The sequence below is a fragment of the Podarcis pityusensis genome, assembly GCF_964106645.2.
Source record: "Podarcis pityusensis genome assembly, chromosome: 13".
Taxonomy (NCBI): Eukaryota; Metazoa; Chordata; class Lepidosauria; order Squamata; family Lacertidae; genus Podarcis; species Podarcis pityusensis.
In genome coordinates, this window is record NC_138038.1 from 45,870,019 (window position 1) to 45,935,806 (window position 65,788).

The 65,788-nt window shown below is 45.1% G+C and overlaps 6 protein-coding genes and 3 long non-coding RNA genes across 12 annotated transcripts; 6 read left to right on the forward strand and 3 right to left on the reverse strand.

Moving 5' to 3' along the window:
- Positions 1-575: 575 nt before the first annotated feature.
- Positions 576-3,970, reverse strand: DAD1 (defender against cell death 1). The gene is made up of 3 exons (XM_080978853.1): positions 3,639-3,970; positions 1,593-1,739; positions 576-748 (listed from the first exon to the last, which is right to left on the reverse strand). The coding sequence occupies exons 1-2, from the start codon at positions 3,880-3,882 to the stop codon at positions 1,609-1,611; spliced, it is 375 nt and encodes a 124-aa protein (XP_080834979.1). The 5' UTR covers positions 3,883-3,970; the 3' UTR covers positions 576-748; positions 1,593-1,608.
- On the forward strand, positions 3,620-16,285 carry ABHD4 (abhydrolase domain containing 4, N-acyl phospholipase B). 2 transcript variants are annotated; one of them, XM_080978830.1, is made up of 7 exons: positions 3,620-3,759; positions 9,048-9,136; positions 10,902-11,277; positions 12,357-12,511; positions 13,692-13,803; positions 13,942-14,128; positions 15,754-16,285. In XM_080978830.1, the coding sequence occupies exons 2-7, from the start codon at positions 9,097-9,099 to the stop codon at positions 15,841-15,843; spliced, it is 960 nt and encodes a 319-aa protein (XP_080834956.1). In that variant the 5' UTR covers positions 3,620-3,759; positions 9,048-9,096; the 3' UTR covers positions 15,844-16,285. The 2 variants fall into 2 exon arrangements, with proteins under 2 accessions (XP_080834956.1, XP_080834955.1); XM_080978829.1 differs by lacking the exon at positions 3,620-3,759 and adding an exon at positions 5,118-5,397.
- Positions 16,286-19,570: 3,285 nt separating this feature from the next.
- On the forward strand, positions 19,571-24,642 carry LOC308461721. Its single transcript, XR_013978948.1, has 2 exons — positions 19,571-20,987; positions 24,333-24,642. It is a non-coding gene; the product is annotated as an uncharacterized lncRNA (long non-coding RNA).
- On the forward strand, positions 20,994-24,161 carry LOC308461725. Of its 2 annotated transcripts, XR_013978953.1 has the most exons (3): positions 20,994-21,656; positions 21,692-23,865; positions 24,002-24,161. It is a non-coding gene; the product is annotated as an uncharacterized lncRNA (long non-coding RNA). The 2 variants fall into 2 exon arrangements; XR_013978952.1 differs by having other exon boundaries at positions 20,994-23,865.
- Positions 24,643-25,762: 1,120 nt separating the features above from the next.
- LOC308461720 lies at positions 25,763-28,773 on the forward strand. Its single transcript, XR_013978947.1, has 2 exons — positions 25,763-26,094; positions 28,353-28,773. It is a non-coding gene; the product is annotated as an uncharacterized lncRNA (long non-coding RNA).
- A 3,385-nt stretch (positions 28,774-32,158) lies between these two features.
- LOC308461698 (olfactory receptor 6M1-like) lies at positions 32,159-36,314 on the forward strand. Of its 2 annotated transcripts, none has more exons than XM_080978832.1 (2): positions 32,159-33,104; positions 35,051-36,314. In XM_080978832.1, the coding sequence occupies exon 2, from the start codon at positions 35,077-35,079 to the stop codon at positions 36,073-36,075; it is 999 nt and encodes a 332-aa protein (XP_080834958.1). In that variant the 5' UTR covers positions 32,159-33,104; positions 35,051-35,076; the 3' UTR covers positions 36,076-36,314. The 2 variants fall into 2 exon arrangements, with proteins under 2 accessions (XP_080834958.1, XP_080834957.1); XM_080978831.1 differs by having other exon boundaries at positions 32,159-33,100.
- Positions 36,315-38,270: 1,956 nt separating this feature from the next.
- LOC308461909 (olfactory receptor 6J1-like) lies at positions 38,271-39,242 on the forward strand (the record flags this gene model as incomplete). Its single annotated transcript, XM_080979079.1, has 1 exon — positions 38,271-39,242. The coding sequence occupies one exon, from the start codon at positions 38,271-38,273 to the stop codon at positions 39,240-39,242; it is 972 nt and encodes a 323-aa protein (XP_080835205.1).
- Positions 39,243-49,845: 10,603 nt separating this feature from the next.
- On the reverse strand, positions 49,846-50,868 carry LOC308461910 (olfactory receptor 6C74-like; the record flags this gene model as incomplete). The annotated part of the gene is made up of 1 exon (XM_080979080.1): positions 49,846-50,868. The coding sequence occupies one exon, from the start codon at positions 50,866-50,868 to the stop codon at positions 49,846-49,848; it is 1,023 nt and encodes a 340-aa protein (XP_080835206.1).
- Positions 50,869-56,380: 5,512 nt separating this feature from the next.
- Positions 56,381-57,331, reverse strand: LOC308461911 (olfactory receptor 6E1-like; the record flags this gene model as incomplete). The annotated part of the gene is made up of 1 exon (XM_080979081.1): positions 56,381-57,331. The coding sequence occupies one exon, from the start codon at positions 57,329-57,331 to the stop codon at positions 56,381-56,383; it is 951 nt and encodes a 316-aa protein (XP_080835207.1).
- Between the last annotated feature and the right edge of the window lie 8,457 nt (positions 57,332-65,788).

Genomic DNA, 65,788 nt, shown 5'->3' on the forward strand with positions numbered 1-65,788 from the left:
CCCATGTTGGATTTGAGGATTTGGCTCTGTATTCTCTCTCTCTCTCCTGCCAGACAAACCTTTCCATTCCAATCATCCTAGTTAATAAGGAATCATTATCTTGTTAGTTCAGTTTAGCAGAGTTCAGATGATGCCCTGTACTCAAAGGTTCCTGGACTGCATCTTACTCACAGGCTTGTCATTTAGTCCACGGTCTGGAAGCAGCTGGTGTAGAGAAGCAGCACCTCAGGAACACGTTTGTACTAAATGATAGTTTGGTTTAAGCTATGGTTTAATGTGGCATGCGAACTATGCCACACACTGCCACAGTGTGATTTTTGTTTAAATCAGTAGGGCTCAAATGACAGAAACAGAGTCCTGGATTAAGGTAATACTTAGCCTGCTAAGGTTAGGTAACACAGACGTTTTAGGATAGGCTATTTATCACAAGGAGTGATCTCCAAAAGAACAATACTCCAATAGGTTCTCCAAGATGCCCTTCATGGGTTTAAAGACACAGGAGAAGGATCTCACCCCAAAGCTCATCAAGGCAGGCCCTCTTCTCCACTTATCACCGAGAGTTAAGATACATGAAATGTAAGAAAAGAGGTTTATTGAAAATCATAGAAAGTGAAGGCAATGGCCATATGTTTCAGGGAACATTCCCATCCCTACTGCCACCAGGGAACTTATTCAGAGTCTGTGATGTGTGGTGTGATGCCTGTTCAGTGGAATGCTGGGTTTTCAGCAAACAAGACAAATCCAGGACCTACAAGAAGGAAAGAAAAAAGTGAAGAGCTTTTAATGTGGAGACTGCAAGAAATTGAGGGCTTATATTGTATACCAACACACCGTGTTGCAATTGAAACACACATACAAGTCAAATACTAACAGTCTCAACGTCAAACTGGAATTTTAAATGATTGGTAGGCACTAAACTCAGCCACATGCTAATCCTCTCTTTGGTAAAAAGCCCACCCCATGCTCAGACCCATAATGACTTATCGCCTTTTCAGTCAGTGCACAGGAATAGGGTTTTACAATCGAGAGTATAAAACTAAAGTTATGCCCGAAGTCCACACTGTATACACAAGTATTTATTTATAGGTAACACAAATACTGTGTGTGTGTGTACCTTCACAAATATGGAATTCTAACATTGGTTCAGTGTGAAAGGCTTTACTCTGAGAACCCCATCAAGCTGTGACTTCACTGACTTAAGAAAAATTCAAGACAATATTCCAGGGGATTCTCTAAGATGTTCACAAGCTGAAAAGACACAGAAGGAGAGGATCTCACCCCAGGCCCCACTAAAGCAGACCCTCTTCTCCACCCATCATTGAGACTCTCTGACATTATTTGTATAATGAGGTTCAGTTGTAAGAAGTCATGATAGGAATAAAAACTATACCAAAGTAGTAGAGAATACTCAGGGCACTTCTAAGCATTTTTTCTAGCCTACAATAGTACACAATTTCTAAGTGCTAAGTCTTGAATCTTACCTGGGAAATCTACCACCTAAATAAGAGATGAATGTAAGGATGGCATCAGCCAATACTTTGACTACGAAGTCTTCCCTTCTAAAATCATATACCCCGACCAGGTATACATACCTCCAAGTCTTCAGTATCAGCCCACAAAGTTGATGACTACAAGATGCAGGATAGTGCTGGCAAAGAGGAAGTCAGCAAAAGCTCGCTCCGGTGAGATCCCCTGAAATTCTCCTTTGTTCTGTGGGTTGATCTGGATCCTCAAACAAACTTGAGAGGGACAGAGAAGAAAAACCAAACTGTAATGGATTGCTGGAGGAAAATGCAGCACATCACACCAAACAGCGGAGCAAGCTTTAAAGAATGACCATAACCTCATACTCCCAATTTAAGAACCACAGAGTGAATCTGTGGGTCCTTGCCATCAGTTATCTATTCTGGCAAGAACCTTTGCCCTTTTGAGTTTAGAAAAGAAATCTCCCACACCTGCTTTTATAGTAGGAACAGTCATCACACATCACTCCCCTCCACCCTCTGGGCTCCAACATGTTTTCTAGGCAGGCAGGCAGGACCTGTACTTTGTAAAACACATCAGTGCTCTGAGATCCAGGTACTGCATTTTTGGATATCTAAGATGGCAGCTTCCTCCTGCACAATGCCGACGCTTCCATCACCGGTCAGAAATACATCCAGGGAAGGCAAGTGATGGGCAGTAGCATTCACACCATGTGCCCAGCACCCACTCTGCAGCAAGGCCAGGTAGGTGCCTTGGTGGGCATGGGAATGAGCCATTCTGGGCCCACTGGCACGTGTGCTGACCCCCAACGTTAGTCCTGGGGCTGAGTCACAACCATGACCATGGGGTAAGGGGCTCCAAATAGGGCGGCTCACTGGTCTGGATGAGAAGCTTAACAGGAGGGATGGGAACTACCTCTCTTTCAAATCAGAACCAGTGAAGGCGGTGAAGGTCCTGTGTGAGTGTCTGGAGGCGGTTGGAGAATGGATGGCGGCTAACAGATTGATGTTGAATCCTGACAAGACATAAGTACTGTTTTGGGGAGAGAGGAGGCGGGCGGGTGTGGAGGACTCCCTGGTCAATTCTGTGTCCAGGGCAGCTGTTTACCAGCTCCATCTGGTATGCAGGCTGAGACCCTATCTGCCAGCAGACTGTCTCGCAGAGTGGTGCATGCTCTGGTTATCTCTCGCTTGGACTACTGCAATGCGCTCTACATGGGGATACTTTTGAAGGTGACCTGGAAACTACAACTAATCCAGAATGCAGCAGCTAGACTGGTGACTGGGAGCGGCCATCGAGACCATATAACACCGGTCTTGAAATATCTGCATTGGCTCCCAGTACATTTCTGAGCACAATTCAAAGTGTTGATGCTGACCTTTAAAGCCCTAAACGGCCTCGGTCCTGTATACCTGAAGGAGCGTCTCCACCCCCATCATCCAGCCCGGACACTGAGGTCCAACTCCGAGGGCCTTCTGGCAGTTCCCTCCCTCCGAGAAGTGAGGTTACAGGGAACCAGGCAGAGGGCCTTGTCGGTAGTGGCGCCCGCCCTGTGGAATGCCCTCCCACCAAATGTCAAAGAGAACAACAACTACCAGACTTTTAGAAGACATCCGAAGGCAGCCCTGTTTAGGGAAGCTTTTAATGTTTGATGCATTACTGTATTTTAATATTTTGTTGGAAGCCGCGCAGAATGGCTTATTATTCTTATTACTACTCCTGCAGATGATGTACGAGTCCCTAAAGCAACTGCTTATATTGGCAGGGGCTGATGGGAGTTGTAGTCCTGCTTGAAGGAAGACCCAGAGGAGAGCATAGGTGGGAGTCACTAGCATAGCCCCCACTCCCCTCCCACGCACTCTCCGCAGTTGCCATGGCAATTGTCATAATCCCGCCCTGTTCCTTGTCTCCATTAGCTGAACAGCGCCGTTCCCACGACGACGCAGAACCTTCGCGCCCCCCCACCATCCCGAGGCTAAGTTGCTACGTCACCATATGGAACCCCCGCGACGTTGCCATGTGAACATCCCCCCTCCCTCACGTAAAGACCGTTGGTAGGCTGACCCGGCGACCGTTGCACACGTCCCCCCTCACTTAAATTTAAAAAGCAACGGCTTCGCGTTCGAAGCTGCCAAGTCAAGGAGCGTCCTCACCGCCCAAGATGAAGCTCCCCACGGCGGAGATGAACCCCGACAGGAAGGAGTTGAAAGGGAAGGTGCCGACGCCGAGGCAGTAGCCGAACTGCAGCGCTCCCGTGAGCATGACGTAGAGCAGGTAGGCGTCCAGCACCTTCAGGCGGCTCGGCGTTCCGCTGCTGTACTCGGCTAGGAAGCGCCGCACTACCGAGCCCACCGAGCTCGCTCCGGCCCCGGACGACCCAGAAGCTGCGCCTGACATAGCGACGGAGAGGGTTCCGCACAACTTGAATTAAAGAAAAAATAAAAATGAGTTGGCCGGAAGCGGGTAAACGCTTCCCGTGTCAGTATGGGGCAAGGCGCATGCGCAGAGACGGTATAGTCCCTACTACGCATGCGTGTTGTGCATTTCGGTTGCCGAACGGGCAATTCTAGAATGGGCTGATTCGTGCGCATGCGTTATGCATGAGCGGCTGCAAGAGGGCAGCGCAGGCGCACAATCGGATTGGAAACCTTTTCCTGGTAGGCGCTGTCTATTGCGCATGTGTAGTACACTCATCCTTACACATAAGCTTTTGGTTCAAGGGAGAAGTTAAAAGAAAACAAGTCTTAAATTTAAAAAAATGAAAAGAGCAAAACTAGCAGCAGTAGTATGCTATTAAGGGTCTATTAATATGAGCTGCAGGCATCCGATTTAAGGAGAGAATTCAATGCGCATGCGTTTGTTCAACTGGCAGTTAAGAGAGGGTGTCATAGGTTACATGGCATGTCATTGCGCATGCGCAATCAGAACTCTCTGCTTCCAGCCTCACGGTAACGAAAGTAAACAGTCTTGGCTTTGCAAGCTGCAGCTTGAAAGGAAGGCGCTTTGCACACCATTATAGCTTCCCATTCCATAGCATGCCGCTTTCCACCCCATAATTAAACCCTCAAACGCCCCATGCTACTAACAGCATAGACTACCCAATACCATTACAAATGCCCTATGCGGCCATTTCGAAATTACCTTAGAATTCGTGGTGGATGGAAGTAGCAGCCCTTAACTGAAAAAGAGGCAATGCCCCTCTGCTTGTGTTCAGAAACTCTCCCGGCCAACAACCCTGAGAACCATTTTTTAATGATGAGCGGGGAAAGAATAGTGGACATTTAATAAATGCAGAATACAATAATTTGCTAATGTCGCATCATAAGGGATGAAAGAAAAAAATGATTTCAATAAACGAATGCATGCAAGAAAGCATTGACACCGAAAACTAGTCCGGGTGTGCAGGATCGTAGACTGTCCTTTTTCCTCCTAACTGGGACCCACACTACGGACGCTTTTCCCTCCCAACACTTGCAAGTTCTCTTTTCGCTATTGCACAGAAAAAACTCCCCATTATTTCCCCCTTTTTCTAATCCTGCCCCTCCTCCCTGCAGCCATCAATCACCCCCGCTAGACTCCTCCCCTCTTTATGATGCCTCCGCCCACATCAGGGGGGAAAGAGCCCGCCCTCTTGTTCTCTCTTTCACTCCAATCTACCCGGCAAGCGGAGGGAGTCCAGGGAGGGCTGCTGCGCTCTCTTTTGGAGAATCCCTCCCGCCCCCCTTATATAACCCAGCAGGAAGGTTATACAACTGGCCTCACCCACACTTCCCCGCCAACCCCAAGCCATTCATAAAATATGAACCACGCCCCCAAGTTCTAGTTCCACCCCTTCCTTACGCACGCCTTTCCTCACCAGCTGTTGTGATGTTTTCCTTCTTGGGAAGTAATGGAGGAAGACCTTGAGCAGTCGTGAGTTCACTGTGGGATATTTCCGGGTCGCGGAGCCACTCAGTCATAGATTAATTTAATTTTGCTGCTTTAATGCAGATCCTGGTTCTGGAGGGAAGGGGAGAGGGGATTAAGGTTTGAAACGGGGTGGTTGTTAATGTAGGCCCTACAGTGTACGGAGTTGTGCATTTCACTCGCTCCTACAGGTGGTTTCGGGTCCGATGTGCTTTGTTGTGTGGGTTGTTGGCTAAGCACTTGGAAGGAGTTAAAGAGCCCTGCTGATGGAAGCGTTGCTCTGGATTCTGCTGAGGGGGAAGGTGTTATGATCTGTCACCAAGATACCGTCCTTAGAAAGGGATGAGGCAGGCTGGGTTTGCAAAGAAGCTGGCAGGGGAAGAAGGAAGAAAAGGCAGACCAGAATCTGTATACGGCTTAAGGCTAAACCTGCCTTCTCTCCTAAGGCAAATGGGTGCTCAGGAGAAGCTAGGTGTGGTGGGCAGGCAAAAGACCCTCCCAATGGCAAGGGAGGAAGGATTTAACAGGGGAAGATACTGAGGGAATCAGGCCTGTGAGATGAAATTATAGCCTGCAAGCCAAGGGGAAGTATGTGAAAAGAATGAGGGGGATTAATTACCAGGATAACTTAACTTTCCCACCAAACCATAATTAAACTATGGAACTCGCTTCCACAGGAGGCAGAGATGACCACCAACTTAAATAGCTTTTAAAGAGCATTAGACAAATTTGTGGAGGAGAGGGCTATCAAAGGCTACTAACCATAATAGCTTTGCTCTGCTTCCACAGAAATGCCAGTTGCTGTAAAACAAAAGAGGGGAGAGTCCTCTTGCTCTTGGGCCCTGCTTGTGGGTTTCCTACAAGCATCTGCTTGGCCAGCGTGAGATCCAGGATGCTGGACTAGATGGGGCATTGGCCCGAACTTACATTCATATGAATTGAAAGGCAGAATATAAATCTACTCCATGCCCCATGAACTGTTTTCTGCATTAGAGTTTCTAGCTGGAATGTGTGAAGTCCAGACTGCATGTGAGCATGAATACAGTGCCCTCTCTGCCCTCTCTGCTAGTTAAGCATAACATCCCTCCCTCCCACATAGAACTAAGTAACAAGGCTTGCAGCATTTTAGGCAGAGTTTCAAGGTCTTGGCAAGAGACAGTTATTCATAATTCCAGAGGCAGTGATGATTAAGTTCTAAATGAGAGGTGCTGGAATTCAGAGTTAGTATGAAAACAGATCTCTCTCTCTCTTCCAATCCTAGCTGGTGGGGTGGGACTATTCAGTGGTGAAGTGGGGGGGGGGGAGAAATCCTCTGCATGTGCTCAGAGTTTATTGCATCTTAATGTGGCTTTACATAGTCTGGGGTTAGGCGCTGGGTTCTTGAACTGATTTTGAAGGGGAGCAGTTGCCCAGGCAACAAGAGAGGCAAACCCCTCTGAACTCCAGATGCTGAAGAAATATCCTTTGTGCCCAGATACAATTATTAGCTGTGGTGCTATTGGAAGGAAGCAGACTTGCCCGGTTTAAGGAAAGACTTTGGAATGGCTACTAGTTTTACTTGGCCCTGCAATTAAACCCTTTCAGAATGCCTCTCTCTATGTAGGTCTGCACTGTCTCTAATTCAAGGTACCAGGTGGTTGTGAGTTGGAAGTGATTCAGCAGAAAAGGAGAGTGACTAGGCAATTTGTCTAGCTGTCCTTATCATTGCATCATAACAGTAGAGCCTTGTTCTCCCAAGCTTCCCCTCCACCCAGGACGAGGAAGGCAGCCAATGTCTTTTCAATGTAACCATTTTCCATTCCCACAAAGACTCTGCAGGGGGTGTGAGTGGTGCTGTTTGGCAACTGACCCAGTGCTTGCAATGACTCTAAATGTGCTGATGTGTGCTATATGTTAGTTACAGTGTTGTTATCAACTTCCTTGGCTGAAGTTTGGAAAGGGAGGAACCTTAACTCTCCACTGCTTCTTTGCAAACTAAGCTCTCATAACTAGAATTTTGATAGTGGGGTTTATGTGGAAATCCAGGGGTCAGGAGATGAAATGGCAGAAACTTAAATGCGAGTCCAGTAGTTTAATCTCTCCCCCCCCCCGCTCCGTCCACTGCAAACTGTTAAGAGAGGGAGGCAGGCAGGTAGGCACTGAAAACTGCCTATCTGATCACATGACTCTGGCTATAGGGGATCCTGTCACTCACAGGATCATGGAACGGACTCTGATACCACCATAAGGATAAAGTTCAGCGTTTATGCAACATATTGGAAGTTTCATTGCAGGTTGGAATAGAGGGAGCTGCCTCATGCTGAGTCAGTCCATCTAGTGCAGTACAGTCATACCTCGGAAGTCAAACGCCTTGCAAGTCGAACGTTTAGGCTCCCGAATGCCACAAACCTGGAAGTGAGTGTTCCGGTTTGTGAACGTTCTGTGGAACCCGAACATCCGACGCCAGTCGAAAGCCATGCCTTGGTTTCCAAACGTTTTGAACGGACTTCCGGAATGGATTCTGTTCGACTTCCGAGGTATGGCTATATTGTCTACACTGACCAGCAGCTACTTTCCAGGATTCCAGGCAAGGCCCTCTCCCCGGGACCTTCTGCATGCAAAGCAGGTGCTCTACCACTGAGTTAAAGACCTTCCCCCCAAATTTGATGATGGTGTACACATTATTCCTTACAACAGTCCCACAGGCTTGGCCGGTATTATCTAACCGTGTTTTTATTCTAGAGTGTCAGGCTAGGACCAGGGAGACCCAGGTTTAATCCACACTCTGCTTTGACCGTCATGGGCTGCCGTTCCCTAAGTGAAACAAAAAGATGCAAGTGGCTAGTCCTCAGGCTGTGGTGAAAACTCTGCATGGTTCAAAACTGAAAAGCACTGCTAGGATATTGACAGGTTTTCAGCGATTTCGAGGATAGGTGTGTCAGTATCCTGCTGAACCTGTATTATCACCCTTGCAGTGAGAAAGGGAGGCTAAGGGAGAAGGTATTGCCTTTGGGCCACTAAGTGAGTTCAGGGCTGATTATTAAGCCCATTATTAAACGTATTTACTTAGGTATTAACTCACTTTGCCCTTAATGCGACCTAGGTTCATAATGTAGGGTGTCAGCCTTGTGGAATCACAGAATTGTAGAGTTGGAAAGAGACCACAAGAGTCATCTAGTCCAACCCCCTGCAATGCAGGAATCTCAACTAAAGCATCCAGGACAGAAGGCTATCTAACCTCTGCTTTGAAACTTCCATGTGGCCGCCCTTTCTGTTCATGTTCAGTATTTGTGTGTGGAGTTATTTGCATTGCATCAGCTCTCGCTTTCGGGAAGTGAAAGCTTTGCATTTTGCTGAGAAAAACAAGGTGGCCCATCAGGAGTGACGCCTAGAAACATGGTAGCATTTCCTCTGGGTGCTTTTTTGTGAAAATTTGAACATATCCTTTATCTTTGTGCTATAGAGACCCTAGTTATTCAAGGGCTTTTTCCTGCTCTTATCAAGTCACATTCTCCTCCAAAGATCACAGAGTTGCAAAAGTTTGCTATGGGAAACAGCTGTTTATCACTGACCCCTTTCGATGTCTTCCTTTTCCTTTCTTCTACCAACCCCTTTGCTCTCCCTTTCTGCCTGCCTCTGCCCACCCATGTCTCAACTAAACTATATCCCTTCCACAGGACCCAAGGCTGGCTAGGGGGCTGGCTGCCTGCCTGGCGTCCCACCTCCATGTCCCACCTCAAGAACGTGGAAGCTCGGATCCTGCAGTGTAAGTAAAGGAGGGCTTGCGGAGCGTCCTCTTTCTCCTTTGTCCAAAATAGAGACGCTAACTGATATCCTATAGGATCTGTCCAAAGACCCATCTTGTCCAGCATCCTGTTCTCACAGCAGCCACCCAGAGTCCTATGGGAAGCCCTGCAAGCAGAAACTCAACACAACAGCACACTCCCCTCTTGCAATTCCCAGTAACTCCCCTCTGACAGTGGAGGGAGAACAGAGTCATCAGGGTTCGTAGCCATTGATAACCTTGCCCACTAGGAATTTTGTCTGATCCTCTTTTGAAGCTGTCCTGAGTTGGCAGCCGTCGCAACCTCTGGTTGGGAATGATTTCCATGGTTTAATGATGTGCTGTAAGAAGAAGTGCTTTCTTTTGTTTGTCCCAAGTCCTCCAACATTCGTCTTCATTGAATGGCCTCAAATTTAAGCCAAGACAGAGAGAGAGAAACTTTCCAGAGAAGTTGCCAGGAAAAAAATGCCATGGCTCCATAATAATCTTAGTTGGCAAATAACAATTGACGGGGGGAGTTTCTGTGGTTTAATTAAGATCCACCAAGAAGTGGAAGAGTTTTGTTTCTTACCTTGAACATCAGTTTTAGGGTATCTACACCTGGCACCCCAAGGCTCACTGTGGTTGCCTGCCCAGGGCTTCCCTGGTATTTGTTTTCCCCTGGCCCAGCACTCTTGAGCAAAACCAGGTGGTTGGGCCTAAGGTGCCATTTTTATTTGCCACAATGCTCCTCATGTACTTGTTTATGAGTTGCATTAGTCTTCCATTGCATTAGAAGTACAGTCAAACAATAGAACAAACAAGTAAAACCATTTCGAGCCAATTTTAAAAGCGGGTAAAAACACTTCCAAGCAAAAACAACTCGGTATAGATTTACCAGAGTAAAAGAGTTGGATCTCTTAACAATTGCCTAAAGAGGTGTGACTTCAGCATACATCGGAAGCTGTGTAATGAAGATCCTAGATGCACCTCTGTGGGGCAGGGTTTCCTCAGCTTATAGGTTACCACAGAGAGAGCCATTCCCCACACTTCCGAGCGTGGCTGTCAAGAGAGCCCTCTCTGTCAACGTACAGCGTATAATACCTGGTAGTATTGTGATCCTGAATATGAAGATTTCCCCCCTAGATCTTATTGCTCGTAACTAGAGCCACCGCCTGCTTAAAGAAATCTTGATTGCTTAATCAGGTGAGTTTTAATGGATCAATCAGTTTATACATGCATGCATTTGCACAGCGCACAGACAAATGCTTTTTGGAGGAAGAAAAGCTTTCTTTTGTCTAAGCTTCTTGGGTAGAAGAAGCATTTAACGGAGTGGGGGTGAGAGAAAGTGGAATGCCTCTTCTAAAACGGATCTCTGCTGATTGTGATCTGATCTGAAAATTGCCATGGGCACCTTGCTAATCGGTCAGAAGGTTTTTGAAATGATTAGCCTAACTGATGAGTTGACGAAATCTTTTAGGTAGACCTTTTAGATAGACGAGATTTGTAAGCAGGGACCTGAAGACAACAACCATCTTTCTGGATGATTGGCCATGCTGGGGGTGGGACTGATGATAGTTGGAACCCACAGTTTCCCCTATATCCAGGGTACATCTTTCCTCCCATCCCATCAAACCCCTTTCTGCAGCTATTAGTGCTAGTGTGCCTCGCAACATCTGACAGAACCTGGGCCCTGTGGTATGTATTGGGGTTTTGGGGATCCTGGATAATAGATGCCCACCTTCCCCCTTCTCTCTTCCATCTTCAGGCCTCCAGAACCGATTTGTGGCCCGATACATCTCCCTCCCAAACCATGCCAAGATCTGGACCGTATCACTGTCTCCGGAAAGGGGCAAGGGGCGCACCCCCCTGGTGATGGTGCATGGCTTTGGTGGGGGCATCGGACTCTGGATCCTCAACCTAGACTCACTGAGCCAACGTCGCCCTCTCCACGCCTTCGACCTCCTGGGGTTTGGCCGCAGTTCCCGGCCCCCCTTTCCCCGGGATGCCCAGGGGGCCGAAGAGGAGTTTGTGAACTCCATTGAGGCCTGGCGTCGGGAGATGGGCATCCCCAGCATGATCTTGCTTGGCCATAGTCTTGGTGGCTTCCTGGCAGCCTCCTACAGCTTGCAGTATCCAGAGAGGTACGTTTTGTGGCTTTAGGCAGGGATGATGGGAATTGGACAGGTAGGTCTCACAGAAGTTCCAGAAAGATCCTAAGGCTAGGACAGCAGAGAGTCTGTAGTATTGTCATAATTTCTAGTGGAATAGACCTGCCAGTAATGCCTGTCTTTCTGCCCTTCCCATCTAAGTTAAGCATATAGATGTTATTAAGAAGCTGGCCTCCCTGGAGGTACTTAATTGGGTACCTATGTAGGCTCTTGGGATAAATGTTGGATGGTATATCCTTTGCTGGTTTGAACCATCTGAGCATTTAGGTGTGGGAAATCAGATACCCAACTAAGTATCATAAATGAATGATCCTCGTAAATAGAAAGCTAGTATATCAGAGAAAAGATCTTCCTAGCATGCTATTTTTCCAACATTATTATTAGTATTATTATTTTATTATTATAAATAATTATTATTTATAATAATAAAATTATAAATTATTATTTATATATTATATATAATTATTATATATAATATTATTATTTTATTTATTTTATTTTTCTTTATTTTCTAAAGAATTATTATTTTCTTTAGCAGTCAGCTGGATTTGTGACCAGTGTTAGAAACTGAGATATGAAAACTAGGAGCTAAATGACACCATAAACCTGGGTTATGGGCACAACAATGGAATGTCTAGGTGCTCTTTAAAATAAGAATACAAAGCTGAAAATGAATGAACTGCAGCTAAAATTTTATGCTCATTTTTGGTATGGTCTAGTCCTTCTCCTGCCCAGTCCTCTAATAATCTTAAGAGGGTCTCTTCTCCAGTCTTCAGAGAGCAGCTGAAAGTGGGGAAGCAGAAAAAGGTCCTCCTTTCATTTCATTCTGCAGTCTTAATCTGAAATCTTAGGCGCAGTACTGCACCCAGAGCCCAGAAACGGCTCGTGCTAATGAAATTCCCGGTTACAAAATGTGCCTAGATTAAACAATGGGGATTTCGAACACTGTTTGTGAGTGGCCTCTGTGCGCATGTACCCTGAAGTAAATCCCACTGAGTTCAGTGGTGTAGGATTGTAGTCTTAGGCGGCTTTTCATGCCTCTCCTCACCCAGGGTGAAACATCTGATCCTCGTGGACCCCTGGGGCTTCCCCATGCGTCCGTCCGACCCGGCTCAGATCCGCGCCCCTCCAACCTGGATCAAGGCTGTGGCGACGGTGCTGGGACGGTCCAACCCTCTGGCTGTGCTTCGAGCTGCTGGGCCCTGGGGTGAGTGAAATTGGCAAGAAGATTAAACGGAGGGTGCCGGGAGAATAAGCAGCGGGATGTGCCAGAATTGTCACTTGTTCATAGTAGAAGTGGCCAAGCTTCTTATCCTTGTTGTTGAAAGTTGCTGAGGCGAGTGGGACCTGCAACAAAAATGTTACAGGTGAAATACTTCTGTCAGGGGTGACAGCCAGCCATACCCACTTTCATGATACTCCATTGCATTCCGTTCTCCCTGGTTTTCTGGATCCCGCACCCCAATTAGTTAGCATTCTGTTGCCACCGTAAATTCTCAGTCCTCATTGGGCTATTTTACTCTGCCTTTGATTATTTCTATTTTTCCTTAAAACATTTTTTATACTTCTGTAAATCTCGGGGTTTCCCCAAGCCTGTTGATAGCATGCATTTTGGCTACCTAAGTATCCATGCTCAAAGAATTCTGTTTTCTGGTATTTAAAAAAAGTGGATTCCCTTCCTGGAATACTTCATGCATCTGATGAAGTGGATTATCCATCACAAAAGCTTAAGCCATAGCACATTTATTGATCTTTAAGGTGCCACAAGGCACTCTTGTTCTGAGCTGTTTCTACCTCTCTTCCTGAATATTCCCAAATTGGGTGACCCTAATATCTAATATTTAAACAAGTGGGAGAAAAGCTCTTTTCACTTTCTCCATTCCATGCAAACCTTCCTTTACTTATCTTTTTTTTCCTCCTTAAAAAGCAAACAATCCCAGAAGATCAGTCCCATAGATATTGGGGGGGGGGGACGTTATCCTAAGTGCATATGGGTAGGTTGAGATTGCATGGATGACGAAAACATTTGCCTTAGGACGTGAATCTAGGACACCTATTCCCATATCTCACACACTTGCGGGATGACCTCAAATGAGGCATCACCCACTTCCCTTAGCACTTCCATCTGTAAAATGGGCAGAGCTGTGTTTGGAGATAAACACGGAGAGGAAGTGGTTCTCACAGGAATCACTTGGGATGGCAGTTCTTTTGGAGATGTAAACCTTTTGAGATCTGCAGACCTACTCGTGGACCCTTGGCAAAGAGGAAGGCTGCTACCCAACTTGAAAAGAGAAATTCATTTATTGCTATGTTTTTATTTTTTATTGGAAGCTCAGGGAAAAGTTTGATGAGAACCTACTGACTGCATCCTCCACCCTTTCCTCCAGGGCCTGGGCTAGTGCAGCGCTTCCGTCCAGACTTCAAGCAGAAGTTTGCCGATTTCTTTGATGACGATACCATCTCGGAGTACATCTACCACTGCAATGCCCAAACACCCAGGTGAGGGCCTCCACTGTTTCATGTCCGCTGTCAGAGGCAGAATGCCTCGGAATACCAGCTGCTGTGGGGAATGTGCTGCAGTCCATGTTCCTGTAATTAACTCTACTGTGTTTCCATCCATGCGCTCCCTCATTGCAGTGGCGAGGCCGGGTTCAAGGCCATGTCGGAGGCGTTTGGTTGGGCCCGGCGCCCCATGTTGGAACGCATCCACCTGGTGCGCCGCGACTTGCCGATCACTCTCATTTACGGTGCCAATTCCTGGATTGATACCAGCACCGGGGAGAAGGTCAAGATCTTGCGGCCAGGGAGCTACGTCTGCGACATGGTAGGAACTTTGGCATGTAGAGATGGGGAGCATAGCATGATCGTAGCTGTCATTGCATTGGATGTTCCCAGTGTGGGAATAGAGGCCTAAGTGGAGAATCCTGTAGCCCAGCAGTTCTCAACCTGTAGGTCTCCATGATGTTGTTGGACTACAACTCCCATCATCCCTGAGCTCTGGCCTTCCTAGCTAGGGGTGATGGGAGTTGTAGTTCAACAACATCTGGGGACCCACAAGTTGAGAAAGGCTGCAGTCTAGCCTAAAATCCTCAGCATTTTTGCAATTCAGATTTCCCCATCCCTATGACTTAGGGGGAAAACGTGGCCAAATTCTAGTGACAGTCAGGAGCTAAAGAGGACTGAGCATAGAGGGTAGGAGAGTTAGAATTCCACTTTTTCAACATACGTGCATAGGAGAATGAATCAGTGGTACCCTGGCTCTGGGCCTCCCTCCCACCCATAATCAGGCACTGGAATCCTTCTGCATAGTGATTTCTCCCCATTCAGTGACATATGACGTTTTAACTTCTTCAGCTGCCCTGAAGACCTTGTGGTCAAAAAGCCAGCTAGAAGCACTTCTGATGTGTAACTCCAAAATGGTTTTGCTCGAGGCATCTCAGTAGAGCACTTTGGTGTGTCAGGGTTGGTTGGGGACTGCAGGGAAGCTGTCCTGTTTCATATCAGTCAGACATGCAGGGCCCTAAGCTCGACTCATGCACAGTGAGGCAGTCCATGAGTGGACCAATAGCAGCATCATAAGGGAAGACCAACGTCACACACAGCAGAGCAGGCCAAAGGCAGTCAGGGTTCAAAAGTGCAGAGGTATTCACAGGGGTCAGTAGCACAAGAGTGGAACAGGAAGCCAGTTGCACACAGCTAAGGAGCTGTGGTGTTAAGCAATAAACCCTATGGGTCTGAGTGCTCATGTAGGCTGAAGGCTCTGGCTCAGGTGCAAATGGTTAGCCCAGACTTCAAGCTTTATTGCTTTCAATGAGACACCTTGTTCTTGAAGGCCCCTTATTCAAGGGGAGGTTGGTTCTTCTGGACCTTTTTTTTAAATTTCATATTCTTTATTGAAAAGAAGAAGTACATACAGTCATACCTTGGTTCTTGAACGCCTTGGTATTCGTGTGTTTTGGCTCCCGAACGCCCCAAACCTGGAAGTAAGTGTTCCGGTTTTTGAACGTTTTTCGTAAGCCATATGTCCGATGCGGCTTCTGCTTGAGTGCAGGAAGCTCCTGCAGCTAATTGGAAGCCTCACCTTGGTTTTTGAATGTTTCGGAAGCCAAACGGACTATGTCCAAGAACCAAGGTACGACTGTAATTACAAGTGCACAAAGTAAGATGATACACAAAAAAGAAAAAGAAAAAGAAACAGCACCCCTGTAGAAAACAAAAAAACAGAACCAAAAAATAAAAATAAGAAAGTTTATTATTGTAGTTAACCACACCTTAACCTAAGTATTTATAAAAATGAATTCCAAATATTGTTAAATTTGTCCATGGCGAGTCCGCGTCTGTACGCAACTTGTACCTCTGGACTTTGAGGGGCATGCTTTGTTGATGGGTGGTTGCCTGAGGCTGGGGCGTATTTCTGTCTCCCCTTCTGATTCTCCCCTGTGCCCTCAGGCTATTCCGGGTGCCTCCCACCACGTCTATGCCGACCAACCCCATGCCTTCAACGCTGCTGTGGCAGAGATCTGCGACTCTGTTGACTGACCGCCCGTGACCCAGAAGAGCTGGTGCGACGCACACAAGACACACAACGCACATGCAATACATCGCTCGTTCGCCCCGAGAAGCGGGGACGCCAGCTCCTCAAGATGGCCGCAAGCTGATCTTGGAGGATACATGCCCCCTTCCCCTCCTTCCCAGATTTGTCCCTGAATCTTCATTCTAACTTAAAGGTTGCAGGCCGCCTGCTTTGGGTTAATCGAAGCTCCAATCATTTTATTTTCCCCTAATTTCATGTGCCTCCTGGTGTGCTTTATCCTGCCTCCCTCCTCCAAGACATTCCTCTTTCTGTGCTGCAACAGGACTGTCCTCCTCTGCTACCTCACCCACCTTTCTGACCCTCTTGGCTGTTGGTTCTTCCCATTCATTTTGTTTTTGCAATGCCATCCACAATATTTGCATGCTGGAAAGCTTTTTTTTTTTTTTTTTTTAAAAAAAATTCTGTTGCAACCACTGATGTCACACTGGGGTAACATTTGATTATACCTGCACTCTCTCTCAGGCCAGTGGTTAAATGTGGAGACTGTTTTTCTCCCTGCCAGAGATGCTATTACTGATCTGGTCAGTCAAGGCTACTTGGTTTATAAAGCTGGAGGGAATATGACAGCCAGGATTGGAGGGGAATTGGGATATGTGTTCCTATTGCCCCTTTCTCTTTAAGGCGGCGCCGTTCTGTACCGATATCCACTTGAATGGTCATTGGCTGTGGGAGAGGGCTGTGGTCATGTCTGCTCACCAATGGGAGAGCACGATCAGGGTGTGCACATCAAGGGAATCTGAGCCCTTCGTGGGCTGCCATGCGATGCTCCAGGCACAATGCAAAGACAGCAACTTGAGGCAGTCCTAAATCAGGACAGTATAATGAGTTTGGGAAGCGGGGATGCGGCTAAGACCTCTAGCCACATCAGATGGGATCAAGAAATCAGGGGGGGCAGTTGTTGCTTGAGCATGATTTGCTGGCCCTACTACATCCTCTCTGATGCTAGGGGAGAATCAGATCACTAGAACAAGGAAACAATAGGTTGTCCTTCTAAAGGAAGACCTTTTTAGCACTTTTGTGGCAGGGAGGGGAGGCTGAAAACAGCCCAGCACCCTCCATCAAACACAGAGCAGGCCAGTATTTGAAGCTGTTTGTATCCCTCAGCCACAACCATTTCTGCAATCTCATGGTATTCACAAATTCTGTTTTTGCCGTTTGTGAATTGGCCTTTTTTTATTTTATTTTTGCAGGGGCAGAGGAATTTAATATTTTAAGAAAGCTTGAGAATCCTGACATAACCTCAGAAGTGTTCGGTTTATGTACCGTTGTCCAACTCCGGACGGCAGCAGTCAAAAATTGCCTAGAGAGGGAGAGAGAGAGAGCAAGCACGGTTGGCTTTCACAGTGCAAGGGTTTTGGGAATCGCTCCTGCTCTGCTCTCTCACTTGCCCCGCCTAGTGGCGCAGGTTGGCACCTAGTGGCGCAGGTTGTGTGACCATTTACCCCATGAGATGGGTTCCTGCCTGCAAAAGATGCTCCTTTCTTTCAGACACTTACACGTCCACAATCCCTACTAACTGCCATCTTGGTGGGAGGGCAGGAAAGAACCCCATGTTGCCTGCTTTCCTCTTCCTTTTCTATTTTTGCTGAGATGTTAGCTGTCTCGAACTCACCCCCAACTCCCCTGCTGCATGAGGCAATGGCTGAGGTGGGGGAGATGCACTTACTGAAAGGGCAAAAATAAAAGAATCTATCCCGTCTCCTTAGGCCCATTGGGAGCTGTGGCCTTCTAGTAGCGCATGCGTGTGTAACCTGCTCGTTGGTGCCATGTTAATGTTATCTGTGGGAGGTTGTTCCTAATCGCCTGCCGGTGCTTTGTATAGAATTCACCTCGGTTTGTACTAAATTTTGTATGTTTAGTAAAGTAAAACAAAAGTGTTGTTTTGAAAGAGGCCGTGTCATTTCTCTGCGTTTCCTCGCACCCCTTTTCTTTACCGTTCCTTCATGCCCCATGTTTTTCTGAGGCATGAGCCATTTCCCTCATGGACCGCATGCCCGTGGTGGACGGGGCTTTAGGCAAAAGTGGGAGGGGCAAAGGATGCAACACTTAGGATTGTGGAGCAGGCTTGCATCCCAGCCTTGCAAAATTCGGAGGTTTATCAAAGTACATCCTGAAATGGACCGCTCAGTCAGTAGAGTGTGAGATTCTTAATCTCAGGGTTGTGGGTTCGAGCCCCATATCGGGTGGAAGATTCCTGCAGTGCAGGGGGTTGGACTAGATGATCCTTGTGGTCCCTTCCAATTCTATGATTGTATGATCCAGACACATTTTTCCACGCAGGCAGGCCAGAGGACACACTTCAAGAACACACTTCAGCCAGGAAGAAGCATTTGAAGCTGAAGAGCAGGGGTGGTGAGAGGGGTGTGTGTCCTGGGCACAGAGTCCTGAGAGTTTGATAGAAGGAGCAGGTTCATAGCTTGGGGATCCTTCTGGATCCTTTGCTGTTGCTTGAGGCTCAGATGGCCCAGTGTGCCTTTCATCAGCTTCAGCTGGTGGCCCAGCTACGCCCCTATCTTTACAGGAATAGCCTAACTACTGTTGTCTACGCTGTGGTAACTTCAAGGTTAGATTACTTCAATGTGTTATACGTAGGGCAGCCTCTGAAGACGGTTCAGAAACTTCAGCTAGTGTAGAATTCAGTGGCCAGGTTGCTCACCATGTAGTCTTACTGGAATTCACCGATTGGGTCAGCGTTGCTCCGGGACAGGAGGAAGGAAGTCAAAATGACACCGAGGTTGGTTCAAAGAAAGAGTTTATTCTGCTCTCCGGATAGCAGAAGGCACCTGCGTGGTGAGTCCGCAGCAAGTACAAAGAAATGACAGGTTTCATGCAGTTTATATATCCTCCAGGCACCCTCTCACTCCTCCCCTAGGAGCCCAACCACATCAGCCTACGTACACAGGTTGACATCACATATGTTCCTGCTCTGGTACTCTCAACCATAAAAGGATCTTCCTCTTCCTACTCTTCCTCAGCGGGAAGGTAAATAGTGTTTCCATGAGCTGCTGTGGTTCGCCAGAAGCAGCTTAGTTATGCTGGCCACATGACCTGGAAGCTGTACGCCGGCTCCCTCGGCCAATAAAGCAAGATGAGCACCTCAATCCCAGAGTCGTCTGCAACTGGACATAACGATCAGGGGTCCCTTTACCTATTATTATTATTATTATTATTATTATTATTATTATTATTATTTTAATAAAGAGGTCTAGAGTTTGAACCTCCCTGTGTACAGGCACCGGTAGGTCGCATCACATTGGAAGAGACTCACATGGGTTCAGGTAAGAAACATTGAATGCTTGACAATGGGCGGGTTATGATCAGTTGCAGATTGACTTGGGCACTGCTCAGTGAACAGGGAGAGGAAGGGATCTGCAGTCAAAAGACACAGGAAAAGCAGCATTCAATGCATATTTGAGTTTAAAATGTGAACATAGCCTGAGACACTTAAGCACCACCTGAAAGTACAGAGGACTAAAGCTGAACTCTGCTGCCATCTGGTGGACTTCAATAAGCAAATTCTGAGACCGCTTATTTCTGTTAAATGTGATTTTTATTTTTTATTTTTTTGGCGGGAGGTAGAATACTTATGGCTTCTCAACACATGAGAATGTACACTCCATATTTCAAGCCACGGATTTCAAACTGTAGGAAACTAGCTTTAAAAATGTCCAGTTATCCTCGGGGGGGGGGGGGGCAGTTGCTAAATCTGCTTTTGTTGTGATTTAGGATGCTAGAAATGAAGGAGGCCAAGGCCTGTGGCATGGAGGCACATGTTGCAACCCATTTGCTGAAGCTAAGCAGGTCTAGGCCTGGTCAGTGTTTGGATGGGAGACCTCCTGCCCCCATGCACATCACTTAAGAGTTGCATGATGAAGGAAAGATGAGGTGTGAATGAAAAATAAGTAAAACAAACAAGTCTCTGTGCACTGTTACCCTAAGTAGTAGTTTCATTTCTCTTTCACTGCTAGCCCCTTCCAGCTCCTCTCTTTGCATAATCCCTGGCCATTGGCCATGCTAACTGGCGATGATGGGAGTTGCAGTCCAACTATAACTAGAGGACCTTACGTTGGCCTGGAGGGAGGAATCTTCCCTATTCGGTCTACCATTCTGCCTTGGAAGAGAAAGTCTCATTCAAAGGTACAAGCTGGGATCCCAAGGCCCAGGTTGTGTCTAGAGGGAAAAAGCGAATTTGGGCATTGATCATGTGCAGCATATTTCAGGGGTGCTATTCCTAGTGATATCTAGTGTCACTCCCTTCTTGTCATCCAAAGCTGTGCAGTCTTGCTGGGATGGTTGCTTGGGCGGGAACTGATCCGGACCAGGGCTTCATGACTCCTGCTCTAGAGGCATCTTCCTCCTCCCTCTTCAGGCAGGCGACAAAATTGCCATCCAGGTTGCTGCTGCTGCTGCTGCTTTCACCTTTTATTCTTCCCATTCTAGATCCTCTGCTGCCATCCAGCGGCCATCTTGTGGACACACAGCTTTCGTTTCTTCCGCGTTTCCTCTGGAGTGACCATAACATTTAGCCTTGTTTGGTTGTGCGTTTATATTCCTCCACAGACTTCAAGGGGTGTACCGGTTCTCCCCCTCATTTTGTCACCACAATACAGTGGTACCTCGGGTTAAGTACTTAATTCATTCCGGAGGTCCGTTCTTAACCTGAAACTTTTCTTAACCTGAGGTACCACTTTAGCTAATGGGGCCTCCCGCTGTCGCCGCACTGCCAGCGCACATCCTTGAATTGATATGGGGGCAGATCCAGATCAGGCATGGTTTTCCTTGGGTTGTGGCCCTGTTCACAACCCTTATAGATATTGCAGAGATCGTGCGCATGGTTCCTCTGTGATTTCACCTTTGCATTGTGAGGTCAGGTGGGGTCTTGAAGCCACCAGAGCAGCATGGGAAGGGCTCCTTTCATTCCACATAGCAAAAGCCACGGCAGAGCTTCCGTCCCAACCAGCACCCTGGGGGGCTGATGGGGAGTGTTCCTTCCCAAGTTGGGCTCAGCCAGGCAACATCCAGCAGCCCAAGAAGACCGGAGAAACAGCTGGACCTGTTTGACTGCTGTTGGCCAAGGATTTGTTGTGCTGTGAGTACGGGGGAAGTGAAGGAGGAAGACACGGAAGGCAACGTGAGATCTGATGTTTTAACTAATATGCCATTGGAGGGGTGCGGGTGGCGCTGTGGTCTAAACCACTGAGCCTCTAGGGCTTGCTGATCAGAAGGTTGTTTCGAATCCCCACAACGGAGCAATGCTCCTGTTGCTCTGTCCCAGTTCCTGCCAACCTAGCAGTTTGAAAGCACGCCAGTGCAAGTAGATAAATAGGTACCACTGTGACAGGAAGGTAGACGACGTTTCTGTGCGCTCTGGTTTCCGTCATGGTGTTCTGTTGCACCAGAAGCGGTTTAGTCATGCTGGCCACTTGACCTGGAAAGCTGTCTGTGGACAAACGCCGGCTCCTTCGGCCTGAAAGTGAGATGAACGCTGCAACTCCATGCTCGCCTTTGACTGGACTTAACCATCCAGGGCTCCTTTACCTTTTTACCTTTACCATTGGATGGACATCTTCTGAAGATTCACTGCCACAAGCCACAGGGCATGGGTGGTTTTTCTCATAGGAACTCAAGAAGCTGCCTTATGCTGACCACTAGTCTATCTAGCTCAGCCTTTCTCAACCTGTGGGTCCCCAGATGTTGTTGAACTACAACTCCCATCACACCTAGCTAGCAAGGCCAGGGATCAGGGATGATGGGAGTTGTAGTCCAACAACAAATAGGGACCCACAGGTTGAGAACTGCTGATCTCATTGCTCTTCAACCTTGAGTCCCCAGATATTGCTGGACTGCAACTCTGATCCCCAGAAAGCTTAGCCAACAGTCGGTGAAGATAGGAGTTGTATTCCAACAACGTATGGAGATCCAAGTTTGAAGATGGCTGATCTAGCACACTTCTGGCCATGTTGACTGGCAGGGTCTCTTCTGAGTTTTGGACAAAGGTCTCTCCCAGCAATGCTTGGAGATGTTGGGCATTGAACCTGGGACCTTTGACATGCAAGGCAGATGCTCTACCACTGAGCTATGGCCCTAACAGTAGCTTTCTACATGGATATTATTATGCTCAGTCAATGTAAGATTAAAGTTTGCTTGTTGGTGCAGCCAATCTCATTCAAGGAATTATTTCTACTCCCCAACCAATATCGATTCAGAGTTAATGCCTGTCATGGCGCCATCAGGCAAGGGATGTTCAGAGTCAGGAATTACCAAATTTTTCCACGTATAAGACGATGCTTTTTGCTAAAAAATATGAGGCAAAAACTGAGTGTCGTCTTATACACGGATAGTGAAGGCAGAGGGGGACGTGCGATTAATGGCAGCAGCAAGCAGGAGATTGGCAGCTGCGACTGGGTGGGTGATTGGCGGCTGTGGCGAGGCAGGCAGACGATTGGCAGCTGCGGCAAGTGGGCGGGTGGGCTGTTGGTGGCGGCGAGCGGGCAGACAGTTGGCGGCTGCAGCGAAGTGCGTGATTGGCAGAGGCTGTGGCAAGGGGTCAGCAGTGGCGGGCAGGCTGGTGAGCGATTGGTGGAAGTGACCTCCCCCCCCAAAGCTAAACAATTTCTTAATTTTGGGTTTTAAAAATAGGGGTCATCTTATACATGGGGGCGTCTTATACACAGAAAAACACAGTAACTCTTTATTATCAAAAGTACTTACTTTTGATAGGGGTGCTAACACCAGGAGGGGCTTGGGGGCACCCATACAAAAAATTCTGTGGGTGCCCGGCCTCTTGCCACCAACACCCCACCGCATGCTGGCTGCCACCGCCGCCGGGTTGGATTAGCCATTAAGCAAGTTAAGCACAAGTTAGGGTGTCACGGGAAGTGGGGCACCACAGAAATTTTCCATTGCTGGATTTTTAACATCAATAGTCACAAATTGCTCAGTGGAACCGGGCAACTGCATTGCAGGGAGTTAGACGAGATGACCCTGGGGGCATAGCTGTCAACGTTTCCCTTTTTTAAAGGGAAATTCCCTTATTCCGAATAGAATTCCTCGCAAGAAAAGGGAAAAGTTGACAGCTATGCCGGGGGGGGGGGGGAATCTCCCAGTGCTAGGGGTCTATTGTTCTGTGATGATTCTGTGCTGCCCCCTGCTGGTGGAAGGGCACCTTTGCTTCTGCTGCTGAGGATCTTCTGGATCACATGGGATTGTGCCATTTCTGAAGACTGGGAAGGGGACAGATTTCCCATTGCCATTTCACACTGGCAGCTGCCACATCCATAGAAGGGGGTAGACAGGCCTCCACCCCAGCCTGTCTTGCCATTTTAGGCCAAAGGACCCCGTTCCATTGCACTTTATTTATTTATTTTGATGTTGTTGTTGTTTGTTGTTGTTTGCCTCCGAAGCAGCTCCAACTCCATGTTGTGTGCTGTGCTGGCTGTGGGGCGGGGCGGGGCGAAGCAAATTGCTCAGTGGAGCTATTTGTTTTCTCATTTGAAATATACAGTGGAACCTCGGTTTTCGATCGTCTCAGAAGTCGAACGTTTTGGCTTTCGAACGCTGGAAACCTGGAAATAACTGCTTCGGTTTTTTAACATTTCGGAAGTCGAACGGTCTTCCGGGACGGATTACGTTTGAAAACCAAGGTTCCACTGCATTAAAACAGAAGAACTATGCAACGAGGCAGGCTGAATTCTTTATCTTTACTAAATATAGAAGCAGATGTGTTATGTAAGTTTTGTTTTGAAGATACGATATGATACGATAATCTTTATTGTCATTGTCCCATACAGAACAACGAAATTGAAAATCTACATCAGACATTCAGAAACCAACAAGCCTGCTATCCCAGCCTGGTTAGCCCCCTAAAAACTCTGATACCCCATAATTAAATACAATATACTCCCATAGAGACTTCCTTACACTGCGTTTAAAACCAAAATCACATTTGAATAGAAACTGTTTCTCAGGCAAAATAAAAAAAATCCTTCCAGTAGCACCTTTAAGACCAACTACTTAGTTGGTCTTAAAGGTGCTACTGGAAGGATTTTTTTTATTTTGACTATGGCAGACCAACACGGCTACCTATCTGTAACTGTTTCTCAGGCAGCTAGTCCTAGTCTTTATAACCCTGTACCCTGAAGATCTCATCAAAGGCTTTGCAATTAGAAAACGTAGGGTGGGAAATTAAATATGAATAAAGTAGTATACAAAAAAACCCCACCACATTATTTTCCATTCTACCATAGTTTTCATTTCATTTCGATTTTTTTTTATGGTTTCTTATTGTTTATGTTTTGAATTAGATATATACGGGGGCACCAAAAACCTTCAAGTATTTAGGGCCTCTAAAGGTCTTAATCTGCCCCGGTAGCCCTGCCACAGATGGTAAGAAACGAAAGTTTAACCCAGTTGCGTAACCAACTCTATGTTACAGGGGCAAGTCAGAGGCTGGAAGGAGAATTTCCGCTATCGGAACCTGCGACTTTCCAGTGCCACGCTCCGTAGGCTGGAGACGGCTCTTTTGGAGCTGACGTCTCAGGATTTCAAGAATTCCTACGAATGGGAGAAGTTCCAGCTCTGGCTCCAGGAGGTCATGTACGCAGAGTGGTGGCTGGATCAAGCAGCCCGTGAGATCAAGCGCCGATGGAAAAACCTGACAATGTTCTGAAGGGCTGTAGGGGGGGGGGGGAATTTTGAAGGGGTAAATTGTGCGTTTTGCTGGACAATAAAGATCTGAGAGCTAAGTCTTCATTCCAGGCCATTTTGATTACATTGTTGGTCGGTAAGAAGGGAGGTCCCCCACCATACATTTTGTGGTGAGGTGTTTTCAAACCAAAGGTGGGGATCAAGGGTCGCAAACATTTTGAGGGGCCACATGCAGTAGTCAGAAGGGCCAGGAGCAAAATGGGGCAAACTTTGCACAGTAGACTAGTTTCTACACATAGCTTGCCCTCCCTATGCTCCTTCCAGACAAGCAAGAGCTATTTTCAGAGTTCAATAACGCATTCCAGCCAGGCCAAAAACACTCAAGAAGAGTGAGGGGTTTGAGTCCTGAGGGCCAACAGTCTAGTTTCTCTTGTACAGACAGTGGTAAACTCTAGGTTTACCCAAGTAGGACCAATTCAGCCAGCTAGCCCTGGGAATTATCTAATGCTTATTTCCCCTAAATTGATTTCTGAAATTTGAATTTTATTGTCATTCATGTTTTTATACTGTATTTTATGCTGCTTTTACAATTAAGTGCTTTAAATTTGTTGTTAGCCACCTTGAGCCTGGTTTTTGAACCAGGAAGGGTGGGGTATAAATAAAATGTTGTTGTTGTTGTTAGGTTAGATTGTGGAAATGTGTTATAGGTGGGGCTGCCTTTGAAGACCGTTTGGAAATGTCCCCTCAGACTTCCATGACATAGGTCATCTCCTAAAAGCAGGGATAGGGAATGTCTGTCCCTGCTGACCTCTCTGTTTGGTCCTTAGAGCAATCCCACGGATGCATCTCTCACTGCCCCCAAGTGGAGTTTCCCCTGGCTGGATTGTGTCCTTGAACTTTGCTTGCCTGGATGAATCTCCAGTTGAGATCCCTGCATTGCAGGGAGTTGGGGCTAGTTGACTTTCAGGGTCCCTTCCAACTCTATGGTTCTATGAGGACAAAAAGAGATGCTTTGAAACCAGCCTCCTAAACCAGAGTAACATTTGCATAATCACCCCGCCTACTTTTGCCTCTGGCACCGCCTGCCATTGGCGTGTGGCCCTTGGAAGGTCACTCAGAAGAGAAGGCGGCCCTCCTGCAGTAAGAAGTTCCCCACTCCTGCTCTTCAGACAAAATAAAAATAAGGATTGTGTTGGTCCGACAAGGGATGGACGGATTCCTCTTCATGCAGACAGCCTGAATTGCACAGCTCCCGAAGAGGTTGGAGTCAAGGCCATACGTCTCAAGATCTCCTTGGCAGCGACCAGCTGAGGTCACAATGGCTCCATCCCCACCACAGCCCTCAGCCCCAGTGGTGGTAGCCACATAGGGGAAAGCCGGAGAAAGGGGAGAAGGGCATCTCCCAGCAAGAGGGGGGTGAGCCCCCTGGAATGGGGAACTGGGCCTCCGGAAGGAAGCTGGAGGCAACAGGCGATGAAGAACCTAAGTCAGAGAAACCAGACAGGGGACGTCAGGGGTTGATGAAGTTCTTTCGGAGAGGCCAATGGGCAGTAAGTATTGGGGTATGGAAGTGGTATTGCAGGGCCATTGGGTCTCAAGAGCCTTCTTTGTGTGTCTCCTCCTTGAGAGGTCTGGAGGGTGGAAACCCGAGAACGAGGCCTTCTCTGCAGTGGCTCCCTGTCTGTGGGATTCTCTCCCCAGAGATGTTCGCCTTCATTATATACCTGTAGGCAGCAGGTAAAAACGTTTCTTTTTAACCAGGCCTTTGTTTGATCTAATTGACATCCTATGCCCTATTTAAATGTGGTGGGGGGTTTTTTTGGGGGGGGCGTGTTATTCAGTTGTTGTTTCTCTTTCGATTATATATTTTGTGGTTTTGTATTTTGATTTTGTTCTTTGAACCACCCTGAGACCTCAAGGCTTAGGGCGGTATATAAATTCAATAATAATAAATAAAAATAATAATAATAATAGCTTCTTAAGCCACATTCTCACCCTAGATCAAGCATGTCCAAAGTGCGTTTTGGGGGCCCATCGGTCGGTTTAATCCGGCCCCTTTGGAGGTTTATTTCCTGGGGTAAAATCTAAAAAAAAACCCTCAACAACTTCAATCCTTAAAAAAGCTCCCTCAGTCATGGGGGGCAAGGGGACATGCTTGACCGATGTGCCTTGGCCCTCCTTTTTCTGTGTGCCCCCGCAGAGCATTTCCTATCAGATGAAGGGTGAGTGCTGAGAAAATCCCCTTAATTCTGATTTCATTTTATTCTTTGCTAGATTTACAAAAAGGGGAAATACCACACACACACCAGTAAATTAATTTTAGAAAGGGGCAAGAAATTTGTGATTGCGGGAGATGCACAGTCGAACATTGGTCTTCTTCACAGAAGGTATGAAGCAACAATACTAATGGTGAATTTAGTATTTTGAATTTTAAACAAAAAGACTTTAAATGAAGATCTTTAACAGAAAATGCATAAACATGAGAAGCATGAGAACATATCATTTAATTTTTGAAGCACATTTGTCAGGAAGACCCAAGTCAAGATTTTTCTTTTTCTTTTCTCTTGCTGCAATTTGTCTGCTTTGAGTTAAACTGAATATCACTAGCAATTTATTGTTAAAGAGAAGGTCAAAGTGCATTTATTGGGCTATCCTATGCACCCATTTACATGAAGGTGACTCCCATTCATGTTGATTATTTCAAGTTAAAAACACCACTTCCTTAACACTCATTGCTCACCTCAATTCTGGAAAAGTGTGTGTGTAAAATGAAATGGAATGGTTTCATTTCAAATTAGGCCAGACTCAATCTAGCATGTAGTTCATTCACCTTCCTTATAACAGCGTAAGTGATTTTGTAACAAACTGAAATGATTGCATTCATACTCTGAAACAATTACAGACACTTTTCAATCAAGACTATGAAAAGAAGAGAAATCACTATGAAACAGTATACCTGAAGAAGGAGTGTCTCCACCCCCATGATTCAGCCTGGACACAAAGGTCCTCCTCCGAGGGTCTTTTGCTGGTTCCCTCACTGTGAGAAGTGAAGTTACAGGGAACCATGCAGAGGGCTTTCTCGGTAGTGGCACCCAAGCTGTGGAACACCCTCCCTTCAGATGTCAAGGAGATAAAGAACTACACAACTTTTAGAATACACCTGAAGGCAGCCCTGTATCGGGAAGTTTTTAACTTTTGATCTTTTATTGCTTTATATATTTTGCTGGAAGCTGCCCAGAGTGGCTGGCGAAACCCAGATGAGTGGGGTATTATTATTATTATTATTATTATTATTATTATTATTATTATCAACAAAGTCAGACCCATCCATGAATGTGGCCTGGCATTAGGCATGTCATACTTTCAAAACCTTTCTTGATATGACTATTATGTATGCATGGATAAGTGTCATTATACAGTTTACCCACTGGATGGCGCTGAACATGGCCCCCATTTGCCTATTTCCATTTAATCACCAGGATTTCAACTCCAAAGGGAAACAAGGATGTCAGATACAGTGGACCCTCCAGATACGAATTAAATTCGTTCCGGGGGTTCGTACCTAAGCTGAAAAGTCCGTAACTGGATGTGCCCCTTCTGCACATGCGTGTGGTGCGATAGAGTGCTTCTGCGCATGTGCACATGGTGAAACCTGGAAGTATACACTTCTGGTTTTGACGCGTTCGCAACCCAAAAGTCACATATCCAGAGCGGTCCACTGTACCTTGCAATTTGCTATTGTTCTTGATTGTCTCTCCCTACTCCGCCTAAAAAAGGGAGGCATTTCACCTCAAACTTTTTGTTCCAGCCCAAAGAAATATCGCTTGCCCCTAGTGAGATATTCTACCAAGACCTGGACCCCATTCGAAAGGAGATGCTGTCTTCCTGGGGACGTAGAGGTGCCCGTCTCCGCCGGGCGGCTCAGAGATCTTGTCCTCCACTGTCCTCTTTAACGTTGTGGGTGGCCGGAGATGGGGGCGAGCGCGAAGAGAACTACAGGTATCACCGCTTGATGGGGAACCTCGTCTCTTCCATGGTGGCAGAAGAAGACTTGCCTCCCCCCACGTGGTATGAGGTCCCAAGAGACGATGCTGTGGGTCCCCCTCCCCCTCCTCCCCTCCGATACCTGGCTAACGGCATGATCATGGCAGAAGGGCATCCCTTGCCCCACCTCAACCTTGACCATGGCACCCAGAGGGGAGAATAAAATGAAACATCTGGTAGAAGCATCTCATGGCGTGCCTTTGTGTCTCCTTATTCCAACCATGGCTATGTCAGTTGTGAAAAACAGAAACACATACAGTGGTACCTTGGGTTACAAACACTGTCTGTATTTTCATCCCTCCCATTGCAAAAATCACCAGATCATGTTTGTTTTACTTTTTGTCTCTGAGAAAGGAGGGGGCTGAGACCATTCTTCCAGACTTCCGTCCCTAGCCTTGTGCCTGTTTTCTTTGATCTGCCTAGAGACTAGATGGCAGTATGAGAGAGCTGACTCTCTTGTACATGTTTGTTGTGTTCTTTTATTTGTTTAATCAGTAGAACTAAAATTAGGTATGCAACAAAACCTCCACAGTTTTGTTTCTGTTTCTCTGCTGCTTTTGAGGTGCTCACAATAGCAAATGCGAATCCACTGCACCAGGACCTGTTCCAGCGGAATACTGTGCTGCTGTTCCTGCGTTCCTGTGATCGGAAAGTTGAAGAAGGTGCTACCGACACCCAGCCCATGCAGGCGCTGAAGATGTGGGCTATATATGGGTGTACGGTCAAACACCTTGGGTTATAAACACTTTGGGTTAAAAACTCCGCTAACCCAGAAGTAGTACCTCAGGTTAAGAACTTGACCTCAGGATGAGAACAGAAATCGTGCAGCAGCAGCAGGAGCAGGCCCCATTAACTAAAGTGGTACCTCAGGTTAAGAACGGTTTCAGCTTAAGAACGGACCTCCGGAATGAATTAAGTTCTTAACCTGAGGTACCACTGTATTGTTAAAGGTTTGGAGGATCAGTCTTGATGATAACCATGGGTCCCTTCTAGGCCTGTGATCTTCTTCCCAGAGAGGTTCAGAATAGGATGCTGAACCAATCTCCAGCCCCATTGGTCAGCCTGAGATCCAGATCCGAGGGCCTTCTGGCAATTCCTTCATTGAGAGAAGTGAGGTTACCAGGAACCAGGTAGAGGGCCTTCTTGGTAGTGGCGCCAGCCCCATGGAACACCCTCCCATCAGCTGTCAAACAGATTAACAACGGACTTTTAGAAGACATTTGAATGCAGCCCTGCATTGGGAAGGTGTTAATGTTTGAGGTTTTATAATTTATTGGAAGTTGCCTAGAGTGGCTTGGGCAAACGAGTCAGATATGTGGCATCATCATCGTCATCATCATCATCATCATCATCATCATCATGTAGGAAGGCTTATTTGTTAGCTAGTGGCCTTAGCTGCTCAGCTAAGTATCCATCATCAACATCTTAAAATTGAGCCCCTTTTTCACCTCACCTGATGATACGCCACTCATTCTAGGATGGAGGAAAATAGGCCAAACGTTAGAGTTGACCTTCATTCCAAGGACACCCAACCCTGGGTAAACACAGTGAGGTGCACACAAATATATGCAATTGAATATACAGTGGTACCTCGGGTTAAGTACTTAATTCATTCCAGAGGTCCGTATTTAACCTGAAACTGTTCTTAACCTGAAGCACTACTTTAGCTAATGGGGCCTCCTGCTGCTGCCACACCGCTGGAGCATGATTTCTGTTCTTATCCTGAAGCAAAGTTCTTAACCTGAGGTAATATTTCTGGGTTAGCGGAGTCTGTAACCTGAAGCGTATGTAACCCAAGGTACCACTGTATTTTGAATATATTTTTAATGAAAGTCAGGGCCAAAGTGTTTTGAAGCAATACATGCCTAACTGCTGTGCATCACGGACAAGCCTACAAGCCCTCACCATATTAGGGGTGGCTTAGGACAGTGGATGCTTATTCTACTAGCAGTTTGTTGGCAGTGATAGAAAGAAACATAAAAGCAATAGGATTATTTCATCAGTAGACAGTGGGAGGGGGAAGCAGGACCATGCTCAGGTGGGACTTTTAAAATCTGTGGAAACTCTTCTTTTTTCCTAAAATAAACTAAGGGGGACTGGGAGAAAAACAAACTCCTTCTAATTAAGGAGAGGATCACCTGTCCAGGGATATTCTTTGACCCAGGGGATCCCTTGCTCTTAATTAGGTCTATGAGCTGCTATCTCCCAGTCCTGTTTCTTTGTTTAAAAGAAGTTCACCACAAAGTTTAATTGGGCAATTTCTTAAGGGAATGAGGATCTTAGACCAAAGTTTTGTAGCTCATTACTGATTATATTCTCAGGTGCAACATCCAGCATAGTTCAAAGGAACATACTACTCTAGTGATTCCAGAAAGGTGGTACATTTCAACTGTAGATAGCATCATGAGGTCAAGCGGAGATTCTGAGCTGAATTTGAGCAACTTTGATTTCCTGGAATCCAACACCATTTACCCCCATTTATAGTCTCAGTCCAGTATACCTGAAGGAGTGTCTCCACCCCCATTGTTCTGCCCAGACACTGAGGTCCAGCTCTGAGGGCCTTCTGGTGGTTCCCTACCTGTGAGAAGTGAGGTTACAGGGAACCAGGCAGAGGGCCTTCTTGGTGGTGGCGCCCGCCCTGTGGATTACCCTCCCATCAGATGTCAAGGAAATAAACAACTCTGACTTTTAGAAGACATCTGAAGGCAGCCCTGTTTAAAGAAGTTTTTAATGTTTGATGTTTTATCGCTATTATTATTATTATTATTATTCTGTTGGGAGCCGCCCAGAGTGGCTGGGGAAACCCAGCCTGATGGGTGGGGTATAAATAATAAAATATTATTATAAATTATTAGACCCCAATGGATACATCAATGCAAGGTGTAAAAGCATTGAATGTTAAATACAATGGACCATAAGGCAGCTTATTGCAAGATGCTGATGTAACACAAAGGACTGTTTTATTGTGTGGAACCAGTGGCACCAGTTTGGCACAAGGGCATCCCCAAATAACTTCATCCCATTAGTGGCAGTCAACCACAATGTCTTTCCTCTTTTTTAAAAACCAAGTTAGTGCATTGCAGAGCAAATCGCTAGACAGTCCATCATGGATATCAATGGCTACGTACCACGATGGCTATGTTCTCCCTCCACTTTTCTAAGTCTTATGCCTCTGAAAATACCACATCCTTTCCTCACATCCTGCGTTCAGGATTCTGGTTGGCCACTGTGAAGAACAGGGTGCTGGACTAAATGAGCCTTTGGCTTGATCTAGCAGGGCTTTTCTTAGTTTCTTGTGTCGTTCTGGCCACCATCTTTATTTCCCAGAGTGCTTTGCCTCTGGTAAAAGGTAAAGGTAAAGGGACCCCTGACCATTAGATCCAGTCGTGGCCAACTCTGGGGTTGCGGCGCTCATCTCGCTTTATTGGCCGAGGGAGCCAGCGTACAGCTTCCGGCTCGTTTGGCTAGCATGACTAAGCTGCTTCTGGCGAACCAGAGCAGCGCACAGAAACTCCGTTTACCTTCCCGGTGGAGCGGTACCTATTTATCTACTTGCACTTTGACGTGCTTTCGAACTGCTAGGTTGCCAGGAGCAGGGACCGAGCAATGGGAGCTCACCCTGTTGTGGGGATTCGAACCACCAACCTTCTGATCAGCAAGTCCTAGGCTCTGTGGTTTAACCCACAGCGCCACCCGCGTCCTCTGGGACTGCATGGAATTCTGTGAAACAGCTATGGAGGACACAGCTCTCTGGAGCTTGGCACTGCAGCCTTCCTAGCTCTGTTACAGAGTTAAAACTTCAGTTCTCAAGCATCTTCAAGCCTACACAAGAAACTGTGCAGCCCACCATGAATATTTTTCCTGGTTTCATACCCTCTTTGTCATTGTATTTACCATGGGCTTAAGCTGGGCAAAGTACTAAGGAAATGCTGGATTCCTAGCCAAACCAAACACCAATCTGATCTTAAAACACGTGATGAAATCCACATTGTCTCTCAATCCAATATACCTCACAGGGGTGTTGTGAATATATAATGCAGTGGGAGGGGGGATAGAACCATGCATTCTTGAAGCTATCCTTGATAGCTATATACAGTATGAAATATTTAATATTTTCATGGAACTGTAGCTTAAGGGCTCTGATCACTTAAATGCAGGGAGCTTCTGCACATTCAAGCAATAAGTTTATCATGTCAACATCTCGGGCCAATGAATCCTAGATTAGCTTTACATACTTCATCTTTTTTCAACAGCCACTTTTCTATTGGGATTTCTGCCCCCGGAGAATTGCTTCCTTTAAACGCTTCTGAAATCAGGGAAACGATCCTCACCAAAGCATTAATACGCTGATTCTAAGCCCCATTCTAATTCTTGTGTCTCTCGTATGCACACAGTTCATCATCATTTTTCTCTTTTGTCAAGACATCACCTTGCTTCTGACCTTGCTCACCCAGCCTCTGTGATGGAAGAGAAAGCAGCTTCCGAGGGGTGATCTTGGCTGTGAGCACTAGGGTAGGTATGTGGAAATGCTATGGTGTCTCTAGTGCAGGGGTGCCGACCTGTTTTTTATGATTTAACCCCAAAGTTGTTGAGCTTTTCTGGGGATTTTTGACCCCAATAAATAAACTGCCACAGGGGCTGCATAAAGGTGCCCCCAAAACAGACTTTGGACATGCCTGCTCTTCTGGTGTGACCCACCCTGGCTGGCGATCAACCCTGGAGTTTATGGGGAATCTTCAAATGACCTGCTCCCACTCAATCCTTTCTTTACAACATGGTAAGAAAACTCTTACCACAGTGATGAATTATTAGAACAATATTGTGAGGCAGAATATTGTGTGGTCCTGTGAGGCAGAATTGTATTTTGGTCTTACAGAGATATATGGTTTATTAAAATGACTAAAAACAATCCTATCTAGCAATAAAAGCAGACTTGTAGAACAATAGACATAATAAAAGGATCAAAATACAGCTAAAATCAACAGAGTTTAAGTGCAAATGCACATAAAATCAGGTTTGGTTTGCACAAATCCAAAGGTTTTCATCAGATGTTGGAACAGTGCGATGAAAGTAGAAGGCGATTGAGCCGGATCCGGCCCCCGGGCCTTAGTTTGCCTACCAATGTGCTAACACATTTACTGGCTCAAAAAAAAAAAGAAAAAAAAAAAGGAGCCACATTTACTTGATCAAAGAGCTCTCCGGGGCTGTACAAATAAAATTGTAGTTTAAACACAGCAAAACAAAAAACAACTCCCCCCCCCCCATTCTACAAAATATATATATATGTGCCCCATGCTGTAGAATACACACCTGTTTGAGGTAAGGGGTTTGAGGTAAGGGATTATAATGGGTAATGTGATATATATTTCATTGGAATGTCGTAATGACATGCCCTCCTAGAAGTGCCTCACATCATCAGTTAGGGGTAATGCCATTGATTTCTCCTTTTTTTAAAAAAAACAAACATTTTTATTTGGTTTTACAAATGCAAAGTTATCCAAACAGAGATTCCTCTGAATCTCAGGACTTCCCCTCATCTCCTCCATGGGGTCCAATTTTAAACATTTAATATTGCATATTCTTTGATACTCCAATTTTTATATCAATCCATAATTATCCATGGTAATTGGTACACAACAAGTGAAATCAAAATCCCGCTAATGTTTCCTTCTGCTTACAGTGGTCTCCTAAATAGTTTATAATTTTTTCCGATTCTTTTGTAAAGTTTTTATCCTCTTGGCTGAGGTAATGCCATTGATTTCAATGGGATGAACATCTGCAGGGGTGTACTTAGAGTCAGAGTGTAAAATATGTACAGTTTGGATTCTGCTCCATCCAAATCATCAGGCTCCCTTGACACTGTTAGTGAGCACACAAAACCAAGCAGAGCATCCTAAGTCTCTTGACGGTAGAACAGATCTTAGTTAGAGAGCTGGGGCTCAGCAAGGGATGGGGCAGAAACCCATTCAATTCACATTTAAAGGTAAACCTGCCCAATGTGCACTTTCTAGAATGAAATGTGATTCGAAGCACAGCCATACTTCTCTGAAATTTGCAACGCAATTCTTCAGCCCAGTAATATGTACCAAAATGCATATACAGTGGTACCTCGGGTTACGTATGCTTCAGGTTACGTACACTTCAGGTTACAGACTCTGCTAACCCAGAAATAGTACCTCGGGTTAAGAACTTTGCTTCAGGATGAAAACAGAAAACGTGCTCCAACGGTGCGGCGGCAGCAGGAGGCCCCATTAGCTAAAGTGGTGCTTCAGGTTAAGAACAGTTTCAGGTTAAGAACAGACCTCCAGAACGAATTAAGTACGTAACCCGAGGTACCACTGTACGAGGGCAAAGTTTCAGGAAACTCAAATTCAATCATTCCTCCTTTAAATGTGAACGCAATCTAATTTCTCCCCCATCCGGAGTTGAATGTCATTTGCGAATTTTGTTTTGCCCCTGCAGAAAAGACCAGAGTTGACTATCCATCCATGCCTTATGCCAATTCTTCAGCTGTGCGGGAGTTCTACCTGGTGGGCTTCCCCACAGAACCTTCCACGCAGTTGCTTCTCTTCTTCCTGGTGTTGACCAACTACCTCATCACACTCTCAGGGAACACGGTCATCATCTGCATCACTCTGTCCGACCATCGCCTGCAGAGCCCCATGTACTTCTTCCTCCGCAATTTCTCCTTTGCAGAAATTTGGTTCACGACGGTGACGGTGCCTAAGCTTTTGGCCGGGTTCCTCTGGGGAAGCCACACCATCTCCTTCGCTGGTTGCATGACTCAATGTTACTTCTACTTTCTCCTCGGGGCTACTGAGTTCTTGCTTTTAGGAGTCATGTCCTTTGACCGCTATCAAGCCGTGTGCAACCCCTTGCGCTACCCAGCACTGATGACCAGGAAGTTCTGCCTTAAGCTGGTCTGTGGGACATGGGTAGCAGCCTTCTTCACTATCCTTGGCCCGCTCATCATGGTCACTGGTCTACCCTATTGTGACTCCAACGTCATCAACCATTTCTTCTGCGACCGCACGCCCTTGGTGAACCTGGCTTGCACCGACACCGAATGGGTGGAGACCATCAACTTGGTTCTGGCTGGGGGGCTCATCCTCGGATCCTTGGTTCTGACTGTCATCTCCTATTGTTTGATCACCCTGGCTGTTCTGAGGATCCCCTCCGTGCAAGGTCGAAGCAAGGCCTTCTCCACTTGCGCCTCCCACATGGTTGTGGTCACCATCGTATACGGCAGCCACATCTTCATGCATGTCCGCACCACACACACCTATACTGAAAGGGTGGACAAAGTGGTGGCTCTTTTGACTAGTGTGGTGGCCCCATCACTCAACCCCTTCATCTACACCCTGCGGAATGAGAAGGTCAAGGAAGCCCTTCTAGATGCTGCAAGGAAGAGAGGACTGTTCCTCAAGGAAGAAGTAAAGGAAAAGACTGGGAAGAACTTTCACAAAATTGTGGCGGGTGAGATGTGAAGCGGCTGGTGTGACCAGATGTAGGTTTGGGGGTCCTGCTACATTTCCACAGGGAAGGACAGGAGCTCCTTCACTGAGTACCTTCAAGGCAATGTTGGACTAATTTCTATTTATGAAACAAGCATATTCTGCTTTCTTCCCCAGAGCAAGATGATTTACTCAATGTAACCCAAGAATCACTTTCAGTTCCATTTATTTGCTTCTACTTCTAGGTTAATAAATACATTTTACATCTCAAATGTCTTAAACTCCATTCAACATTCATATGGTTTCCAGGAGGTCTCCCATCCAGGCACTGACCAGTCCTGGACTTGCTTAGCTTCAACAAAGTTGCTGCACTGTGTACTGTCAGACCCTAGCCCCAGACCATGATTCACACATGTTGAATGGTCCAGATGAGTAGCTGAAAGTTTGAATTGAGTACACTGAGAAGGACTGTCCCCTTGTGGTCAACACACAAAATGAGTGATTTTTTGTGTGTGTCAGGCGCAGTTGCTGATGTACAAGAAATGTTGGCCTGGAATTGCATGTAGCAGGAGAGAGAAAGAAGAAGAATCTCTCAAGGGAAGAATTTGAGGTGGAAGACTGTCATAGATATTCTTGCTAACTTTCACAAAATTACATTTATATTGATTTGAATTAATTTAAAGTTTGCATGCCCAAATCTTGTATGGTGCAAATATAGGCATTCTTTTAAACAGTGCTTTTTAATAGAAAAAAAGTGCTGGTACTGCATACCTTTGAGTATGCACTGAATTCTCACCACATCTAATTCTATTTATCTGGCAAAATATTAGAGACATGATATGAATATTCCTTCACTTGGCTTATGATTCTCAGCAACTCATAAAACTCATCTCGAATGTAAGTTGGAACACTATAATCCCCTGAGTTCTTCTGTGGCTTGGATCTTGATTTGAGCCAGAGAATAACTCATCTTCTTTCTGTCTGACACTGCTGCAAAGCTTTGACCCCCTGCTCCCAGTTTTCCATTTTAAGGAAGTTGCTCCCAGAAGAGCAAGCATCACGACTGAGCAAATGGATAGCTTTAAAAGAGGATTAGACAAACTCATGAAGACTACCAAGGGCTATTCAATATCCACAGTGTCTATGTTCTGCCCCCACCATCAGAGGCAGTATGCACCTGAATACCAGTCACTGGGAATGACAACTTGTGTTGTGTTCACATTCTATTGTGCAGTTATTCCTATGGGTATCTGGCTGGCCACAGTGAGAACACAATTCTTGACTAGATGGGCCTTTGACTTGATGCAACAGGGCTGTGTTCTATTCCAATGCTCCTTTCCACTCAGCATCCTTGTGATGTAAGTTCGGCTGAGATACACATAGTGATTATCCCAAGGTCACCCAGTGCATTTCATAGAAGAAGAACATTTTTTTGAGTCCAAAACTCTCCACCTGAAATTGAACACTCATTCCAACACAGTACATTGGTAAAAGGGAGAATAGGATGATGATGATGATGATGATGATGATGATGATGATGATTTTATTAGAACTGGTTCAAAAGAACTAAATGAAATTCCTGTTTCATCAACTACCACATCAACATTTGTATTAGAGAATTATTCTAACAATATCCCTGGAGTCTCTCTCTCTAGAGCCCCACTAATGACTTCAGACTCTCAATGCATTACTAAATGAGATTCCTTAAACCTGTCCTCTCTCATTTGCACACATTGGGAACAATTCAATTCTAACTACTAATGGGCGGGTTACTGGCTACAGAGCATGGAGGGAGGAAGATTTTTCAGTAGAATTCTTCTTTTAAGAAAACAGGGGCAGTTGAGATCAAAGAGGGTTGAAGAATGGAGTATTTTACAAATCCAGTTTGATAGACAGACAGCAGGTTTCTTGACAGAACACAAAATAACATTGAGTATCTAGAAGCATCTTCCTTGCAACCATGCCTACAAATCCAGTATTGGACATGACTGGATTTTTGCTTGCTACAGTAAGTAAATGTTCATGTTTGTCATAATTGTGTAATCAAATACACAAAAAAGTCATTTAGTAGATTTATATCCCATCCCAAATAAATGCCTAAAAAGTTTGGTGGGAAAGATGAATAAGGATTGTAAAGCACCGCCTGTGTTTTGGGTTCAAAGTTCTGACTCTCACCATTCTACTGTTCCTTCAAGAAAATGTGCTGAGAGTGACGAGGGGAAAGTCTGATGGAGAACCAGAGCGTGTCTGAATTCATCCTGCTGGGCTTCTCCATTGACCGCCACGAAGAGATCCTTCTCGCCCTCTTCTTTTTGGTCCTCTACGTTGTGACCGTGCTGGGCAACATGGTCATCCTCTTTGTGGTGTTGGTGGACAACCGGCTCCACAACCCAATGTACTTCTTCCTTGGCAACTTTGCTGCCCTAGATATCTTCTTCACCTCGGCCATCAGCCCACAGCTGCTGTGGAACCTCTTTTCCAACGACAAGTCCATCTCTTTTGCTGGCTGCATGACCCAATCCTATTTCTACTTCTTTCTGGGCACGGTGGAGTTCATCCTCTTGACCTCCATGTCCTATGACCGATATGCTGCCATTTGCAAACCGCTGCAGTATCATGCCATTATGAACAGCCAGGTGTGCATTCAAATGCTGGTGGGTTCCTGGCTGGGTGGATTCCTCTCGGTCCTCTTTCCCACCATCCTGATCACCAGATTGTCATTCTGTAGGTCCAACGTCATCAATCATTTCTTTTGTGACAGCGGCCCACTGCTGGAACTGTCATGCAGCGATACCAGTTTCATTGAGCTGATGGACTTTTTTCTGTCTGCTGTTGTGATCATATGCTCATTGACTGTGACTCTGTTTTCCTACATGTTCATCATCTCAGCGGTAATGCGCATCTCCTCCTCCACTGGCCGGGCCAAGGCTTTCAACACCTGTGCTTCACACCTGACCATAATCTCCATCTCCTGCAGCATCAGCATCTTCATCTATGTTACACCTTCCCAGAAAGAGACCTTGGAAGTTCACAAAGTGCCTGCCGTTCTCACCACCATCGTCTGCCCCTTTCTGAACCCATTTATCTTCACATTGAAAAATGACACTGTGAAGCAGGCACTGAAAGATGTGTTGAGACAGTACAAGGTGTTGATCACTCAGAAAGCTTGGGGTTCCTTGCAAAAGAAAAGACCCTTTTAAGTAAGTTTAGAGGTGACTCATAGGTGCAAGGGGAAAATGGAAGAACTGAAGCAACATCCAATTGTTTTGTTTAGGAGTAACTGCGTAGTCACTGTGATTAAAGGGAGGAGAGGCAATGACAGATGTAGATAAATTCTCTATTTTATTTGTGTAATTTTTTATTTTTTATGCTTTATTGAAACTTTTCAGCGAGAAAATAAAGTGAATGAATAGAAAAGAAAAACAACAAAAAGAAAAAGAAGAAAACTTGAAATTGTGATAGGATACAAAATATAGGTTTAACAGTAATACTGTATATATACCATTTTTTTGGGGGGGGGGAATTTAAAATTCTCAAATATTATTATTTTAAACCATACACCAATTATTTGAAATTTGACAGCATATAAATGTAGATGGACACTCCATGCCCTAACTTCTGCCAAAGACTGATATTGATCATTGCAGGGGTTTGGACTAGATGAGACTTGGGCCCCTTTCAACTCTTCGAGTCCATGATTGGAAAGATAATACCATGGTCCCCTTTGAACAACGGACCAAAGATATGACAACTCTTGCAATGTATGAATGGATTGCTTTTAGGTGCTGATGGTATATGGATAAATAGAATGGTATTTGGAATTCATTTATTAAAAATATATAATGTCTTTCATACTGTTTGGAAATCTCTATTTCCTTTTAAAAATATCCCCCTCCCCACTTTAAACATGGTGAATCTGTGTGAAATGCAGTACCTAACTCGAGAAAGGTGAACTTGTGGACTAGCTGACATTGCCTGGCATGAATTCTCATCAGTGATGGTCAATAAGGCCTCAGTGGTCAGGGATTGTGGGAGCAACATTTAGAGGGCCACATGTTCCCTGTCCCTGATATGAATAAACTGACTACAATCAGGCTTCTTCTGGGTTAGGGCGCTGAGGAAACATTGAAAAATGACACTGTGAAGCAGGAACTGAAAGATGCGTTGAGGCAATACAAGGTGTTGATTACAGTGGTACCTCGGGTTAAGAACTTAATTCATTCTGGAGGTCCGTTCTTAACCTGAAACTGTTCTTAACCTGAGGTACCACTTTAGCTAATGGGGCCTCCCGCTGCCACTACTGCACAATTTCTGTTCTCATCCTGAAGCAAAGTTCTTAACCCGAGGTACTATTTCTGGGTTAGCGGAGTCTGTAACCTGAAGCGTCTGTAACCTGAAGCATCTGTAACCCAAGGTACCGCTGTTCCCTCCATGGAGGGGAAAAAGGCCCTTTTAAACAAGTTTGCAGGTGACTCAGAGGATCAAGGAGAGAATGAAATGAAACAAAATCCAATTGTTTTGCTTGGGAGTAAGTGTGTAATCACTGTGATTAAAGGGAGGAAAGGCAATAGCAGATGAAGTTAAATTCTCTATTTTTTATTAAACAAAACAAAACACTTTGAACATGATGCATGTGTGAAATGAGGTATATAAATTAAGGAAACTGAACTTCTGGACCTGCTTACATTGCTGGACATGAGCTCTCATCAGTACCAGTCAGTTTGACCTGGTGGTCAGGGATTGCGGGAGCAACATTTAGGGGGCCACCAGTTTTCTATCCCTAACATAAATGAACTGACCATGACTAGGCTTCTTCTGGGTAAGGACACTGCTATAACAACCTAGGTCACCCTGATATTGACTGGTAACAGATTTAGAACATACCAGGTAAAATCCTTTCCCACAAAATACTAAACTTCTGGAGCTCACTGGTGTGACAAGTGGTTTTTAGATTGCTTCAAAAGGATATGGGGGGGTGGGAAATCACAGAACAACCAAAGAGTATTGTTGCTGAGGCAGAGTCCAGGGATGGTGAACCCCAGGCCCAATGACTGACAGCAGCGCTTCATGTCCCTTTCTGGCCCTTAGGACTATTTTCAGGCCACCCCCCAACCAATCCTGCTTCACAACCTTCTTGAGTGTTTCCCCCCAGCTACAATGTATCCCTGAACCCTGATTGATAAAGTCTCTTGCTAAACTGGATGGAGGATGGAGGTGTCTGTGTGTACAGTGGTAAAATTAACATTCATGGCTCCATCCACTTAACACTCTTAGCTGACGCATCGTTGGTATGTGGCCCTGAGATGGTTGCCCAGAATTGCATGTGATCTTTGGGCTGAAAAAGGTCCCCCATCCCTGGACTACTCAGTGTAGGCCACAAGATTATGGGCTACACAGGAAGCTGTCTTATTCTGAGACAGGTCGTTGGTCCATCTAGTTCAGAATTGTCTTCACTGACTGACAGGTGCTCATTGAAGACAACACTGAGCTTGATGGATCAATGTTCTAACACTGATCCATCAAGCCAGTGTAGAGAGCTAGTGTGGTGTAGTGCTTAAGAGCAGTAGACTTGTAATCTGGGGAACCGGGTTTGCGTCTCCGCTCCTCCACCTGCAGCTGCTGGGTGACCTTGGGCTAGTCACACTTCTTTGAAGTCTCTCAGCCCCACTCACCTCACAGAGTGTTTGTTGTGGGGGAGGAAGGGAAAGAAGAATGTTAGCCGCTTTGAGACTCCTTCGGGTAGTGATAAAGCGGGATATCAAATCCAAACTCTTCTTCTTCTAACAGGAATTTTGGTCTGAGGCAGCTGCATATAACTTTGTAGTTTTTGTGTTTTTTTAATCAAGGTCAATACCATATGAAGGCACATGATACCACCACTGAAACTAAGTAGGTCTGTGTCTGGTTAGATGGATTACCACTTGAAAACCATATGCACACACCACCTTGGATTCCATGATGGAAGAAAGGCAGAACGTACGTGTCAGGGGTTCAGGAGCAGAGGCAAGGGCAAGGGAGGAAACAGAGAGCGAGGGAGAGGAGGCAGAAGAAAAGATGAGTGATGACGACGACCCGAGATCTCCGAGTCTTTCCAGTGAATCAGAAGATTCACAGAAAGGAGCACCAGTGGCCAGGGCAAGGGGGGAGCCTAGGGGGACACCCCAGGAAGATAGAGCCAGAGGGGACTCAGAGGGGAGCAGTTGGAAATCAGGACCAGCGTCACCGCCAGAGAGCAGGGAAGAGGAAGGGCGCCAGGGATCAAGCGCTGGCAGCTCACAACAGGGGGGAGGGCACGAGTCAGGAGTGGCCACACCTCCATCGGGGAGCGAAGAAACGGTCAGACGGAAGGTGGAAGGTTGGGCGCGCGTGCCAAGTTCAAATGCACAGGAAGGTGGCGCAGTAGGCAGCCCGGAAAGGGAGCCAGGTCCTAAAGCCCGCCGAAAGGAGGGAGAAGAGTCAGGGGGGTCAGCGTCAGAGGAATCCCGGAAGGAAGAGACCCCGGGGGGCAGAGGGACCCAGAGAAGAACAGTCAGGCGGAAAAGGTGGAGCAAGGCTAGGATATTAAGTTGGTGTACAAGGGGCGGAGACTCAGATGGAGCTTCGCCGATCTAACCATGAGACGTAGAGTTGCACGCAGCAGCTTGAGAATGGAAACTGTAACTCAATAAAGACTTTTATTTAATGATCGCTGGCTAGCGTGATCCTCTGTGAGCTAGGATCTGGAAGCAGCTCTGACAGTACGCATAAGAAAGGAAATAATAAAATTCAAAATTTTTGTTATGTATAGACACAGTGCGGGAACTACGTAGATGCAAGCCTTGGCATGATGACTGGAAAATATACAAATTTGCTAAAAAGGATAGAAATACAGGAAGCTGCCTTTCACCAAGTCAGATCCTTGGTCCTTCTGGCTCAGTATTGCCCACAGTGATTGGCAAAAGATTCCCAAAGCTTCAGAAAGAGGTTTTCTCCTTGCTCCAATGCAACCACAACTCTAACACCAGCCCTGTCAGGAGATCCCAAGGGGCAAAACCTGGGACCTTCAGTGTGCACTGTATGTGCCCTACCACTGAACTTCTGTCCTGAAGTCTCATTAAATTCAGTGGTAGATGTGCTTCACCTTGTAGGGTGACAAATAATGGAATCCCTTAGCTTCCTGTTAACAAGTAAGCCTTGCCTTGGAATGTTCTTCTGATTGCATCCCTAGAGAAGATGAATAGAATCATCTTAGGAAAGTGAACACACAACGGATTGAGATAGTAGGCTGCAGAAGGGGAGGACGGATGAGATTTTGGGTGAGAAGAAGCTTCAGATTTTTCTGTAGAGTACAAATTGAACATTGACTTCTTGTTCAACTTGTGGACTCACCTCACTTCCCATTTTTCCTTTAAATACTTTTGGAATAATGTCTCTCCTGTCAGTAAGTGGGCCTTTTTCTGTCTCATTCCCTTTCCTTCCAATCCATTCTGCCTACACATTTGCTATCAATCAACTCCACAGAAACAGCATTTGTATAAAACTATTTTAGGAGGAAAACACCCCTACATGTTGTGATCTCTTATTGAAGAGGATGTTCATTTAAGCTCTCAAAAATTCATGCTTAAAACACTGGTAAGCAGGGAAAGTGCGGACTGACCGTTTCATGCTGTCTCAGTTGTTTCCCTGGAATAACAATATTGCCATTTCTATATGCTTCCAAAATGGATTAAGCTAATGGTAGATTAAGCTAATACTACATGAAGTGTTTTGTGGGAAGTGTGACACTTCAGCCACAAGGGCTGAAGACCAAATGACCTTTGAGGTTCCTTCCTTTCAATGCAGTGATTCAGCAAAGTCATTTCGAACTCAGGGGGACTTACCGGTACTTCTGAGTCTTACGAATGTGCTGTTAGACAATTAAAAAGAGGATAGATGGTCATTCACCACTAGATGGATACAGCAAAGAAGAAGAGCACCTAGGGTCTCTCATTAAATGAAATGGAACTAAAAGGAACATCAGACTGCATCTTGTTCATATGCTAAAGTGAGTATTTTTACACAGCCGTTTTTCACTGTTTCAGGCAAGTTGCCTTCCATTTATATTGTAGGATGAGGCTAGTCTTTCTTGTGTGAATAATCTGGAGGGTTTTACTAAACCAAAAAAAGTGTACAAAAATGTTGATAATGGGAGAAAATGTGCACAAAAGGGGTATTACTTTGTTTTCAGGACAAATCAGAAGTCACTTTGTAAAGTTTGGATTATATGCCACAGTCCCCTCCTCCTATTGTCCTCTCTAAGCCTCTTGGGTCAATTGTCTTACAGTTTCAAAACCACAATCAGTGAACAAATGCTGTAGATCAGTAGGGGTGACATAGGTCTGAAATTCCCCGGATGTATATGGAATATTGTAGTTGGTAGCGGTGTCTGGGTGGAAATCGGCAGAAATATCTGGCAAAATCTGGACGTATAGCAACCCATGTCAACAGTGTCATTTTTGCTGATTTCCCATAAAAATGGCTCAACAACTTTTCTGTCTGGATTTTCATTTTTAAAAATTTAAAATATGGCAACCCTAAAATAAGGTTGATCAGGAGCTACTGGGAGTTGTGTAGCTGATTTGCAGTAGACCAGAAAGGGTTTCAAACTCCCAATCATTGGGCATTGAGAGCAACAAAATTGCTTCTTCTGCTGAATTGGACTGCGGAAATGAAGAAAGCTAACCAAGAGAGTACTTCTCAGTTTAGCTCAGTTCCACTCAGAGGCACCAAGGTCTCTCAGTCTATTTGGAAGTCTTTTCCACCTGGTTCTGCTTGGTAGATCTTAGGATTATAGTTCATCATCATCCAAAATAGATCTGACAAGTCAGAAATCTGCACACCCCTGCTGTAGATCATCAGGTTGTGGTTGTATATGGGGGATGAGGAGGGAGGAAGAAGAAGTACAGTTTTCAATGCTGATATACAATCCTTAAAACTGTATTTGAAATTTAGGCAGCCGAATCTGTATATGATTCCATGGGCTCCCAGATTTCATTAGAAACTTTTAGGCAGATGCTGGACGACAGCCTTTCAGGAATGGTGTAGCAACACATAGCCTACATCAGCAGGCAGTTGGTCTACATGATTTCTGATGTCCCTTCCAACTCTTTGAAACTCAAACCTGCGCTAGAAATTAATTCTATTGCATGCCAATTTATGGAGGCAAATTCTCTTTGTGTTTGTTTGTTTGTTTGTTTTTGTGTGTGTTTTGTTTTGCAAGATTAGAGATGGGAAACCACACCGGATATGAAGACTTCATCCTGATAGGTTTTCTGATGCAACGTGAAGCAGAGATTCTGTTGGCAACAGTTCTCATAGCTGTGTACATCTTGACACTGTTGGGTAACATGGTCGTTCTGTTCATTACCTCCACCAACAGCAGCCTCCATACACCCATGTACTTCTTCCTTGGCAACCTCTCCATCCTGGACCTTGCTTTTTCGACTGTGACTGTTCCGAGCTTGCTAAGGGGCCTTCTTTCTGGAGCCAAGACCATTTCTTTTGCTAGCTGCATGGCCCAATCCTACTTCTATTTCTTTTTGGCCACAGTAGAGTACTTCCTCTTGACGTCCATGTCCTATGACCGTTACGTGGCCATATGCAACCCATTACGTTACCCCATCATTATGAATGGCCAGGTTTGTGTCCAATTGGTATTGGTCTGCTGGCTGGGTGGGTTCATCTCTGTCCTCTATCCAACCATCATGATCACCAGGTTCTCCTATTGCAAGTCCCATGTCATCGACCACTTCTTCTGCGACAGTGAGCCTCTGCTGAAACTATCCTGTACCGATACAGGCTTGATACAGATAATCACTTTTCTGCTGTCAACAATGGTCATCCTCTGCTCCTTGGTTCTAACTCTCATCTCCTATGCGTACATTGTCTCCACCATTTTGGCCATACCCACTGACACTGGGAGGAAGAAGGCCTTCAACACATGTGCCTCTCATCTCACCTTGTTCCTAATGGCTGTAAGCATCTCCATCTTACTGTATGTGATCCCATCTAAGAAATCTGCTTTGGGGGCTCGCAAGGTTCCGGCATTACTGAGTAGCATAGTCAACCCATTCCTGAGTCCTTTCGTGTATACACTGAGAAATGATTTGGTCAAGGGCATCTTGCAAGGGATTTTTGGACAGGGCAAAGCTTCGGAGACTCAGAAGCTTCGGAAGCTGCTCATGAATCATGCTTAATTTTGTGGGCAAAGCATTGACTTCAATACGTAGCTGGAACTTTCCAGTGACTCTCATGTTCAATTCCTCAAAAATCTGTTTTCAGCTACACTCTTTCAATGTAAGCTCTTGTTCGCTCGTGAGACGATCACCAGAAACTTTGTATGATAGAAAGAATTGTGGTGATTTTACCTGCACTTATACCTTACGGTTGAACTAAATGTACTGTAGTGGACCATGTCGTCATTCTCTGAGATGAAGAGGGAACTATCTAGTCCTAAGACAGGTGCATTTTGTTTATCAGGGGTGAGCTACCTCAGGCTTGGGAGACAAATGTGGTTCTCCTGGCCTCTCTTTTTGATTTTCAGGACTTTCCCCAAACCACACACTATGTATGAGTGGAACATATAATTGAACTATGATAATGCCTTTTCAGTAGCCAGATTTAGAAGGTGGAGGAGATTTTTAACTGCTGTTATTTTCAGACAGTTGAGAGTCAGAAACTTTGCCTGATCTACTACAAATCAACCAGAGTTTTAACGGTAGCTATTCTAATATACCTTCTGCCCATCCCTGGAATTTAATACTATTTATTGATCCATATAATGAATCAACATTAGAATGCACACAGAGAGGAATGCATTTCCTAGACGTTGCAGCTAAGTGCTGCCCTCCTGCTTTGTAAAGTAGCACACACACGCATGGTTTCAGCAATAAATATAGCCTGGTTGAAGGATAATTGATATTGGCATGTAGTTTAAAGTAGATTTGTGTGTTGAAGGGGTTAGAGGGGTTAGGAACACGGGTGGCGCTGTGGGTAAAACCTCAGCACCTAGGGCTGGCCGATCGCATGGTCGGCAGTTCGAATCCCCGCGGCGGGGTGAGCTCCCATCTTTCGGTCCCAGCTCCTGCCCACCTAGCAGTTTGAAAGCACCCCTAAGTGCAAGTAGATAAATAGGCACCGCTTTATAGCAGGAAGGTAAACGGCGTTTCCGTGTGCTGCGCTGGTGCTGGCTCGCCAGAGCAGCTTCGTCATGCTGGCCACATGACCCGGAAGTGTCTCCGGAAAGCGCTGGCCCCCGGCCTCTTAAGTGAGATGGGCGCACAACCCTAGAGTTGGACATGACTGGCCCGTACGGGCAGGGGTACCTTTACCTTTAAGTATAGGGAGACTTGCGATCATATCCCTACTCAGCCATAAGTTAATGAAGTGATTTGTGGATTTCTGCTTGACTCCTTGGAGTAAAAGGAGAATAAAGTAAATTAATGAAATGAAATGAAAAATCAAATACACCTGAAATACATTTTTGTTCAAGTGCTTGGAATATATTGTGAATTGCACCCAGAAAACTGGTTTTTCCAGCAGTTTGTTGAAACTACTTATTTGGTTGGTAGTACAAACTATTTATTTGGCTGGTAGTACTCAAACCAAAGGCTCCAAGTTACAAGAAAGGAGATTCTAACTAAACACCAGGCGGAACTTTCTGAGGGTAAGAGCTGTCCTACAGTGAAATGGACTCCCTTGGAAGGTTGTGGACTCTCCTTCCTTGAAGGTTCTATCAAGAACTGTACTTGCAGGAAAACATGGTTGCTGACACAGCCATTGACTGCATCCAGACTCTGCCTATCTTGGAAGAGTTAGATGTCCTTCCTCCCCCTGATGAACTGAAGAACACCATCAACTCCCAGGATAAGACAGAATCCCAACAGAAGTGTTGAAGGCCTGCCTCAACTCTTCCCTCAGGGTGCACCTCCACACCTTTTCTTGCAACACTGGGAAACAGGATCCATGTCACAAGATATGCGTGACCCCATGTCAGGGGCTGGACTGAGGAGGAATGGTTGGGGCCAACCCCCTTACTCCTGAACCTTCCTGAGAACAGGAGGACAGTATAGATTTAGAACAGTATTTAGTAAAACACTGCAGAGGGTAGAAGCTGGGAAATATTGGAAGAGGAACAGCAGGAAGAAGAAGCACCAGGAGAGAGACAGCTGACAGACTCAGTGACCTTGGAAAGCATACCTGACCCCCCTCCCAGGACCAGGCGTGCATTGAAGGTAGTAGAACAGAAAGCTCAGAGGCAGAAAGCTCAGATTAGCCAATGCAGGGGTGATGTAGAATAGGGAAGACACATGGGGGGTGGGACTTTATTTGCAGCAACACCATTATTAGGGAAAGCTGCATTCCTTCGTCACTCTCTGTGAATTATTGAATAAATTGCTTGGTAAGAACTATCATTTCTCTGATTCTTGGCTGACAACGCAGCCTGACACCGCAGCACCATCAGTCATGATTAAAAACATAGCTTTTTAAAGTGCCCCATTCTTTAACTTGGTAATTTTAGAACAATTGGAAAGTAATCCCGTAAGATTCAAGGAAAGAACTCACTATGAGTTTTGTTGATTTTAAAAAGCAACCTCCCTCCAGTTTTATTTGTTTTTACCAAATTTATTAATCAGCAAAGGCAAAAGAGATAACTAGATTGACATATCCAAATAAATACAAAATAGCAAGGGATCCAACACAAACAAATTCAAAGAGGTGCAAATTTCAAAGAATGGCCATGTTTTGGTTCTCACGTTATTTCAGAAAGTGTGAATTAGGTTGGCTCATCTTGAAATGTGAACTGAAAAACTCTTTCCCCATCACTAATTCTGATGAGCAGATACGATATCTGTTCAGAAAAAGCTCCCAGTACATACTGATAATGTGTAGAGAAGACCTGATTCTTCCAAAGATTACTACAGAAAATATCCAAAACTGATAAATGTGAGGACTTCCATTAGTATATAGAGACCCTTATATAACAGCTCTCAAACAGGCTCATCCCTCACTTCCTGGGTTAGGAAAGGAGACTGGTTGTTAAACCACCCCAGAAGGGAAATAGGGGTCTCCTAATGTCAGGCTTCAAGGAATTGGCTTCCTCCTTGCTTGGCAGTAGATAAGCAAAACAAAGAGAGCAGAGTCTTCTTACCAGTTTGAATTCCTATAATAATCACAGCGAGGGATAACAAACGTCTCCCTCTAAGAATGGCAGTGCTTCCAATTAAGGCTACCCCTCCATTCCTCCCAATCCATATCACCCCTACTTCTGGTAACCTGAGCTTGTAGTCGCTGTACTTTCTGTTCAGCAACTTTCTCAGCTCTCCTAGAATGTGTGTGGGGGGGGGAGGGGGATGCTATCCAACAACTGTGAATCTGTTAACCCTCTCTCTTCCAGTGTTTCTTCTCCAAGCTGCTCTTCATCCATTTCCCCAGCTTTTCCCTTCTGAACTATGCCCCTCTGCAAACCACTGTTCTACATCTATACTATCCTCCTGCTCCTGGGGAGATTCAGGGTCAGGGGGAGGCGGTGGCTCCCACCATGCCTCCTCATTGTAGCCCTCCTCAACACGGTCCCTGACACCTAGCAACTCTAAGAACCCTTAATAAACTACAGTTCCTGGGATACTTTGAGGGGAAGCCATGGGAGTTTAAAGAGGCGCAACACTGCTTTAAATGCATGGTGTGAATGTGACCCATTCCACAAAACAGAATTTAATGGAAATGGTTGCCTATTGCAGCTGGCACCCAAAGGTTCCTGATTTTGATGCCAAATCCTACCCCAAATCAACTTGAAGTCTTACAAAATCTACCAACAAATTGCCTAGTTGTTCCTCTCAAGGCATCCTGGACCTGTCTATTCCTAAGGCAATATATGAAAGGGACGAGAAGAGGGGCCACCACAGTGTTCAGAAGAGCCACCCCTTTGTTGAAAATTACTTCATTGGCGCCTTTTGGTTTTATGTACATGAAAATGCAACTGCCGTAGCCGAGAGAGACCACGATGCTGTGAGAAGCGCAAGTGGAGAAAGCCTTTTGCCTCCCTGCTGTTGATGGGATGCGCATGATGGTGGAAATAATATTGATGTAGGATACAATGTTTATAGCCAAGGTCCCGAGGAGAGAAAGAACAGCAATGAGGAGAACCATGAGTTCCAGAAGACTTGTATCTGTGCATGCCAGTTTAATCAGAGGCCCAATGTCACAGAAAAAATGGTCCATGGCATTTGGACCACAAAAGGGCATTTGAAATAATGTAATTGCTGGAGCCATGATAAGCAAAAATCCCCCAGCCCAAGAGCAGAACACCATCAATGAGCAGGTTCGGCCATTCATTATGGTTGAGTAGTGAAGAGGGTTGCGGATAGCCACATATCTGTCAATGGACATGACCGCCAGCAGAGCAAACTCTGTGGTTCCCACAACCAGGAATAGATACACCTGTGTGAAACAACCAGGTAGGGAGATAGTCCGCTGGCCATTGGCCATGTTGGTCAAAGCTTTTGGAAGGACGGTGCTGGTGAAACCAATGTCCACAATTGCAAGATGTCGGAGGAAGAAATACATTGGGGTGTAGAGCTGGTTATTCACCAGCGTGATCAGAATAATCACTGTGTTTCCCAATATGGTCAAAAAATACGTGGTGGAGAGCAGGAGAAAGATCAAGATTTCAAGCCAGCATTTGTCACTGAAGCCCAGGAGTATGAATTCACTCACAACAGTGTTGTTCCTCATTTCTGGGCACTTCTCTGAAAACAAAGTGAAGGAAAATGAGTCAATAAGGCTGGCCTCTCCAAAAGCAGAAGTCATTTAGTGTTGATTCACTCCCATTAAATCAATACAGTAATTCCTCATATATTTAAGAATGGACTTGCTGAAACCAATCAAGGTCTCTATGTGTCAGGGACTGGCTGGATGAGGAAGAGTTTGGATTTGATATCCCGCCTTTCACTCCCCCTTCAGGAGTCTCAAAGCGGCTAACAATCTCCTTTCCCTTCCTTCACCACAACAAACACTCTGTGAGGTGAGTGGGGATGAGAGACTTCAAAGAAGTGTGACTGGCCCAAGGTCACCCAGCAGCTGCATGTGGAGGAGCGGAGACGCGAACCCGGTTCCCCAGATTACGTGACTACCACTCTTAACCACTACACCACACTGGAGGAGTGGTGGAGACCACCTGACCAGGAGGCTTCCAGGGAGAGCACAGAAGTAGGTAATATGGACCCAGGTTCATGGTGGTAGGAAACAGGACACACCCCAGAAGAAAGGAACTGGGACATATTGGAGGGTGAGTGTGGCGATCACACAGGTCCCCCGGACGTTTGACAGTCTATTTACCCTCTGCCACCACTGTGATTGCTTTCTTCACTGCTGCCACCACCCCGCTTCTCACGGGGACACACAGTCCAGACACAGTTGTTAACATTAACAAATAATGAAGTTTATTTTTAAATGCAGGAACAAGCGTATGGATTCTGTTTATTTTTCTCTTGTCAGTTTCTTAATCTTAGTTCCTAACAACTCCAAACTGATTATTCCAACTATCTGTCTGACTCAACCTAACAATTCCTCTCACTCTCTCACAATACAACTCGACCAACCCACTACCTACCGTATTTTTCACCCTATAGGACACACTTTTTCCCCTCCAAAAATGAAGGGGAAATGTGTGTGCGTCCTATGGGGCGAATGCAGGCTTTCGCTGAAGCCTGGAGAGCGAGAGCGGTCGGTGCGCACCGACCCCTCTCGCTCTCCAGGCTTCGCGGACCTCTCCGCAAGCAGCGGGAGCGCTCCCGCTGCTTGCAGAGAGCTGCCTGCATGCCGAAGCCTGTGCGTGCTGATCTCAGCTCGTCCAGGCTTCGCGGACCTCTCCGCAAGCAGCGGGAGCGCTCCCGCTGCTTGGGGAGAGTTGCCGGCATCCCGAATCCTGCGCGCGCTGAGATCAGCGCGTCCAGGCTTCGCGGACCTCTCCGCAAGCAGTGGGAGCTAGCGCTGGGCTCCCACGGCTTGCAGAGAGCTGCCTGTTTGGGGGCTGGGGTCGGGGGAAGCTCGGGCCACCCCAGCCCTGCGCCTGGGGGGAAAATAATTTTCCCCCCTTTATTTCCCCCCCAAAAAACTAGGTGTGCCTTATGGGACGGTGCGTCCTATAGGGCGAAAAATACGGTATTCCTCCCTCTTCCTTCTCCAACTCCCAAACCTCAACTGACTTTCAAAACCTCCCACTCTAACTTTTACTCCCCCCTGCATCCTCACTGGCCAATCACATTACACCCATTTTAACCCTTTCCTTATGACCCATCCTAGGAGGCAAACGCCACAGTGAGGAACAGGGGGAAGCCAGCAGGTGCAGCAGCTCTGAACAGAGGCAGGAACCAGATGTGACAGAGACAGTACCGGAGTCAGTTGATAGCATGTCCCTTGAGAGCCTGCCACATCCCTCTCCTTTCCTAAGACCAGGTGTTTCATCCATGTCACGGAGCAGAAAATCAAGCAGAGACAGAAACAGTCCTTTGGCAACAGCCATAGGCAGCATGAGGGGGCTGACACATAGAAAGTGATCTGGTGAGGAGAGGACACTCTGGGCAACAGCTCAAGCTTTGAGGGAGTAGACTCCATGTGTTTCTGCTTGATACTAATAAATGAACTGAAGAAGAAGCTTGCTGCATGCCTGGTTTCTCTTGGCTGTTCGCTAAGTGTGTTGCCTGTCAGCTCCCTCGTGACACTAAGCAATCCATCATATTTTTTCTCCCACAGTGGCAAACCAGATATCTGAGGACCGCGACCCTCAGTTGTTTGTCTCTAAATTTTTGGTTGTCTCCATGTATCAGTGAATTTTGGTGCCAGTGTAAAGTTATGAGGTCCCCATTTTTCAGCAGTTCAATATGAATTATTTTGGCATGGATTCTTCAAACACAGCTGAATTGTTTGAGGAAGGAGGAAGAAATGTGGGCACTGTAAATCTGGAATTTATGTAAATAATATTGTGCGGATATGTAATAATATTACAGAAACTATGGTAAACTAATAAGTAGTAAATGTGTAGGTAACAATAATATATGAATTGGGGTATGAGTTTGGTTGGGAGAGGAAGAGAGTCTGCTTGGAATGTGGGAAGTGAGTAGTGATTGGATAAGAATTTGAAAGGGAGTGTGAAGAATGGGAGACAGTTCAGAGAAACAATTGTGTGGTAATTGCGGTGAGATATGGGAAGAGTGTTTGGGTGGTGGCAGAGTTAGTTTAATAAAGGAGGCCCAGCATTGTTATTAATCACTGTGCTGTATGTAACCAATAAGACTCTGTAAAACTTCTGTAACACTAATCAATCATCAGACCTTTTAATATTTGTATCTCAATAAATTATTTTATCATACACACTTGCCTTTTGATTGGTAATGATAGTGGTAGGAAATATATACAGGTACAGTGGTACCTCAGGTTACATACGCTTCAGGTTACACACTCCGCTAACCCAGAAATAGTGTTTCAGGTTAAGAACTTTGCTTCAGGATAACAACAGAAATCGGGCTCCGGCGGCGTGGCGGCAGCAGGAGGCCTATTAGCTAAAGTGGTGCTTCAGGTTAAGAACAGTTTCAGGTTAAGAACGGACCCCCGGAACGAATTAAGTACTTAACCTGAGGTACCACTGTACTTACTATCTGTTGTAGCAGATGCGGTTGGCGGATGGATGGCAGCTAATAGGTTGAGGTTGAATTCTGACAAGACAGAAGTACTGTTCTTGGGGGACAGGGGGTGGGTGAGTGTGGAGGACTCCCTGGTCCTGAGCGGAATAACTGTGCCCTTGAAAGACCAGGTGTGTAGCCTGGGAGTAATTTTGGACTCATAGCTGTCCATGGAGACACAGGTCAATTCTATGTCCAGGGCAGCTGTTTACCAGTTCCATCTGGTTCGCAGGCTGAGACCCTTTGTGCCTGCAGACTAACTTGCCAGAGTGGTACATGCTCTGGTTATCTTCCACTTGGACTACTGCAATGTGCTGTATGTAGGGCTACCTTTGAAGGTGACTGGGAGTGGCTGCCAGGACCATATAACACCTGTTCTAAAGGATCTTCACTGACTCCCAGTACATTTCCAAGCACAATTCAAAGTGTTGGTGCTGACCTTTAAAACCCTAAACAGCCTTGGCCCAGTATACCTGAAGGAGTGTCTCCACCCCCATCGTTCAGCCTAGACACTGAGGTCCAGTGCTGAGGGCCTTCTGGCAGTTCCCTTACTGCGAGGTTATAGGGAACCAGACAGAGGGCCTTCTCGATAGGGGTGCCCTCCTTGTGGAACGCCCTCCCATCAGATGTCGAGGAAATAAACAACTATCTGTTCTTCTAAAAGGCAGCCCTGTTTAGGGAACTTTTTAAGGATTGATGTTTTTATTATGTTGTAAGCTGAGGAGGATAATAATAATAATAATAATAATAATAATAATAAATTCAGATGTAACTCTCAGAAACCTAGCCCCAAGCTGCACATCTTACAGAGAGAAGGAGAAGTTGTTAGAAGAGAGTTGCAGTGTTATATTGTTTATAACACAGCCATTCACCATCCGGATACGAGTTCTCTGCAAAGTACTCACCACTTACAATCCACACTCACCAGAGGGCTTTAGTATATTCTCCTTGGTCCTCTGCAGAATGGTGCCTAGTCTCTGATTTCTGCAGATGGTAGATGAGTGCCTAGAACTTGCAAGCTGCAGCTGTTAAAGGATCTTAAATGCAAGACTCAGTTGTGCTGAAGCTGATTTCCTGCTTGCTTCCCAAGCAAAGGTAAAGGCTAAAAACTGCACACTCTAACAGAGCAAGGCTCAGTATTATAGGGGATTTACTCCTGGTTTAGAACACATAGGTTTCCCATTTTCCATTTTTCTCAGTTGACTATGCCTTCCTGAATATTCTTTGCTTCCTTGCTTCATATAAGCTTATCAGCATGACTGTATGTATTTCTACATCTCTTTGCATCAGGACTGAACATGGAATCAGCCTCTCAGACATAGTGGTGCATGCTGACATCCCTAAGCACAAAGCATAAGAGATATTGGGTCTTTACTAGGTAGGCTACACAAGAGACGTTTGTTCTAATTCTCTGAGGAGCAGGAAACCTACTGTAAAACTGATGAATAAAGCTAATTTCGTAACATATTAGTCTGTAAGGGTCATAGGTTGTAGATGTGCATTCCATGCGCATTGGCAAGTTCTTTTTAGTTATTTCATAGTATTATTTTTGTAGATGCAAACCAATATGTAATATAGTGTTCAACCTTTACTTACCTCCTTGATAGTTTATTATCTGTTCCTTTTAGGAGTCTTTTGGTGTGTGCTTATTTTGTTGCTTTTTGATTTTGTAATTTTAATATTTGTATTAGCTTGCTGGAAAAAAATGTGTGCAAAGCCTAGAGTGAATTGTATTATGTGAGATGTTACTCATACAACTTAAAATCTTCATTGGTTTACATGAAAATTACATATACAATGGTACCTTGGTTTACAGCCATAATCCGTTCCGGAGGTCCATTTGTAAACCAAAACAGGTTGTAACCCAAGGTGCGCTTTCGCCAATGAGGCCTCCCCCCAAAATTGTTCGTAGTCCTCCCCCAAAAATGGGTTGTAATAAAAAAGAGAGGTTGCAAACCCGGACACGTACTTCCGGGTTTGACGTGTTTGTAATCCAAAACATATGCAAACCAAGACGTAGGCAAACCGAGGTACCACTGTATATTGGCAGTAACTAACAAAAGAAAACTATTTTCTCCCAAAACTTTGCTTTCTTCCTTCTTTTACCCTCCTTTTTATTTTATTATCTCAGCAGTTTTCAAGTTTTTTGCCAACCATTCACACTGAATGCCTTTGTGTTTGTTGCCAGAATATCAGTTGAACTGAATGCCGTTGGGAAACAATGAGAATTCATTCTGCTGGTAACAAATTCAAACCTGAACCTGGATCCTCTTTACCTAAATTGTTTTAGTCACTGATACTATGTAATGAACACTGTTGCTGTTTGATTCAGAGGGGAGTGAATAGAAGGAGCAGAAAGAGGAAAAGGAAGGATCACCATTAGCAAAATAATAACGGTGTTTGTGTGGGCAGAACATCCACCTTTTGTGTGGGGGTAGCATGTATTTGACTGAGCACACAAAAGGTCACTGGTTCAATCCCTTGCATCTCCAGATAGGATTAGGAATGACCTCTGTCTAAACCCTTGGCAAGTCTCTACCCATCAGTATAGAAAATACAGGGCCAGATGCACCAAAGGTCTCTCTCAGTACAATACACCCTCCCATGTTTCTAAAACCTTTCTACAGTCCCATTTCAAATCATCAGTGCTTGAAAATCCCAGAAAACCTAATTCTCTGACCAATGACATCGTTCAGGGCCTCCTTGACCTGCTTGTTCCTCAAGGTGTAGATGAACGGGTTGAGTAGCGGAGACACCACATTGTTCAGAACACCCACCATTTTGCTGAGGTCCAGTCCCCCACTCTGCCTTGGTTTGACATACATAAAAATGCAGCTTCCATAGGTGATGAAGACAACCAGAAGGTGGGAGGCACAGGTTGAGAAGGCTTTCTGCTGCCCTGCCTTTGAAGGGATGTACATGATAGTAGAAATAATCTTAATATATGAAACTATGGTCACAGTTAAAGTTCCCAGGACACTGAAAGTGGCCAGGAGAAAATCAAGCAATTCTAGGGACTGAGTATCAGTGCAAGCAAGCTTTACCAATGGCAGATTATCACAGAAGAAGTGATTGATGACATTTGGGCCACAGAAGGGTAAACGGAACAACAAAATAAGAGGAACAATAAGGTATAGGAAACTGAATATCCAAGAACCCAACACTAAGTGGGTACAGAGACGACTGTTCATGATGGTTGTATAGCGAAGTGGATTACAGATGGCCACGTATCTGTCAAAGGACATAGTAGCCAAGAGGAAGAATTCAGTGGTCCCCAGTATGAAATAGAAAAAGGACTGAGTGAAACAGCCTGCAACAGAAATGGTTTTGTCATCAAAGGCCAGGTTGAGCAAAACCTTGGGGATGGTGGAAGAGGTGAAACCAATTTCCAAGAGAGAGAAATTTCTGAGGAAGAAATACATGGGGGTCTGGAGACGATGGTCAAGCAAGGTGATGGAGATGATGAGGACGTTCCCACCAATGGTCAAGAAGTAGGTGATGAGGAGAAGTATGAACAGGAGAAGTTGTAGCCACCGGACACTGGTGAAGCCCACAAGGATGAATTCAGCAACTATGGTAGACTTGTTTTCCATTGTAGGCATTCATCATTCATTTGTAGAGAAGATTTTCTAGAAAAGAAAAGAAATCCAATTGGTAATGGAAAACTCAAGATGTCTCCAGCCATTGTTATAATGTCTAAAGGCAGCATTGACAGCAATCTGTAGGGAATGCTGAAATATGAGCAACCAAGAATAAAGCAATTTGGAAAATGAAACAATGGGAGGAATTAATCAGTGTATGTTAAGTTAAACATTTATATCTTTCTCAAATAGTCAACACATTGACCTTCAGTCTTTACAGATCCAGGATCTGCTTTTAAGGCAAATATACATTTATGGACCTATTTCTTAATATTTGCCATATATTTTCTCCTGTTGCAATCCACCTTGGAACAGGTCATGATCTATTAGTGGGTACTGACCCACTAGCTGAAGATTGGTTGGTTGATTATTTAATTTATTCTCCACTTAATATATTAAAAATATCTCTAAGCAGTGTACAAAAATCTCAAGCAACCACAGACAACTTAAACAAAATATTACAAAAATATACAGTTACATATAAAAATGTTACATTAATACAACTCTCAGCCCCCAGGTTTTCACCCAGGGTCGAAACAAACCCTCACCTCACCCACAAAAGTTCCACAATGATAACAGTTCCAGGTCTCTCACTCTAGACTTGTTTCTTATAGGCAGGCCCAAGCTGGATGGTTCTTCCTCAAGCTGCCCACAGCAGTGTCCCATTCAGGCCAGTGGAACACACAGAAAGAAGGAAAGAGCGGCGAGAGGAAAATTTGTGGGGACTGGGGTGGGGAAAAGAAGGAGAGATAAATCTTTCAAGCTGCTTCTCGTGCCTGTATAAATAATGATCATCTTTCTTGGTTCAGTAAGAATGACATCATCATGCTTGCCAAAGTTTTTCCTCCTTTGCTCTTGTAACTATTCCCATTGAGGTTAATTGGTGAATACCATAACTAAATTCACTAGAGAATTCACTTTGTGTACGGGGATGTGGGAGGCAGGGACTGTTTTACTTCAAAGCTGGGATTCATTTAGTTTATTTTACCCCTATTCATGAATCACTGCCTATAAAATATCTGTTAGGGTGTGAAACCTAAGACGCTGGCAAGTTAGCAATGTCATGTGACTTTAAGTAGTCAAGCTCGTTAAGTTGTTAAGTTGCTCAGTATATAAAGAGTGTTTGTTTTCTCTGCCTGTGGGGCGTGAAGCAAAAATGTCTGAAAGCTCCGGAGGTATTTCTGTTATCTTTCTGCAATAAACCTGTCTTTGGAAAGACAGGCTTCCCTGTGTCGTTATTTCTTTGCTGCTGAAACTCTGAAGCTTGTACTGCAACAAGAATCTCTGCACTGGACTTAATTAATACTCTGCAAAGAGAGCTGTTGGCGCAGCGGAAGCGTTTACTGGACCAGTACACAAACTCTCTTAGGTTATGGATCCTTCTACGTTTCTACAGCTGTATTGTGTGCAGAGAAAGTGAAAGCAGCTTTCGGATGAGAGAAGACCGGCTTGGTCGTAAATCCAGCTCTTAAAGGCTTCAGAGGAGGCTGGAGGCGTCTGAAAAGTGAGTAAAACAAATCCCAAGGGGAAAAAGAAGAAAGGGCACACAGCGGGAGTAGCAGCAGACCCCAAGAATGGCAGTGGAAAATTTCCAGGTTCCCTTTACAAAGTTGAACTCTGCTAATTACGTGCAGTGGTCTAAGAGGGCTCAAGTCTGGTTGGAAGCCAAAGAAGTGTGGGCTGACTATGTCCAGAGGCGAAAGCCGTTTGTGGCTGTTGCAGCAGATGCCACAGCAGAGCAACAGGCTGCTGCACATGCTCAGAATAGGGAACATGATAAAATGGACACTAAAGCTAGATGCATGTTGATGGTATCGATAGACGATTCCCAATTACCTCATGTGGAAAATTTAAGGTCTGCATTTGAAATTTGGGAAGCTCTTAGGCGAATTCACCATAGAGCCACGCCCGGAGAGAAGGTGAACATTATACGTGCTTTGTATGAGTTGAAACTGAAGCCAGGGGATAGTGTGGTTGAACACACGTCACAGATGACTGAGTATTTCAACCGACTGTCATCTTTAGGTGTGAATTTTCCTGAAAATATTAAAGTTTATACTCTGCTTAGCAGCCTGCATGCAGGGTTTGAAAACTTAGTACTAACTTTACAGGTTTTGCCAGAGGACCAGCTGAATATGAATTATGTGACTGGTAGATTGTGTGAGCAAGAATATCAACATCATCGAAAACGTATTGATAATTCAAATACCCCAAGGGTTGGATGTTCAGATAATTCCCAGCGTGGGGAAACTAGCAGGCAGAGCTGTAAGGAAGCCTCACAAGTGTCTGCTATGGCCAGCAAGTCATGTTTTCGATGTGGCAGCAGGTTTCATTTGATAGCAAAGTGTCCAGAAAAGCAACAGGAATTTCAACAGTCCAGGGCCAGTTTCCGGAGCTACAGGGGAAGACGACGTGAGAACTACAAGAATCAACGATCCAGAGGGGGAGCAGGTGCTGATAAGGGACTGTCTGCAATGGCAGCACAAAAGAGTCCTAAAAGGAGCCAACAAACCTTGAAGTGGATAATTGACAGTGGAGCAAGTCACAGTTTAGTTCCAGCGACATCTAGTGGCCGCTTGATGAACTGCAAGACATTGCCAGTTGCAAAAACCGTGACTATAGCAGACAATAGTAAACGAGAAATGAACCTTAAAGGCACAATTTATGTTAACTGTTTGCAAACTAACCTTCCTGTTTTTGTTCTTCCAGGAATGAAGAATGGACTTTTGAGTGTGTCATGCCTGGTAAAAAGTGGTTTTAAGGTTGAGTTTGAAAATGATGTGTGCACCATTTCGAAACAGGGGAAGGAGCTAGTTAAAATTCCCTGTGAGGATGGGCTTTTTGTTCTGGATGAAGAGCAGTTAGCAGCAGGTAGATGTTCAACAGGTGAAGCGCAAGCTAAGTGTGTAAATAAGGCTCCTCATACAGGTTGTGCACATCTACTACACAGAAGGTTAGCTCATATATGCTTTAAGTATGTAAGCAAGATGCCAGATTTAGCTGAGGAGTGTAACATTAAACCCTGTCCAAATTTTCTGGATTGTTGTGCTTGTAAACATGCTAAGGTTAAGACATGTAACTATCCTAGATCTGATAGAGTAAGCAAGAAACCCTTTGAACTTGTGCACACAGACGTGTGTGGCCCTATGCCAGTCAAATCGCTTGGAGGTGCGAGATTTATGCAAATTTTGGTGGATGATTTTTCAAGGGCTAGTTGGGTTTTCTTTCTGAAAGAAAAATCACAAGCAGCTTCCATCCTGATGGATTGGATTGAAGAAGTCGAATGTAAATTTGACACCAGGGTACGTAAAATACAATCAGATCGTGGTGGGGAATATGTGAACCACACGCTGGAGACGTGGTTAAAAAGGAAAGGTATAGTTCATAGACTTACCAATCCCTATTCACCACAGGAGAATGCAGTTGCTGAAAGAAAATTTCGAACATTACAGGAAGCCATTGCTGCTTTGCTGTTTGATTCTGGACTTCCACAGCGTTTTTGGGCTGAGGCTGCACTGTATGCGAATTATACTTTTAACAGAGTGTACAATAGCACAGTAGGCAACACTCCTTACTTCATGCTATTTGGGAAAAAACCAAAAATTGATCATCTAAGAGTTTTTGGATGTCGTGCTTATGTGCTGGTGCCTAGGGCACAACGTAGGAAAGGCGATCCTAGGTCTAAAGAAATGTTTTTCTGTGGTTATCAAGCAAACACAAAAGGTTGGAGATTTGTGAATGTAGAAGGCAATCAAACGAAAATCACAATCAGCAGAAGTGCAGAATTTTGTGAACAGGATGGTTGGAATAAAATTCATGGAAATCCTGACATACTATTTGATGTGGTGAACAGCAATGAAACTCAGGCCCCAGGGCAGGTATTAGTTCCAGAACAGACTGAGGAATTTGAGTCTGAGGATAAGGGTGAGAAATCGCCTAGTTCACCCAAGTCTGTAAAGTCAGAATCTTCTAGTTCTAAAAGTTCACCTGTACAGCAAGAGAGACGTGTAAAGTCAGAATCAGAAAGTTCTACAACTACTAGTGACAAACAGGTGACGACTAGTGATTCTGGGTCAGAGGGGGAAACTGAAGGAACATCGCAGGAACTGTTAAGGCGTTCTAAGCGTACCAACAAAGGTAAACCTCCTGAAAGGTACCAAGCTATTAGTGTTTGGGCTGGTTTGGCAAATTGCGAACCTGAAAGTTTTGAGGAGGTTGAACAATTACCCCAGGAGGAGGCCAGTAGGTGGCGTGAGGCCATGCAAAAGGAGTTGAATTCTATGAAAGAACTGGGTGTGTTTTCCATCACCAAACTGCCAGAAGGTACCAAAGCAGTAAGGTGGGTGTATAGGATAAAGACAACAGCGATGGGGAAACCAGAGTACAAAGCAAGGCTTGTAGCTCGAGGTTTTACGCAAAGAAAGGGGTTACATTATTCCGAAGTCTATGCACCCACTTCAAGGAGTGAAACCCTACGGGCACTATTAGCAGTTGCTGCTCAGAAAGGGTTCAAAGTGAATCAATTTGATGTCTCTACAGCTTATCTTCATTCAGACTTGGCTGAAGAGCTCTATATGGAGCTACCGCCAGGATTGAAAGTTGGTAAATCAAATCAGGTATGGAAACTACATAAATCTATTTATGGACTCAAGCAATCTGCTCATAATTGGAATGAATGTTTGAATGACGTTTTGGTAGGCATTGGTTTTAGCAGGAGCAAGGCTGACAATTGCTTATATTTCAGAAGTTCAGGAGATGCTCAAGAATCTTTGCTTGTTTATGTAGATGACCTGATTTATACTTCAAAGACACAAGAACAAGTAAAAAAACTAGCCAAAGAGTTAAATAAACACTTCAAAGTTAAGAATCTTGGTGATGTGAAGGTCTATCTTGGTGTTCAGATAGATAGGACCAAAAATGGCAGTTTTCTACTGGATCAAAAAGGCAAGATATTGCAAATGTTGAAAAAGTTTAACATGACGGAGTGTGCAGGTGTTAGAACACCAATGGAAACGGGTTTTGTAAAAGACAATGAGTTCAAGGATAGTGCTGAATTCAAGCGTGCTGAAATCTTTCAGTCAGCACTGGGAAGCTTACTTCATCTTTCGCAATGGAGTAGACCAGATATTGCTTACGCTGTTAACTTACTCAGCAGAGAAGCTTCGAAACCTAGTGTAAATGCATGGAAAGGAATTCAAAGAGTGTTAAGATATTTACAATACACCAAAGATTTTTGCCTTGAATTGTTTTCGGAAGGACAAGCACAGATTACTTGTTGGGCAGATAGTGATTGGGCAAATTTAAAGGATAGAAAATCAGTGTCTGGCTGTGTAATAAAATTTGGTAACTCTCTGATTGGGTGGAGATCCAAGAAACAGAACCTAATTGCTTTGTCGTTAACAGAAGCTGAGTTCTGTGCCTTATCTGAGTTATGTAGAGATCTAGAATTTTACAAATGCTTGGCACAAGAGATGTATGAAAAGGCCATCACTCCAATCACTGTATGGGGTGATAATCAACCGTGTCTTAAGTTAGCACAAAATGGGCAGTTTAAAGGTCGTACAAAACATTTGGATATCCGCTTTCAAAATGTTTGTCAAACGGTAAAAGCAGGAATTGTTAAATTAAATTACTGTCCCAGTCATGAAAATCAAGCTGATGGTTTTACAAAACCACTTGGGTTTCAGCGGCATGAAAACTTTTGTGAAGAAATGGGTCTGAAGTAATTTTGTTTTTTTTTTGTATTGCCAGCGAGAGGGGGTGTTAGGGTGTGAAACCTAAGACGCTGGCAAGTTAGCAATGTCATGTGACTTTAAGTAGTCAAGCTCGTTAAGTTGTTAAGTTGCTCAGTATATAAAGAGTGTTTGTTTTCTCTGCCTGTGGGGCGTGAAGCAAAAATGTCTGAAAGCTCCGGAGGTATTTCTGTTATCTTTCTGCAATAAACCTGTCTTTGGAAAGACAGGCTTCCCTGTGTCGTTATTTCTTTGCTGCTGAAACTCTGAAGCTTGTACTGCAACAAGAATCTCTGCACTGGACTTAATTAATACTCTGCAAAGAGAGCTGTTGCTGGTGGCGCAGCGGAAGCGTTTACTGGACCAGTACACAAACTCTCTTAATATCTATAATATATCTTATAATAAAAGCACTGATGATAAAACAATTACAACAATTTTGTATGTAAAACATTTTTTTAAATGCCATATATAGAGACAATTTCAAATTCAATGTAGATACAGCCAGGGATGATAAAAATCTCCACTTAAATGCCTTGAAAAAGAAGGTCATCAGTTGGTGCTTTGAAGACAACACAGGTGGTCCCTGTCAGGCATGAAATGGGAGAGAGTAGTGCCACCACACTAAAGACCTAATTTCTACATCACACGGAACTGACATCTTGTTAGGGTGGTATCAGTTGGCTATCTAAGGAATGCAAAATTTTTGTTGGGATGCTTTGTTAATTTTGTTTGATTTGGCCAATGGACCAATGGACAGTGCTGGCCCTAGCATTGGCTGGAATGAGAGGGCCACTTCATGCAAGGATGGTGAGCAGCAGGGAGCAATGATGTCAGAGACCAGGCTGAGGAATACTGCTCTGATGAGGAATGATGGGAGCCGCCCCCTGCTCCTGACCAGGACTGTGAAGCTGCCCAGGAGCAGTGGAGCAGTATAGATTTGAAGCAGTGGTTTGCAGAGGGGCATAGTTCTGAAGACAAAAGTTGGGACGAACTGGGGGTGGGGGTGGTGAACAGCTAGGAGAAGAAGAACTGGGAGAGAGAGAGAGTTATCTGACTCTCTCGCTTGAAATTCCACATCCGCCCAGCCCAAGATCACAGCGAGCAGATAAGGTGGCAGCCCAGAAAGCGAAGCGGTTGCGAGATTAGGTTGCAAGGTGCGGAAGTGACTAGAGAGGAAGTGGGTGGAAACCTTAACTGGGAACACCATCATTCTGAGAATAGCTGCTTTGTTCTTTTGCTGTGATCATTCAAGACTCTTTAAATGGTACGCAACTCTTTTTGCTTTGTTCTGCTGATCTCCAGCCAAAGCAGGGAGGAAGCTGAGTCCCCAAAGCCTGACAAATGGTGAGGTGTTGAAGGACAAAACTTTGTGTGCCACATGGTCTTTCCTTTAACCTCCTAAACTGGCACAGTGCCCTCAGGTGACTGAACAGACATTTCTAACAAATGCTCCATTCATAACAATTGAACAAATAGTCAGCCTTGTTTTCTGTGTTGTCCTTCAACTTAGGGAAGGTGTTTTTCAGCAAATACTGTATCGTCTTTCTCTTCTAGCTCCCAACATCATGTCTCATGCTGTTCCACAGGGTCTTCCAACCTTCTAGAGCAGACTTGAAGGGAAGTATGGGACAATGTAGAGAGAAGGAAAGAACAGGAATTACCTTCTCCTCCCCTTTGATGAAATATTCCTCAAAATCAATAAGCCTTCTGCAAGCAAAGAGGCATCAGTATGTTTGTGGAACTCAAGTGACCATTCAAGTATCACTTTTCCCACACAGCATCAAACCCCCAAAAGTGTCAAATGTCTCAGGCCTATGAATTATGTATGCACATATGTAACTATATATGTATGCATTTCCTGTCTTTCTTCATGGAGCTCAAGGCAATATATGTTGATTCTCCTCCACACTTTATCCTTGCAAGAAGTCTGTGAAGTAGGTAAGGCTAAGAAAGATTGACTGGCCTAAGGGTCACACAGTGATCTTACAAGTTGAGTGCGGGTTTAAGCCTGAGCTATCCAGTCCCAGTCCAGTACTCTTAACTACTAAACCACACTCCTTACAAACTTCATACCACATTTCCTGAATTCCTGTTTTGGAATGTAGGCTAGCGGGGAGTTCTGCGTCCAGATTATCTGTATTTGCTCTTTTCTTGAAAATGTCTCACATTTCCTGAATACAGTGTTGGTGAATTAGTGCTCTCTCTCTCTCTCTCTCTCTCTCTCTCACACACACACACACACACACACACATTTTCCACATACATGTTGGTGGCAAGGAAAAAAATATGGTATTAAAAGGAGAATTCCTTCAATGCCAATATCCAGATTTGAGGCAAGTACTCTTTGGTGAGAGAACCACAGCAGAGATTTAAAATCGCAAACTGTGCAGCAAAGTAAAGAGTGGAAATGTAGGCCATTAGACCTTTAAAATATGCCCTTGTGAGTTCCTTCCAAAATTTCCCTCTTCCATTATGATAGAAAAAGACCCTGCATCTGGTAAGTTAAAGAAATGGTCTACTAACAAACTTTCCAAAGGTCAGGTTCATGTGCTTTTCCATACAGCATTCAAAAAAATGTAGCACAGGCAGTAAAACTTCGCTTAGTTACAGTGGTGAAGTTTCTTAAATAATTGGTATAGGAACACAAGAATGTCTCCTAAGAGCCACACAGTCT

Bases quoted from the DNA above. Each gene is read 5' to 3' on its own strand.
- DAD1 (XM_080978853.1), bottom strand. From the start codon at position 3,882: ATGTCAGGCGCAGCTTCTGGGTCGTCCGGGGCCGGAGCGAGCTCGGTG. The intron at 1,740-3,638 runs GTGAGGACGCTC...GTCCCTCTCAAG, and splicing joins GGGGAGCTTCATCTTGGGCG to TTTGTTTGAGGATCCAGATC.
- ABHD4 (XM_080978829.1), top strand. From the start codon at position 5,375: ATGGAGGAAGACCTTGAGCAGTC. The intron at 11,278-12,356 runs GTACGTTTTGTG...CTCCTCACCCAG, and splicing joins AGCTTGCAGTATCCAGAGAG to GGTGAAACATCTGATCCTCG. The intron at 14,129-15,753 runs GTAGGAACTTTG...CTGTGCCCTCAG, and splicing joins GGAGCTACGTCTGCGACATG to GCTATTCCGGGTGCCTCCCA.
- LOC308461698 (XM_080978832.1), top strand. From the start codon at position 35,077: ATGCCTTATGCCAATTCTTCAGCTGTGCGGGAGTTCTACCTGGTGGGC.